The sequence below is a fragment of the Tamandua tetradactyla genome, chromosome 12 (assembly GCF_023851605.1).
Source record: "Tamandua tetradactyla isolate mTamTet1 chromosome 12, mTamTet1.pri, whole genome shotgun sequence".
Lineage (NCBI taxonomy): Eukaryota > Metazoa > Chordata > Mammalia > Pilosa > Myrmecophagidae > Tamandua > Tamandua tetradactyla.
In genome coordinates, this window is record NC_135338.1 from 40,764,760 (window position 1) to 40,836,848 (window position 72,089).

Sequence of the window (72,089 nt, forward strand, 5' to 3'; positions counted from 1 at the left end):
GGCTCGCAGCTTGTCCAGCTGGTCCAGACTGGGGTATGCTGTGTGTCTGGTCACTGACGTGGCTCCGGGAGCTGTTTCTGGTTATTTAGTAGTTGTTCTGGAGGACGAACTAAAATGTGCACATTGCTAAGCAGCCATCTTGGCCACATCCCTGTCTATAGCTTTTTAAAACATTTTTTAGTTGTAAAATATAACATTTATACATGTTACATATATATATATACACACACACACAAAGAAAAGAAAGAAAAAGAGCAACAATTTTCTAAGCACACTTCAACAAGCAGCTACAGAACAGTTCCCAGAGTTTCTCATGAGCTACCATGCCTTCAACTCAGATTTTTCCTTCTAGCTGCTCCAAGACACTGGCAGCTTTATCAGTCATAATAACGGAATCATACAATATCTGTCCTTTTGTGTCTGATTTATTTCACTCAGCATTATGTCCTCAAGGTTGATTAATATAAATTTTTACTCTAAATTTATGTTTGGGACTTTTCTCATAAAAGGCTCTTTTGATTAACACAAGACCTGGGCAAATAAATGCTTCCTTGAAAGGCAGTACATGGTAAAGAATAAAAGGACAGGGCGGGCCACGGTGGCTCAGCAGGTAAGAATGCTTGCCTGCCATGCCCAAGGACCCGGGTTCACTTCCCGGTGCCTGCCCATGTTAAAAAAAAAAAAGAGAGAATAAAAGGACAAACTCTACCGAATACCTAGGTTTCCATCTTCACTTGACTTTGTAATAGCACTGAACCATTGTGACTCAGTTTTCCTACATAGAGTTCTTCAGTAAAGGGGGAGTACAAAACTCCATCTACCAGCACAGAAAAATAATGATAATAGCTAACTTTTATATATATTGTTATTTAATATTTACAACAGCCCTACTGATGGAATTATTACTAATTTGGTTCCATAGATAAGGATACTGTGTCAAGGAGTTTTTTTTTCCAATATGCCTGAAATTCAGTGGATTTCCTTTACTTTCTTTCACACTCAGTTCTGAACACAGTTTTGTTTGTTTGTTTGTGCCAGAAAAGGCTTGGAAGCATGGTTGGGTTAGGAGGGGGAGGAGAGAAATTCACACCAGCACAGTCTGCTGTGTTGCCAGAATCCAATGAACGCAATTGAATTTTTTCTTTTTTTTTTTTTTTTTTTTGCAGTTGAATTTTGACCACTTTTTCATTCAAAGACTTGCTGGAAAGGCTTATTCTGCAAAACCAAAAGTTCTTTCTGAAGTAATTTCTGCCCTAATGTCAATTGAGCATATCCTCTAATTTCCTAAAAGCTCACAGACAACCTGTGGCCAGTTCCACATACAGCACATCTTCCTCTGAGCTGTCAGGTCTTAGAGAGAAGACGTGAGGGGAACTGACAAAAGTGGACAGACAGCCCAACATACCTTTGAAATCCCAAAGCCTCTACCCCAAAATCTCCTGTCTTTGTTACAAAAAAAAAAAAGAAAAGAAAAGGATCTGCCCAGATTCACTAAAATCATTTTGTATAATGGGAGAAAAAAATAATGCAATGGATTTGTATCGCTTGGAAATTGAAAGAAATGAGTCAAACTGGAGGTGTCCTTCTGGTACAACTAGTATTTAGTATCTACAATGCGTAGGAAGAAATATACAAAGATTACTGGAAAGAAAATCTATGTTAATATAATTTGCTCATCTAGTATTTCACTGTTCACAAAATCTCCTCTAAACCATTGCTCGGGTGGCTGCAAGAGTACAATGAAAAGGCCAGAATGTGAAATTAGCCCGTGGTCCCCCAACATTCTCCCATCCCAAGCTCCTGAGAATTACAGATCAATCCTCTTACAAAAGTTCGCTGCAGCGGACATGGCAGGGGGAGTGCTGCGGACAGCCTATGTCATTGGAAAATGCCCTCAGCTGACAATCATCAACCTCTGTGTGCAGCTCTCTCCACCCTAAAGGACCTCAGGTTCATCACTCGTAAGGTGAGGGGTGGGGGGCACAAAGTGTCAGTCATCCACATAGTTACTTCTTAATTCTACGCTCCTATAGTTCACCATTTGTTTCATACTTAAATAGGAATGTTTTTTCACGGCCCATGCATCGCCTGCCCCCCCCAAAAAAAATGGTTTAAGACCCCATCCAAATCTGGGGGTTGGGGAAGGGTGGCAGGAAGTATGCCAGCTCCCACTCCTAAGAGTTCTGGAGATATCCATGAGGTTATGCTTCTGGTGACCATCTGCTAAGATTTCCTTGGCCTAATGAATCTTTAATCTCGTTCACATCTTGCCTCTTGCAATTTGTCTTCTCCTCACCTTCACTAGGCCAACATATAAGGCTACACTTTTTCTTTTGATTCCCTGAAGCCACATGATTATATGCCTTAGGAATGTGAACTTTTTGAAGGTTTCAGAATAAAGGGAGTATTTATGTGACACTTGAGTTAGAGCTTGAAGTTATGAAAATGAGCAGTAACTTCTACAGGAACTGTTTAAAAAGTTGAAAAAGGGATCAGACTTCGACTAGAGATATGAATGAAGCTGATCTGGATAGGACTTAGGTAAATCAGAATAAAGCGCAAAGGATGATATGGTCCAAATTTTCAACTTCAATTTCTGTATAAGACTAAAAGGAGAGATGTTTATTTGGTGCAAAATTTATATTTTGGGTAGTGCATTCCCTAATTTAACTTGTATGGTCAGTTTAGTTGAACACCATAATTACATGGAATCTTAAATAGGGTGTGAGATTTTGTTTGTTTGTCCAAGTTAGTATGATGCCTCAATATATTCCAGAGTAATTTGGGTAGCGAATAAAGAAGTATTTGCAAAGTCCACTTGGGGGACTGGGGAGAAAGGGGGAAATATTAAACTCCTCCATTTGGAGAATTCCTGATATTCTCACAAGCAGTGGGGATAGCCAATTCAATGTTGAACCCTCAATCTTGGGGTTCACATGTATGGAACTTATTCCTGCAAAGGACAGGCTAAGACTACTTATAATTAGACCTGAGAGTCACCCCCAGAGAATCTATTTTGTTGCTCAGATGTGGCCTCTCTAAGCCGACTCAGCAGGTGAACTCATTGCCCTCCCCTCTACGTGGAACATGACTTCCAGGGATATAAATCTACCTGACAATGTGGGACAGGGCTCCCAGGATGAGCCAGGACCCAGCATCAAGGGACTGAGAAAGCCGACTTGACCAAAAGGGGAAGAGAGAAATGAGACAAAATCAAGATTCAGTGGCTGAGAGATTTCAAACAGAGTTGAGAAGTTATCCTAGAATATAATTATATGCATTATATAGATACCCCTTTTTAGTTTATAGTGTGTTGGAATGTCTGGAGGGAACACCTGTAACTGTTGAACTGTATTCCAGTAGGCTTGATTCTTGAAGATGATTGTATAACCATACAGCTTTTACAATGTGCCAGTGTGATTGTGAAAACCTTGTGGCTGACACTCCCTTTATCCAGGGTATGGACAGATGAGTAAAAAAATAAGGGCAAAAAGTAAATAAATAATGTGGAGGGGATAAGGGATAAAAAAAAATAGGTGTATTGAAATACTAGTGGCTAATGAGAGTGATGGGTAAGGGATATGGGATGTATGAGTTTTTTCTTTTTTCTCTTTATTTTTTTTTCTGGACTGATAACAGATGTTCTAAAAATGATCATGGTGATGAATACACAACAATGGATGCTATTGTGAGCCATTGATTGTATACCTTGGATGGACTATATGGTGCGTGAAGAATATCCCAATAAAAAAGAATATATATATATATATATATATATATATATTTTTTTTTTTTTTAAAGAGGCTCCTCAACGTGGGACAGAAATCCGAGAATGAGCTGAGACTCAGCAGCAAGGGATTGAGAAAAACCCTAGAATGAGCTGAGATTTAGCAGCAAGGGATTGAGAAAACCTTCTCGACCAAAAGGGGGAAGAGGGAAATGAGACAAAGTGTCAACGGCTGAGAGATTCCAAACAGAGTCAAGAGGTTATCCTGGAGGTTATTCTTACGCATTAAGGAGATATCACCTTGTTATTCAAGATGTAGCGGAGAGGCTGGAGGGAACTGCCTGAAATGTAGAAATGTGTTCCAGTAGCCACGTTTCTTGAGGATGATTGAATAATGATATAGCTTTTACAATGTGACTGTGTGATTGTGAAAACCTTGTGTCTGATGCTCCTTTTATCTACCATGTTAACAAATGAGTAGAACATATGGAATCAAAATAAATAACAGGGGGAACAAATGCTAAAATAAATTTAGTTTGAAATGCTAGTGATCAATGAAAGCGAGAGGTAAGGGGTATGGTAGGTATAATCTTTTTTTCTTTTCTTTTCTGTTTTCGTTTATTTCTTTTTCTATTGTCTTTTTATTTATTTTTCTGAATTGATGCAAATGTTCTAAGAAATGATGAATATGTAACTAAGTGATGATATTGTGAATTACTGACTATATATGCTGATGTTTTATTTGGTTTGTTAAATTTTTTTTAATTAATAAATAAATTTTTTTAAAAAAAGAGGCCCCTGTCAATTTTCCCTCCTCTCAAATCAGTAAGCAATGAGGAACAGAGCTTATGGTCAGTGGAGGGTGGCTTTTTTCTCCTACTCCAGACCAACCCTGAAGAACATCCTTTTGCCCCATGTCTGATTATCAATCTCGCTAGCAATCACAATGATCTTCCCTACATTCTCCCCCACCACCCTTTCCCAATGCCATGGTCCAAATGAGAGGCAAACAAAAATCACATGCCTAAACACAGAGCTGTTCTCAGGCAATTATTGATCCATAGCTTTTCTGCCACATGACAATGCTCAAGGCAATGTCTTCTCCTTTCTCTTTCAGATTCTGTTGACTTCAGATTCTGGCTGTATCCTGTGGCTTCTCCTTTCTGTGTCCAACTTCCTTTGCTTATAAAGACTTCAACCATGTTAGATTAAGACCCACTTTCACTCACTTTGGGCATGCCCTAACTAATAACATCTTCAAAGGTCCTATTTACAAATGGCTGCACACCCACAGGCTAGGCATTGGGACCTGAATATGCCCTTTGTGGGGGATATGATTCAATCCCCAATACAGTTTAGGAATCTGAGATTAAGAATCACAAAATGAGATTATCCTGGATTACCTGGTGGGCCCAAATCAAACACAATTGTCCTTATCAGAGGCAGACATAGAGAGAAGACACACAGACTCAGAAAGGAGAAGACCATGTGAAAGACAAATGAGCAATGCAACCACAAGTAAAGAAATTCCTGGAATCACCAAATGCTGGAGGAGTCAAGGATGTATTCTTTCCCAAAACTTTTGGAGGGAGCATAGTGCTGACAATACCTTAAATTTGGACTTCTGACCTCCAGAACTGTAAGAGAAAACATTTCTGTTGTTTTAAGCCCCAAGGTTTGTGATAATGGGCTGACAGTCCTAGGAAATTAATACACCAGCCCATGTTTTGCTGATACTGTACTTATATCTATGCTGGGTGCTTTGCATTTTTTTCTCCTCGACGCATTGCAAAACATCCTTTTAAGGGAAATATTGGTATTCCTATTAAACAGATTAGAGGATTGATGTGCCTTATCCAAGGTCTACCACAGAAAGGGTAGAGCCTGAATTCAAATTCAGATCTGCAAGATTGTAAAGCTCATGCACTTTATGCTGTGCCTCTGTTTGTGTTTAATAAAGTGTTTGTTTTCAAATCACTAAAGAATAGGGTCTGATCTTGCCCAGTTTCTAGAATATTTGACAACAGAGCACTTTATTTTTAAACACCCACTCCTCCCTTAAATGAAACAATTACTTTCAGTAATATTCATGAAAGGAAGTGAATGTATTTCATGTATGGACTAAATTTGTACTCACCAAACAAAAAAATTGGACTTCACAGCTCACATTGTTTTACTAATTCATATGTAAGCACACATGAAAACGCCAAGTTGTCACATGGAAGGACATAATTTAATAACACAGGTTCTGGTTCTTTTCCTCCTTATAATTATTGCACTGTTCCTTTTTGATCTACTGTTTAATCACAGAGATATGTACTACCGCAGGAGTTGGAGGCACAATTCTGAACCCACAGGAACTGACTTTTGAAATAAACGTGCATGACTGAGCCCTGCATATTGGGGTCTGATTGTTTAGCTGGGAGTTCTGCCTATTAATGTCTATACAGAATACAGCGCTTATTAGAAGATGTAATAAGAATGTGCTAATTTGAAGCCAACAAATTTATTATTATTAAAACTCCACCCTAACTGCTGCAATGTGGCATGCAATTTAGACCAATTAGAACTTAAATCAAAAAAATTTTCTTGTGGGAGTCTTTTGCCATTGATACTGTTTAAAATTACTGGCACATAGCAATAATAAGTTGGTCTGTTCTACTGCTGCTTGAATTCTCGCCTGCAATTCACCCCCTTACTGCCTTCTCCCAAGGCAGAGTGCTCCCATCACCCCACCTCTGGCATGCCACTACTGCCAAGTATGCCAGAGCTTTTTGTGGAGGCAGTCCAGGCTATGAGGACTGACATGCTCATGTAGTTAAAACATTGGCTGACAGCCTATGGATTCCTATACTCCTGCTGCACCCTGCTATGAAACCTACCAAAGTGGGGGGGGGGCACTTTGATTGCATTAGGGAGCTTTCTTGGGAATATATTTTAGACTCACCAGAAAAGAAATGATGCAAGCTGAGTATAGACAAAACCTCCTTCAGGCAAAATAATCGATTTTTTTTTTCCCGAGAACATGCACTTCCCCTTCAACTCATTTAACCTGATACTATTAGAGAAGGGAAAAGGCATAAGTGAGCACTCTGCTGATATCCAAATCATTGTGGCACTCTCCAGGGTGATTGCCGTTGTGGCCCCAGAGTTTTTACTTGTCATCCTGTTTATTCAGCATGGTGAGTACAGAGAGTAAAGAGTCAAGATGTTTCCAAAATGCCCCCTCTGAACAGAAACAGTAGACCAGGCTGTTGCAAGGACCACAGCCTCTTGCTAATAGGTTTAACCTAATGTGGAAACCATTTGTTTCCTGTAACCTGGGGAGATGGAGAGAACTATCTCATCCTGGCTACACTAGGGTCACTACTAATCCTCCCACGCTTTACCGTGCCTTACTAGGCATCATAGGCAAATTACTTGGCCTTCCTAAAATTCATTTCCTGGTGCCTGCGTAAAAAAAAAAAAAAAAAAAAAAAAAATGTAGCTGAAGCTCCTTCAGGCTCAAGGATAATCAGTCATTCAACTGCAAGTGTAACTGATATTTGTATTAGATGCATTACTGTTTTGTTTATCTGGTGTAGATTATAGGAGGATACTGAGTGCCTAACAGGAAAAACGGATCAATATGAAGGGGGAAAGGAAGACGCCCTGCAAAGGAAGGAAGGTGATTCTTAAGACATGCTTCATGATTTCTGGAAACCAATCTTGTTTTTCTCTGATTTACCAACGGACAAATATGGAAGTGTTTGCATACTGTATAGATGTGTATATAGAGTCAAGCAAGCATGAAGCTTGATGTTAAGCTGTGCAACACACACTGTTTTGCATGACTAATAAAGCTTTTCCCATCAACTCAATGATAAAGATGGCTTGCTCCCAGATGAAATGAGCTATATTATTCAACAAAAGTATAGCTCATTTCAAACAGAAGCTATTTGAAATGGTGCAAACAGAAGCTGACCCTGGACAATGTGAACCGAAAAAGAACTGATTGGAAGGGTACTGAATAATTTTCAGAATCCAAGGGAATGCTGTAGAACCAGGTTCAGACAGCAGTGAAGCTTGGTGAGGCTTAGGCAAGGCCCTGCCCCAGCAAAGGTCTTTGTAGAAGGCTGCCACTGGTATGCTTGTGCCAGTCACTGTTACAACACTGATTGCAAAAAGCAAAATAGCAAGGGCATTCTGACACTGGGAAGCGAAAACAATAAATATCCCTAAGCATCCTGTTGAAATGAAACAACTTAAAAAAGCCTTTTCTCACCTCTTGAAAATAACCTCAGTAGAATTCTTGGTTTCCCTAACCCTGCCTATCCTGCACAGCACTGTCACTCTAGCCTATGGCTTCCTTGGGGTAGAAGTTCCATGAATTCTGCAGAAAAGTCAGTGTCTTCCTTTTTGAATGAAGAAGCCAGATCTTTGACTTTCTTCAAATTAACCAGCAGACCATTTTTCTTTTATTTACTTACTTAATTGCTCACTCACTCATTCATTCAACAAACATGTATTTCTATATGCTGCACAGAGCTCAGTCCTGAAAATACAGTTGTGATTTTAAAAAGATAGCCCCAGCCCTAATGGAATTCATAATCCAGTGGCCCAATCCCCACACCCCCAAGGAATCCTACATAATATTCTTCTCTTGAGGCATTTAATTGTTGCCTGAATTCTTATCAATTTGAGGGCCTCCAAACGGTAATTTCTAAAAAAAAATAATAATTAACAGATGACCCTTTAGGAATCCCCCAAGCCATGAAAGGAAGAGCGTTTTCATGTTTTGGGCTTTTCTTAGAGCTCTCATAAACAGATGATTATTCAGGAATGGAAACTACTTCTTTAAATCGAGCTTCCTGAAACTTAAAACAACAAAGGAGCCAGCTGTGCCCCTGTTTCTATAATTACAATTAGGAGTCCCTCACACAAAGAGGCACAGGACTAAGTAAACACAGACACTCTTAGGAGCAGTTCAAGGTTTCCCCTCCCATCCCACTGCTTTGTTGCAGAATACCATTGACCGTTATTTTGAAAAGGAAACAAGGCTTTCAGTAGCCTCTCAAACCAAGTAGGGTATTTTTATAAATCATTTTGCATCCGTTTTTAAAGCCAACATGAGAGTGTGACAGGCAGTCACATAGAGCCTCGGACTCATTGCCTGTAGAAGACATGCAATTATCATAAATGTGTTAAGTAGGCTGAGTATAGGAAGAGGAGAAGTACTATCCTTGTGTTACAACTAAGCATAAAAATAACCAGTATATTGTTATAACAGGCTCAACAAAACATGGGCAAGTACTGTCACTGACTACAGTCTGCCTGCTCTAGATAAGGGAGAGGGAACACTAGTTATCAGGAGATGTAGTATCAGATTCTGGCTGTACTTGGATTAGATGCATAACCTCGATCAATTTGCATCACTATTTTGGGCTTTAAAATCCTCACTTGTGAAAAATTAAAAAAAAGCAAAAAACATCAAACCAAAAGAACCCCAAGGTCCTTTGGCTAACATAATATTTTCAAAGTTTAATATGTGTCCAACACTACATGCATTAAAACTTACAAAGACACAAGATAACCATGATTATGTCCATTTTATAGATAAGGAACCTAAGACTCAGAAAGGGTAGGATACCTGGCTTTTGACCTCAAAACAATCTGGTTCCAGAGTCTGTGGTCTTTTCACCCTGAAGTACGTACCATTATGCATCTAAGAGTCTATGCTTATAGATCTCTGCGGCCCCAGGGAAGTAGCAGGAGGAAGACAGAGTCTCAAAAGCCAGGCGTAAACTATACCACCAAATCAGGAGGGGAAAATGTAGAAAATTAAATCCACCTAAAAGAAGGCAGTGAAGGGAGAAGGAATAAAGAAAAAGAATGGTAAACAGAAAATATAAAACCAGTGCCTATATGAACAGTAAATGGAGTAAATCGCCTACTAAAAGGCAAATTATGTCTTTGTACTGGTTTGAATCTTATTGTTGGCTGGGACTCTTTGATTAGAGAGGTACCCACCAATTCAAGATGAGTTTTAATCCACTTACTTTAAGAGAGAGTTATTTTGGAAAAAGCTCAAACAGAAATGCCCCGGGAGGGTGGGTCACGGTGGCTCAGCAGTCAGGAATGCTTGCCTGTGATGCCAGAGGACCCGGGTTCGATTCCTGGTGCCTACACATGTTAAAAAAAAAAAAAAAATGCCCCGGGAGATGCTAAGCAAGGACACACAGAACCTGAAGGACCCAGACCTGGACAGAGCCGAGAGAAGCTAAAAGAAAAAATCCAGAGTTTGCCCCTGAGACTCTAAAACAGGACCCACAGACACTTAACAAGAGAACTGCCCCAGAGAAGCTAAGAGGAGGCCTGCAGGACACAGAGATAAAGTCACTAGAATCAGAAGTTGAAAGCAACAAACCAGGAGCAAGGACCAGCAGACACCAGCCATGTCAGTGGCTACATGTCAGTGGCCTTTCTCAGAGTCCATGTTTCATTGTATTGATGCCTTAAATTTGGGCATTTTCATAGCCTTAGAAGTATAAACTTGTAATCTAATAAGTTCCCTTTATAAAAGCCAATCCACTTTAGGTATTTTGCATTCCAGCAGTTTTAGAAAACCAAAACAGTTATCAAGGACCCTGTTTCTTTCTACCTTCTGTTTCTTTCTACCTTCTGTTTCACCTCCTCTGCATCATTTTTAGTTTTAACTTGGTTCTCCTCAAGTTCAGAGAATACTTGCCAAAGCAACTGGAGCTACATGTTTCCTCATTCGAATTTGACAAGAGAAAGCTATTTTGTCCAAAGACTTCAAGCAAGATTCCTGAGACACACTGAACCAGGACTTCTTAGTTCACATACCAACCTCTGAATCAATGACCATGACCCAGGAAGAAAACTTCTTAAGCCAACCAGTGCCCAATTCTTATTAAAACACTGTCCTCCCTATTAGGCAATGGATGCTTAGACTTTACACCAAAAGCACAAGCAACAAAAGAAAAAGACAGAACTTCATTGAAATGTAAAAATGTTTGTGCATCAAAGGACATCATCAAGAAAGTGAAAAGATAATCTACAGAGTGGGAGAAAATAGTTTCAAACCATATATCTAATAAAGGTTTACTTTCTAAAATATATAAAGAATTCCTACAACTCAACAACAAAAAGACAACCTGATTTAAAAATGGGCCAAAGAGGGTGGGCCATGGTGGGGGAGGGCCATGGTGGCTCAGAAGGCAGAGTTCTCGCCTGACATGCCAGAGACCTGGGTTTGATTCCCGGTGCCTGCCCATGCCAAAAAAATATCCGGGTCAAAGACTTGAACAGATATTTATTCAAAGAAGATTTACAAATACCCATAAGGACATGAGAAGATGCTCCACATCATTAGCCACCAAGAAAATGCAAATCAAAACTGCAGATATAACATTCAATACCCAGTAGAATGGTTATTATTTAAAAACAAAAAGAAAAGAAGTGTTGACAAGATATGGAGAAAAAAGAACTCACATTGTTGGTGGGAATGCAAAATCTGCTATGGAAAACAGTTCAGCAATTCCTCAAAAAATTAAACATAGAATTACCATATGACCCAGCAATCCCATTTCTAGATATATACCCCCAAAGAATTGAAAGCAGAGATTACAGTAGATATCTGTCCAACAGTGTCCATAGCATTAATTACAATGGCCAAAGGTGAAAGCAACCCAAGTGCCCATTAACAAATGAACAAAATATGGCTTATACATAGAACAGAATATTCTTCAGCTGTTAGAAGGAATGAAGTTGATAACATGCTTCATTGCTTGAAGACAACACATTTAGTATGCCAAAGGACAAAAGGACAGATAGTGTATGATTTTACTTCTATGCTATAACTAGAATATGAAAATTTATAGACAGGAAGTAGATAACAGGTTACCAGGGGTAAGGAGGGGAGAGGGGGATGGGGAATTAATGCTTAATGGGGACAGGGTTCTGTCTGGTGTGATGAAGGTTTGGTAATGAATGGTGGTGATGGTAGCACCACATTCTGAGTGCAATTAAGGCCACCTAATTGTTTACTTGAAGTTGATTAAAATGGGGAAGGTTGTTGTTCATGTTACCCCAATAAGCAAAAAAAAAAAACTGTCCTCTCTAGCTTTAAGACATCAGTCTTTGCTTATTTCCTGCTTTACTGCCTTTGTCTTGACATTCTGACTCCCAGGGCCAGCTTTGTGAGTATCCAACAAGTTCAGTTGCACAAGGCTTGGTTTAATGCTCCACTATCCTTTTGAAATTCTTAAATAATTTTTGAACAGTGGGTACCACAGTTTCATTTTACACAAGGCCCTGAAAATTACATAGCCACTCTTGCTAGCTCCTCCTCTTTTCAATCTCTAATTTGGGAATACCTCTAGGGTTGGTCCTAGGGCCTCTTCCCATTTCTTTTACCTTTTATTGTTCTTACCTAGGCCAGTCATTTCCATAGCTTAAACTATTCTCCAAATGATAATGAATCTCAAAGATATTATTCAACCTAGATCTTCCTCAAGCTCCAGCTACTTTAAGTTCATTTTGCCATGTTGATACCTCAACTTGGATGTCTTATAGACACCACAAAATAAATATATCAAATATGGATCTTTTCAAATAAATAAATGGGAACACCTCAAAATTAAACACTTTTGCGCAACAAAGAACTTCGTCAAGAAAGTAAAAGGTAGCCTACACAATGGGAGACAATATTTGGAACCGATATATCAGATAAAGGTCTAGTATTCACAATACATAAAGAGATTGTTCAACTCAACAACAAAAAGACAGCCAATCCAATTGCAAAATTGGAAAAAGACTTGAACAGACACTTCTCAGAAGAGGAAATACAAATGGCCAAAAGGCACATGAAGAGATGCTCAATGTTCCTGGCCATTAGAGAAATGCAAATCAAAACCACAATGAGGTATCATCTCACACCCACCAGAATGGCCACTATCAATAAAACAGAAAACGACAAGTGCTGGAGAGAATGTGGAGAAAGAGGCACACTTATCCACTGTTGGTGGGAATGTCAAATGGTACAACCACTGTGGAAGGCAGTATAGCGCTTCCTCAGGAAGCTAAATATAGAACTGCCATATGATCCGGCAATACCATTGTTAGGTATCTACTCGGAGGACATGAAGGCAAGGACACAAATGGACATTTGCACACCAATGTTTATAGCAGCATTATTTACAATTGCAAAGAGATGGAAACAGCCAAAATGTCCACCAACAGACGAGTGGCTAAACAAACTGTGGTATATAAATATGATGGAATATTATGCAGCTGTTAAGACGGAATTAAATTATGAAATACGTAACCACGTGGATGGACCTTAAGGACATTATGCTGAGTGAGACTAGCCAGAAACAAAAAGACAAATACTGTATGGTCTCACTGATATGAACTGACATTAGTGAATAAACTTGGAGAATGTCATTGGTAACAGAGACCATCAGGAGACAGAAATAGGGTAATATATTGGGTAATTGGAGCTAAAGGGATACAGATTGTGCAACAGGATTGAATGTAAAAACTCAGAAATGGATAGCACAATACTACCCAACTGTAATACAAGTATGTCAAAACACTGAATGAAGCCGAATGTGAGAATGATAGACAGAGGAGGGCTGGGGGCACAAATAAAATCAGAAAGACTTTAAGACTGAGATGGTATAATCTAGGAATGCCTAGAGTGTATAATGATAGTGACTAAATGTACAAATTTTAAAAATTGTTTTTGCATGAGGAAGAACATAGGAATGTCATTACTGCAGGGTGCTGAAAATTGATAGTAACTAATATTAAAAAATTTTAACTTATGTGTGAGACTAAAGCAAAAAATGTTAATTTGGCACAAAATTTATATTTTGACTAGTGCATTTCCTAATAAAACTTATGTAGACAGCTTAACTGAACACCATAAGTAAATGGAAACTTCAGCAGGGCATGAGATTTTGTTGGTTTGTCCATAGTGATGCCCCGATAAATACCAGAGTGATTTGAACAGTGAATAAAAACATATTTGCAAAGTCCCTTTTGTGGAATGGAGAGAAAGGGGGAAAATTCAACTTCCCCAAGTTGAATTCCTGATATTTTCACAAGCAGTGCAGACAACCAGAGCAATAGGCTGAGCCCCCAATCTTGGGGTTTGTTCATATAAAACTTAACCCCACAAAGGATAGATCAAGCCAATTTAAAATTAGGCATCAGAGTCACCCCAGAGAACCTCTTTCGTTGCTCAGATGTGGCCTCTCTCTCCAGCAAACACAATAAGCAAACTCATGCCCTCCCCCTCTCTACGTGGAGTATGACTCCCGGGGGGTGTGACCCTTCCTACAATGTGGGACAGAAATCCTTGAATGAGTTGGGACTCAGCATAAAGGGATTGAGAAAACTTTCTCGACGGAAAGCGGGAGGAGCGAAACGAGACAAAATAATGTGTCAATGGCTGAGAGATTCCAAACAGAGTCGAGAGGTTATCCTGGAGGTTATTCTTACGCATTAAATAGCTATCACCTTGTTAGTCAAGATGTAATGGAGAGGCTGGAGGGAAGCCTCCAGCTCTGTGACCATTATTCCCTAAAAATAAATGGGTCCTATGTGCTAGGGACCATGCTAAATAACTGCAATGTATGGATTGCCTCATTTAATCTTCACAATAACCCTATGAAACAGTCAAGCTTAGTAACATGTCCAAGGGTGCACTACTCGTGACCCAATCCACACTGGGATTGAAACCCAAGTAGTCCAACTCATTGCTCTAAAAGGGAGCAAACATCTTATTTCTGGGTCCACAAACAGTGCCAATAATAATTCCTGGCCCAAAAGAGATCACTACAGTGAGTTGGATTGAGCTGTGCTCAATTTGCAATCAAAGAAAACTGTATTTCAGAACAGAAACAAAAGTAAGCAACTATTTACATCCTCTTCTACCGTGGCTAGAGAGTGAGAATGTCAGAACAAAGGCCATTAATATCCAGAAATTGGGCTGCCAGCAATCACTACAAGAGGTACTCAGGTCAGAATGAATGATGTCCCCATGGCTTCCACACTTAACATCTTTGAAGAATGTTTTTCTCCATAAAGAACTGGGCAGAGTCTACTGATATTTGGGAAAATCATTTAATTTTTAAACATTATAGTTCTACTATAGTGTTGGGAAAACCCAGTCTATTTTAGACCTGTTATTCAGGAAAATGTTTATATTGGGGGAAAAAAAAGTTTAAAGCCTTTTCATTGTGTTTCATTATCCCTTTCCTATAGTCACCATTTATCATTATTCCCTAAGGCATCTCCTACTATAGCCAGATACATTGCTTCACTAACCCAACATCCCAAGCTTGTCTGACTATAACCAAACCTTTCTCTGCCTCTCCTTAGTCAGATCACATCCTTTAACTACTTTTGAGCATTACAAAAATTTCAACTCCACTAGTCACATTATGCAAATAATTATCACATGAGTGCTTACCATGTACCAAGCACTATTCTAAGAGTTTTACATGTATTACCTCATTTAATTCTCAATCCACTATGTTCATTTACAGTTAGAGAAACTGAGGCTCTAGAAAGTTAAGCTCTTCAATGCAGGAACTTAAATTGCAAAAATACAAGATTTGCTGACAATGAATAAAATATCTTTATTTTGAATGGTTTAATAGTTAAAATTTGCATATTTCCTAAAGTCTATAATAGGATAAATTACAAAAAGGCAAGCTTTTTAATGATTCATTTTAATTACCTATAAAATTAAAATACCTATTTAATATCATCCAAAATAACACAAAATATATTCAATATATAATATAAAACTCAATAATCCAATTATCCTAATATGCAATTATTTACAAACACTGAAGTAAGATGAAAGAAGATTTAGCTAGTGAAATAAGAAAACGTTTTCAAAAGATTTTATTCTAAGTAATCTATTCTTTGTAGTAGAAATACTCATTTGATACAATATGCTAATTCATATCTTGATATGAATTTCGGCCCAACCCAAATTACTGTGTACCCAGGATAATACAATTATTCCTTTTAAAAGCTATTAAGAATTTTAAGAGTTTAAAATTCAGACTGACATCCACCTTACTTTAACTTAAATAAATGTAAAGAATTTAATGATATCCTTAACTCTGATAATGGAACATATTTTCATTAACAATGTAAAACATCTTCCTTTCTAAACCATATTAATTTCACTCATTTATTTAACAATGTCATATACTCTAGTAAGCAAAGCAAGCAACATTACTTTTTTTTTTAAATAACATCTTTAATTAAAGTTTTTGCAAAGGTAAAATATTAAAACTTAAAATAGGTCTTAGTACATCAAAATACTAAGTTCTCTAATTGTATCCCAAGGATGGTCTTTAAAACATATATCCTGTATATCACAGAAGAGCAACCTTGATCTGCAATTGTACAGAATGAATTTTACAAACATAATAAATATATTTACGCCCTTACACATAACAGTATGTACAACAGCAGTTGACAATAGTAGCTCCAAACAGCAAAAGGATTAGCCCCTCCCCCATACTTGTAGCCCTGATGCATACTGGACTAATTTAAGGAACATTGACTGCAAGAATAGTTACTAATTCAATCTATTTCTTCCCTTAGAAGAAATAGTTTATTTGAAATGAAAATATTAAGCTTGGTGTGTTCTTCCTTAAACCATATAGAAAATGATAGAAGACGTAGAGACTAAGGTAGGTTTACAAAAAGAAAAATACAGAATAATTTCCATAGCGTAATAGTGGATTGGATAACAATGCAAAGCTATTCAACATAAACCCATGAGGACATACATAAAACAATTTTTAAGCACTGAATTTAAAACTGGACATGCCGATTCAGATAGGTAGGTGGGAGACACATGAAATAAAATGAAAATGTACAAAGACTTATCAATAAAATATTACATTGCACAGAAGCTCAAAAAGTTCAAGATGAAATAATCTGAAAATACAGGAATTTTCACAAGTGGAAGAAAATGCTAAATTATAAAGGAAACTACCAAGAGGAAATTCTGTCTACTTTTCTATACAAAGTGTATTTCTCCTATGAAAAGAATGGTGACATTATTGCTATGAAATAATTAAAAGTTACTCTTAGAGGGAGACATGCCTTTTCATTTCCCCACAAAAGCCAGTTTAAAAAAAAAAAGAAAACCAAATCCTTGATTTTCACTATAACAAAAGAAAATCATACAAAAGCTATTATATTTTTATGTTCTTGTTTTCTAGAATTAGAAATTTGCTCAAGAACACATTTTAATCACTACACATACTGCTCAAATTGTGACACATTCCTAGAATAACATCAAGGTGACTTTGATTTTAAAAGAGGCAACAATGTAAATATGATATTATGGTAGCATTTAATTAACAGAAAGAAATGTGAACATTTAAAAAAATACAAAAGCCCAATAAAAGATCCCCCTTATATAACAGACATTTTATCTAGAAACTAATTGCACATTAAAGAGTTGTTTTGAGCCCTATGTGGCACTCCACAGAAATTAAATGTGCTCTCAGGCATTAAAGTGATCAGGTTATCCAAATGACCACCAAGCAAGAGTATATATACTGAAAGGCACAGATTTCCACATTTATCTAGTAATTTGGGGTAATTTTTCCTTAGTACAGTTGATTGATTTTAATCCATTTTTTCTTTTTGAAAGCAAAAGGTGCCATCACCACCTGTGCAAATCTAAACTTACCTTCTTCTGCAACCTTTAGTCATTTCCATAATATAAAGCTGAACTATTTTCCTCCTTTGGATAAACATGTTACTTTCATTTTAAAATTGTGAAAATGGGAATCCTTTGCATTTTCAAAGGAATGATATTTATGTAATCTAGTGAAATGATTTGCTAAACACAATGTTAAAAGCATGATTAAGAATTCAAGTACAATAAAAGATAAACAAGTGACATTATTGCGGCAAGCCACTATAATTAAACTAAAACATGCTATCTGATTAAAAAAGAATACGATGAAGTACTATATAAGAGCACAATTTGGTATGCAGTACTATTTGGACCAGCTTTCAGAATTTTCACAGGTAAAAGAAAAGCATTTGCCAAGCATGCCAAATTAATATGCAATACCCAAGTGCAAATACAAATGGTTATTTCCTGCTTTAAAATAATCCTAGTGAATCACAGGTAAAAGAAAAGCATTTGTCAAGTATGCCAAATCAGCAAATACAAATGGTTACTTCGTGCTTTAAAATAATCCTAGTGAATCATTCTGAAAGCCATGGTTGTTCATCTTTGAATAGTTATAAAAAACAGGCCAGTTTACAATGTTACCATGATACAAATGTTTGTCTACATATAGAGCCCAAAACATGAGCTGAATATTATACAGTAACCCAATTTTCAGTAGCATAAGAACTACTAGATAGCCAAAAAGTTTCACTGAATCAATACTACAGCACTGCTAAACTTTTACAGGTAGTTTAGGTTGTTGACTTATTTATTGGGTAAATATAAACCTACTAGCAATTTTACTGAAGGACAACTGAACAGGAATTCAGTGATTTCATCCTCTCCCTACTCCTACTACTCCCAGTTTCATTAATTTAAAAAGTATGTGCTTTGAGAGTAGTGGGGTCAACAAACGAATCTTCACCCCCACCCCCCAAAAAATATATAGTCAAAATTAAAACCGTACTCCCAGAAATGGCATCTAAATAAAACTTAACTACTAGCATGCTAGAAACCACCATTTACACCAAAGTTGAGAACATAAGTTAAAGGAATCAACCTGGTAAGTGGGAAGGGAGGCAGGGAAAAAAATTCATTAGGCTTTTTGATAAGTTTAAAGAATTCATGTTAAAAAAACAAAAAACACACTATGGAATAGCTCACAGTTTTCTCCTTTCCAATGTACTTTAAAGTGTGTGTTACTTCTAGAAACACACAAAGGCAAATAAAATGTACACAAAAATGGAAGACTAAAAGAAAATCCATAAACAAGTAACTTAAACAAGTGAATTTTCTCAAGATAAACCCAGAAAAGTTGAATTAGTTATTAGTTATTAGAACACAAAGGTGAAGACAGTGTTCCTGCAATTCTCCCAGGCAGCTAGTACACACTACAAACACAGCATTGCTGCATTGTTCTTTGGAGCCCCTTACATAACAGTTAGGTAATTCTTAATGTACATATTAAATCTGTTATTTTTAATATACAAGTCAAGTTTCTATGTTTTCTTCCAAATGTGCAAACCGGAGCCCACGTCTATATTAACAATGACTTAAAAGGGCCACCAAATGAAATAGAGGTAAATTTGTACTTAGTGGCCTACACACCTCCCTCCACCCTCAAAATTCTCCCTTCAAATTACAAAGCTGCTTTTTAAAAAATTTGTTCAGTTAGAATAGGCTTTTTCAATTCTTTACTAACAAACACAAGAAACGTTTATAATTACTAAACTGTTTCATAAAAATCCAGGTCCTCACCACCCACCCTATGCTTCAGAATGTCATCTGAATGTTTAGCTTAAAGACTAAACACATATATAAGCATATACTTCAGCCCAACAAGAAAAAATCTGCATCTACTTAATTGTATACAATTTCAGCTAAATGCTACCTTCGTGAAATAAAACCGTATTCCTGAGGAGCCAATTGCGGTTTCTTTTAAAGGTACAAGACTAAAGGGAACAATATAGGAAGAAAATTAAAGTTGTCATTTTAATTCCACTTAACTCAGTCAAGACCCAAGTCTTTAGATTACATTTACTAAGTATTAAAACCTAATTAAAAGAAATAAGTCATTCCTGGATCAAATTTTGCCTCCAAACTAAATGTGATCATCTTTAACTTAAATAGATGTTTCAAAAAGCAGGGAAGGAAGAGGTATATGTTACTGAGGAAGAATAGCAAGTAAAAATATTTAAGACATATTATGAGAGTTTTAAATTGTTTCCTCATACAAGTGAATTAAAATTCAACACCATAATTCTTACCCTTTTGTAAAAAGCTCACACACAACTCTTACCAAATATAACCGCACACAATAAGCAGTTTCAGTTCAATCTATCAAAAGGGAAGTTTCTTCAGTCCATTCCAACAAGTATCTTCTGATTTAACTCAAGTTGGAGGAAGGAATATAGACAAAGCTTTACATGCTAAGTATCGGCGGCAGGTACCTGTATTTAAAATTGTCAATTATGGTTTCCCTACACAAAACCCCAGCCCTCCCCCTCAACAACCCCAGGTGCTACAGTTTCATGGCTTGCCAGTTAGAAGTAGTGTCTCTGTTGTCTTTGTTCCAGTAGCTTTGCTTCTACTGCACTTTTTTTTGACATGCAGAAGTTAAGTTTTGGTTGGTGTCTGTCCCAAGTTTCAAACTGTCCATTTAAAATTTTTTTAAGTTTGTTTTGTTTTATATATAAAAGAAAAGAAGCAACTCTTCACCATTCTGCATCTCCAATGGCTTTAGAAAAAATATAATCTCTCCCATTAAGATTCATAATGCCATCCTTGAGATGAAATTTCCATTTGTTTTTACTTCTGTGTATCTAAATAAACAAAAAGAAAAAAAATTAAAATATAAGAGAGACAATCAGAACACTAAAAAAAATTAAAACAGCAATCCTATTCACTTGCTAGGTGTTTTGTTTTTTTTTTAATTAATTTGTATCAATTTATAGCTCTAACTACTTTTATTCATTGTTAATATTTCTCTGCAAAACTTTCTTATCCCTCAGCTTGAAATGTAGAGGGTTCCTATCTGGAATGGCGGAAATTTTAGGTAATGGATGATTGTGATGGTAGCACAACACTGTGGCAATAAACAGCACTGAAATATACATAAATATGATTAAAAGGGGAAATGTTAGGAGTGTGTATATGGTAACAGAATAAAAATTGTTTTTAAAAAATGCACAGAACTTTACTAAACAAACAAGGAACCCCAATTTAACAATGGACTCGAATAGTAAAATTATAAAAATGTGCTATCATCAATTAAAACAAAAGTTTCACACCAATACAAGGTGTTGGTACATGGGAATCTTGTATTTTATGCATGGTTGTTTTGTAAATTCTCAACTTCTCTGGTAATATACACAATATATACACACACATACAACACACATCTTATCCCTTCCAGGTCTGTATATACACATGCAGGAAATTTTACATTGCAAACATTTAAAAACAGATATATCCCCTGTTTTCCCTGATGTTTCTAGATCACATTTTACCTTTTTTCAATAATTCCTTGTAGGTCTTTCTTCATTCCTCTTATCTACTGACCATTAGAAGACTATCATCTTTCCTCAATACTGGTGTCATGTTTACAACCATTCTCTTGCTCTTCTCTATATGTAACTGTCAGCATAGCAATTTCCACATTGATGACAGTTTTAATAGTGTGGCCTCACAGTATGAGTATTTTTATTAATATCACCATTTCTCATCTCTAATTACTTGATCTCTGTTCCAACTTAATTGTCTTCAGGATGACCTGATGTTTACTTTTTCCCATTGCTAGATTCCCAATGGCATTCCCAATGATATTTCTAATATTATCTGTAGGTATATACAATCATGGACTGATTTCATTTACCTAAATAAAGTGATCTCAGGACCTAACATGGAAGTAATTTGTATACAATTTCAGCTAAATGCTACCTTTGTGAAATAAAACTGTATTTCATGGCAATACATGGCAAGCATTTAACAATATTTGTTAAATACTGTTAATATTTAGAAATATTTTCTGAAGGAAGGCTTATTATTCAGTTACTTACAGCAGATTTCATAACTTTGTACATACACCAGTTGAGCCATTAGACTTTAACGTCTAATAAATATACCAAACTCAGTATGTCCAAAACTGAACTGATCTTTGCTCTCCCAAACCTGCTCCCCTACACCTTTTCCCCTTTCTGAGTTGGTGACAACACTATCCTTTGGATTCCTCATGAAAACATGCTGGAGTCATTCTTGATTCCTCTTTTTCTAGTCTACCTTACATACATAAGAGTCAGGAAATCCTGCTGACTTTCTTTCAAAACTAAGATCCAACAAACTTCTTTCTCACTATCTACAATACACCCCAGTTTGAGTCATCATTATCTCTCACCTGAATTACTACATTATCTCCCCCCCTAAGTATCTCCTTGCTTCTAAACCCTGCTTCCTCCCCACACTATGCTTTCAACATAGAAGGCAAAAAAAAATCTTTTAAAATTAAAATGTAAATCATTATCATGTCACTGGTCATTTGAAAACCATTTTGTAACTAATTCCCATTTCACTCAGAGTAAGAACCTTACAAAGTCTTACACCAGCTGCTCCCTCCTACCTCTCTGACTTAATCTACAACTGTACTCTCTCCCTCCCTCACCTCAGTCCAGCCACATGAGCCTCCTTGCTCCTCCTAATGGAAATCAGGCTCTACCCCCAAATAATGGCAGAACTAACTCTCTTCAAGTCTTTGTTCAAACATCTTCTTCTTAGAAGTAGTATGACTACTCTATTTGAAACTGCAGCCTGTCTCCTTTCCACACTCTATATTTTCCCATACCAATTATCAGTTTTCAACATACCATGTTATACTTAATTTATTATGTTTTAGCATCTGTCTCTCCCCAACTAAGCTAAACCTTCCAATGACAAGGATTGCTTTGTTTTATTCACTGATGTATCCCAAGCTCCAAGAACAGGGTTCTAGAACATCATGGACACTCAATAAATGTCTGTGGGATGAAAAGACCTGTCTCCACTTTCCTCTGACAGATGTGGATAAAGCAATAATTATCCTTAAAATTTATTTCTCGCATAAAACAAGTGACTGCAGCCTTGAAGACGGTAGGATTATACAAAGATATACATGAAAGCAATGAAGAGCCAGGTAATAGCAATTCCACAGTCAAGAAACTGGATTCTACTGCAAGGCAACTTGCATTAAAAAAAAAATACTAAAAAGTTTTATGGGTTAAATAGTTCGTATACTCAGCACTTAAGTTACAGCTAACAATAAATTATAAATTTTTCTATTAAATGCTCAAAGAACAAATGAGATTCTGATTTCACTGGCAATACAAATATCATTATTCCTTCTACTATTGCTTTTAAAATTGATTCACTGAAATCCTAAAGTTTAAGCTTCAAAACTGAACTCTAAAATTATAGTTGACTTGAATCATATACAACTCCTTTTTAACCAATCAAAAAACACCACCATTCTTTACTGTTGGCTAAAACATCAAGCCCCTATCTGCCAATCTTCAGAACTCATTTGATTCTTAAAGTTAGATACCTGCAAACTTTAAATTTACCATTCACCACACAATTTAAAGCTATTTTTCAACTGCGTTGTTAAAAACGGCAATAAACCAATTTTGACCTTTAAAATATTACAGTTTGTCCCAAAGGAGAATATACCATTCCCTTCTCCTCTTATAACAGGAGAACACTCAGTTGCATATTCTTGACTCAGGTAAGGTAAAGTTCCTCTCTTGCCTGATAAATCAGACATCTTATCACAAAATTGCGTTCTGGCTAATTTGGTTGCAGGGAAGACTTCTAAACAATTAAAGTTTACTGTATCTCCTGAAGACTGTAAGTCTTAATCTCAATTCTTTTGCTCTACATGTATGTTAAAAGAAATAACATTGTTATAATATGTCTGGTGTAACATATTTAGTACACTCATCCAGAAATGTTTACTGACAAGCAGTTACTTATTACATTTCTAGAAAAGCAACAGAAATGTAAGATTTTCTTCATCCATAAAAGAAAACAACCATGCACAGCAGAAAATTTCCAAGTTCACAACTTCCAGTGCCTGGCAAATTTAGGCACTCAATAAATATACATTACAAAACCCCAATAGCTTTTGATGAGAATTTTCAAATCTGGTAAACATCTCTGTTGAAATTAAATTATAACTGTAATGTAATATATGTGTTTACTATAAATTTATAGAGTCAGAAAATTTTTATTCCAATGTAAATGTTTCAATAAACAACAAAAATCTCAACTATTAACACCAATAACTATAATAAAAATATGTGAAAAGATATACCCTGTTTAAGAATTAAGAAAACAAGGATTCAATAGCTAATTTCAGAAACTGGTTTAAAAATTCCTTAATGCTACCAAAACACAGCAAAGCTCAATTAATTTTTTAAATATTTTTTCAGTACAAATATTCATTTGTTATCAGTCCTATTAATTGCCCTAGCCATCTTTTTTTAATTTTTTTCCTAGTCATCTTAATAATAAAAAAAGAGTTCTAAAGATTTAAAGTCTTTTAATTTTGAGATAGTCAAGGCTAAATGGAAAAAAAAAAGGTTCTCCAACTGTGTTAGCTACCGTTGTTAGAAAAACCCCTAAATGGTTTCGTTCACAATGCTCCAAGTTAAAAGGCAGAGTTTAAATTGAAAAAAAGAAGAACACATTTCTCCCAAAGATTCCATTCATAACTTATTTGAAAAATGTAAAACTATTTTAATAGAATGAAATATTTCTCTAATCTACTTAACTCTAAAAATGTTTTCATTTGCACTGTTTATAATGAATGCAAGAGGCATTGATCAGTTACCCAATTATAATAAGGCAGAGGGATGTTTGAGGGAAGAAATATCACGGAAGTATTATCAGTAATCTGATGATGAGATTCTTACCTTATCATACTGGCATACAACAACATTTTCTGTGTCAAAGAGTTCCTGCCCTTCCTCATCACTCACATCGTCTTCACTATTGAGGGGCTCCTACAAATACAAAATGAAAGCTTATTCATATATAACCCATATATATTATTACCAAAGACCCTTTTAATACTCAATGAAAAGAAATACAATGACCTTGATGTTCTTTGAGATCAACCATGTATCATAAAGGCAATAATCAGAGATGTTATTTAAGAGTTAGGCAATGTTATTGAAATCGCAAGGAGAAATTAAATACAACAATTAAAGTGATTAAACTATGTAATTTGTTAAGTCTGAAAAAATGGTCAACTTTATTTCTTTTATTCTTTAAAAATAGCACAAGAAGATAATTCTTTGCTATAACTGGTAAAAATGCTTAGAAGTGAACCTAAGAAAATATGAAAGTTTAGTGAGATAATGGCACTGTATACCAGAAACAGTATAAAAAGGGAAGGCAGCAGTGAAACTGGAGAATGAATAAAGGGCTATAAAATGGCTAGCAGCTGGCTCCTGTCTTTACAGTAAGGACAAGGATTCTGAATACAAATCAAGGTATCTACCATTGTAATGGTCATAATGGATGCATGCATAGTAAAAAAGCATTCAGATTAAAAAAATAAAATGATGGGGGCGGTGGTTTCAAGTACCAAAGAGAATTAAGGGTCATGATAAAACCTAACTAGAGCATAAAACAACCAACTAATTAAATTAAATGAGATTACATTAAATGAGACCCCAATTGTGGTAGAAAATAAAAGATATAACTCAGATTTTTAATAAATGGAGAAACATAAAACATGAAAAAATAAAAGGGGAAAGGAAGATAATCAAGATGATATTAAGTCTAGGCCTATATTTATTCACATGCATGTGTGTGCATGCATATATATTCTTTAATTTAAAATAGATATCACACGTAAAATTTTTGAGGTGAAATGCACACAATATAAAATTCAATATCTTAACCATTTAAAAATGTACATTTAGCTCATTTATAATGTTGTGCAATCATCACCACATATCTAGTTCCAGAACATTTTCATAACCCTAAACAAAACCACATACCTATTAACCAGTCACTCCCTATTCCCCCACCCCAGCCCAAAGCAGCACTAATCTACTTTTTGTCTCCATGTATTTGCCTATTCTGGTATTTCCTATAAATTAAATCTTTTATATAATATATGATCTTTTATTTCTGGTTTCTTTCACTTAGTATGTTTTCAAGTTCATCATGTTGTAGCATGTATCATCCCTTTTTATGGCTGAGTAATATCCCACTATAAAGATGTGATATACTTTATTTGTCCAATATTCAGCTGATAAATATTTGAGTTGTTTGCACATTTTGGCTATTATGAATAACACTGCTAGGAACATACGTGTGCGGGGTTTTGCCTTAAAAACGTGGCTTTCAATTCTTTTGGGTACAGACGTAGGAGTAGAACTGCTAGGTTACATGATAATTCTAGGTTTAACGTTCTGAGGAACCACCAAACTGATTCCCACAGGGGCTGTATATTCTCACCAGCAATGCATGAGGGTTACAATTTCTCCACATCCTTGTCAATCATTGTTATTTTCTCTGGTTTTATTTTTTAATAGCCATCCTAGTAAGCACAAAGTGATATCTTATTATGGTTTTGATTGGCATATACCTAATGACTTTGAGTGTTTTTTTATGTGCTTATTAGCCATTTACACATCTTCTTTGGGAAAATGTCTACTTCAAGCCCTGCGTCCTTTTTTTTAAATTGGGATGTTTTTCTTCTGGATGTGGAGTTCTAAGAAGCTAGTTCTTTAGAATTTTGGATACTAGAATCTTATCAAATGTATGATTTGCAAATATTTTCTCCCATTCTGTGGGTTTCTTCACTTGACAGTGTCCTTTTATGCACAAAAGTTTTTGTTTAAGAAACTATTGCCAAATCCAACGTCATGAAGATTTATCCCTACATGTTCTTCTAAGAGTTTTACACTTTTAACTCTTACATATAAGTCTTTGGTACATTTTGAGTTAATTTTACAATTTTATGGTCTGAGGGAAGGGCCCAGTGTCAATCTTTTGCATGTGGATATCGAGCTGTCCAAGCATCATTCGTTCAAAAGACTATTCTTTCCCCATTAAATAATCTCAACCTATGTAAAACATATGGAACGTAGTAACATACCCAGCACTATTCCATTTACAAAAGACACTCTTAAAGCTTAAGGATCCAGAAAGTTTGAAATGAAGAAAGCTATACCAGGCAAATTGTAACCATAACAAAATTAGTATGGCTCTCTTAAGAGCACAGAAAAGAGACTTTATGGTAAAAAAAAAAAAAAAAAATCACTAGAGATACAGCAAGACACTATGCAATCATAAATGGTTCAATGCACTGGGAAAAACAGAATTTTAAGCATATATGCACCCATTTTTCAGGATCAAAATACAAAAAGCAAAAATGACAAAACAAGGAGAAATAAATCCAACATTATACTAGGAAATTTGGACCTATGTCACTTAGTAACTGATGAAGGTTCAAATATATAAGAAATGTTATAAGAATATAAACTATGTGAACAAATCTGTTAACAACCTAAATTTCAAAGACAGTACCCAAGTAACTGCATTCTTTTCAAATACACACAGAACATATACAAAAACTGACCACACGAAGGAGGTCTCAACTAACTGCAAAGGATGAACACATCACACACATTATATTCTCGTAACAATTAAGTCAGAACAGAAATTAATAACTTAAGACACACACTAGAGAGAATAAACAAAGCGAAAAGATGAGTTTTGAAATCACTAATGAAATCAAAACCCCTCTGCAAGTCTGAATAATAAAAAAAAACAAGAAGGCACAAATATTAGAAATGAAAAAAAGGGAAATGAGTAAAGATATTGCATCAAAAAGATTTTTATAATGACTTTTATGTAATTAACTTCAAAATTTAGATAAGTATACAGTCTCAGAAAAATGTAATTTACCAAATGTCTCAAAAGGAAACAGAATATTTAAATACGCTTATATCCATTACAGGAATTGATTCTTTACCTAAGGAAATTAATAAGGCCCAACAATTTCAGCAAACATTCATGGAAGAATTAAGTACAATCAAGAGGTAAAGGGTGGGGGCCCAATGTAAAAAGAATACTCCCTAACTCATGCTATAAGGCTACCATAAACTTGATACCAAAACCTACTAAAAGAATATTAGAACAGAAAATCACAAATAATATCATTTATGAATATATATATGTAAAAATCCCGAACAGTGATTTCAGCAATTCATTAAAATGGTAATATATAATGATTCCAGAAATACAAGATAGGTTTACAATTAGAAAATCAATTAAAGCAATTCATCACAAATAAAATGAATGAGATATGTGATCATCTAACAGCTGCAAAATGTGTTTAATGAAAGTCAACGTCCAGTTATAACTTAAAAAAAAGAAAAAGCAAAGCTCTTAGTCACTATGAATCGAAGGTAATTTCTTTAACTTGATAAAGGGTATCCATAAAAAAAAACCCACAGCAAACATTATGCTTAATGGTGAAATACAGAAGGATTCATTTTAAAATTAAATACAAGGGTGGGCCACGGTGGCTCAGCAAGCAAGAATGCTTGCCTGCCATGCCAGAGGACCTGGGTTCGATTCCCGGTGCCTGCCCATGTAAAAAAATAAAGAAAAATAAACAAATAAAATTAAATACAAGACAAAGGTACTTAATGCTACCACCATTTCTACAGATTGTTCTGAAGGGTTTTAGCCAGCAAAAATTGCTACTTTTGCATATGATTGTCTACAAAGAAAAGCCTACAGTTACATTGTAAGAATTAATGAGATGATTTTGCTGTTGTGACTCTGGCAATCTCAGAGGTTACACTGTAGAATATAGCAGATGAAGAGGTACACAAAAGCTAAAGATGGGGAAAAGCTACTGAGTTTGAACCTAAATGCAAGGGAACAGCTAGAAGTGATGGTAACTAATTCGTGGGGTTATAAGTAACATTGCCATATTGAAGGTGAATATGATTGAAACAGTTAGTGTCACGTATCCTACCAATTAAATCTACAATTATAAATAATTTCTCGCATGCACTATTTCAATGGACAAAGTAGTCAACAGTAGAGGGGGATAGGGAGAAAATTAAAAATGTATTCTATGGCCAGTTATTAACAGGAAGACATTAACAGTATCACAGCATTACCAGGGACAAATAATTGGTGGGAAGGGACAGGTGATAAGGCGTAGTGTTGATTTGTTATTTGGTGACGCTGTGTTTGTCGGTTCTTTATCACTATGGAACAATGAAAAATGTCTAAAATTGAAAGTGCTGCTAACTGTACAACCAAGTGAGGATACTATAAGACATGGCTGTTTATTTAGGACAATAGCCATGATGTCCAATAGATGGAATGATGCAAGGGATACAGTAACTGAGAAACAGAATGGCAAATTGATACATTCATATGATGGAATATGGTTCAGCTACAAAAAGGAAGGACTTCGAGAGGCAGGCAGCTGAATAAATAAACCTTGGGGACAATGTGTTATGCAAAATAAGCCAGAAACAAAAGAATAAATATGCTAAGGTCTCTTTCAGAAAATACTTATAACAAAATTGGAGCTTAGAGTGTATGCCCTTACAGCAGTCACACTTAGTCTGAAGTTGTAAGTTTATTTCCAGACACTGAGCTATATGTGTATTAGAAGGTGTTTCCCTAGAACTTTGAGTAACTCAGTGACGTCTAAAACTCAGAAAGGGAGTGTTGCAGTCTCAAAGTTACCACAGTTACATACTGTAACAGTTAAGAGTAACCGAAAAAGACATCAGGCCTTAAAATCCAGCCAATCTAGCTGAGACTAAGGTAACTCAGAACACAAGGTAAAAGATGATACTGTACGTACTCAAGACCTTTACCTACTATATGAAACCAAAAGCAGAGAGGCTTATTATGTCTAAAGACTAAGTTTTTTGTAATACACAATCTGAATTAACCTGTCTGGATAGCTTATTTAAACAGGCCAAAATCCTGGAGTCCAGAAAGGGAATGAAGCCTTGTAATTCTATATAGCTTAATGTAATACCAGAATACATCTCAGATTCTGGCAGGCTGATAATTAAAAAGTTCTGGCAGAAACTCTGAAATCTGTTCTATAACTAATTGCTACAATGTGCTTTGAAATTTACTGCTCTTTTTAACGTCATTTTTTACAGAAAAGAAAAAGAATGTCAATCATGATGATTAAATGCACAGCTAGATGTGACCTCTCTCTCTCTAAGCCCAATTCTGCAAGGAAAACCATTACCCTTCCCTCTATATGGACATAACAATTAGGGGTAAAAATCTTCCTGAAAATGTGGGGTGTGACTCCCAGGAATGAGTCTGGCCCTGGCAGCTTGGGATGGATGCCTTCCTGATCAAAAGGGAGAAAAGAAGTATAATAAAGTAAGGCACTAAATGACAGGCACCCAGGGTGTTTATATCTTAAAATATTTTTTACTCATTTTTATCTACTCAATATTTAATAAAAACAATTTTCTTTTTAGGATTGTTTCTTAGCTAATTTAGAAGACCGTTCTAAGATAAACAAGAGAAATGCATCTTAGGCTGAAGAAAATTAACATAAAAACTGTGGTAGGACAAATTATATCTTGAATTAAGTAACAGAGTCAGAACAGTGAGGAAAAAGATGTATTTATATACTTCTAGAAGTACAAGACTAAAGAGGATTAAAAAGGGATAGTTTACTAAATTGAAGACAAAAACTAAGAGTAGATAAGGTTATCTAAGCAACTGGTATGAAATATGGATAAACAGTCACATGTAGCTTTTTCCCAGAGTCTCCTCTCTTGCTATGTTGTCATACTTATAATTATTGAAGAAAAAGATTAACACATCTATCTGTTCTAGCAATGTCTTATCACCATGGCACATCATGAAAGTATAAGCCCAAGAAACAGAATTACTTACATAACTTGCATCTTTATATATAAAATTTAAATTATAATACATTCATTTTTTTATTACAAGCTATATGAAGCAGTTATACTTAACAGTTTATGAAATTATATATGTCCACAACAATCTAACTATTACTTTATCTTTAAATGTTGTAGTACATTCCAACAGTCTCTGAAAAAATAGGATATGATTTATCAGTATGGCACCAAGTAAAATAGGAAATAATTGAGCAGATTCTCATTTCAAGTCTTTTAATAGAAACTTACTTCTTCAACTTGTCCATCTTCAGCTCCATCTTTCTCTTTGTCTTCCTCTTCATCATCATCATAATCTTCTTCTTCATCTTCATCTTCTTCAGATGATGTATCTCCAGTTCCATCAACTTGCAACACCAATGGAGCTTGTGATTGAGCAGGCTGGGCCTGTGGCTGTTGTTGACCAGTTGCAGTTATCTGTGCTTGTGCTGGTGTAGGTGCTGCCACTGTTGTAGGTATAACTTGAGTCTTATTTCCTGTAAATAAGATTTGCTGAGGCTGGATAATGACACCTGCTTGTGGTGAAATCCCTCCAGGAAGAGGTGCCAGTACCTAAGGGAAAAAAAAAAAATCCACAAATTAGGAACTAGAGGATTAGGTAGCTCAGTTTCATTATTTGGTACATAGAAATAGGTCCACCTACTGAAGAATCACCAGAAATGGCTACCTCTCATACATATTTAAAACTACCAAATAATATAAACAGTATTTAACTAGTGTATTGACTGAACTTTAAATTTCACTCAAATTTCTGAAGGAATAAAATTTCTGAAAGGTTAAGTGCTAACATTTATTGAGCACTTGGTATGTCAGACAGCAGATCAAGAGTTATCTAAGTTACTAGTTTATGTGTTTGAGGTATGGAGAGATTTAAAACCTGCAAAGCTTATACAGTCGCCAAGAGGCAAAATTTGAACAAGGCTTACTGGTTCCAGAGTCCATGCTATTACAATTATGCTACTGTCTCCATATGAAAAAGAATACTGGACTGGGACACCAAAGACTCGGATTCTAGGTCTTTCTAAGATTACCCATCTAGATAGTAGCAGAAACAAGGCTGGCTTGCACTTGGCTTTAGTTACTTTACCATTAAACTGGCTCAATGCCAGGTGCAAAGTAGAATTAAGTTCTAATGTAAATTAAAATTTAATAAAATACTAATACCTTGCTTCCAATGCCTTTAATATTCTGATTTAACTGGTGTGAGAGGAAACATATTAATTTTATTTAATGCTCCCCAGATGAGTCTATCATGCACCTATAATTGAGAACCACCAAATCAGATGATTTCTTAAGTTTCTTGCAGTTTCTGCACTCTAGGATACTAAAGTAAACCACAATCAAAAACAATTATATCCACACTACTGCACAATAATGTATTAACAAATATTTATTATAGACACTATAATTATCATTACAATTATTAATAAATAAAAGGCCCTGAATGCCTATTATTTGCCATTAGGGTCAAGGAATGCAAAAATATTAAGACACAGTATATTTCCCTTAAAAAGGTTATTGATTAATGGTACAATAGACAAAAAAGTTACAACTTAAAAAGACAGGAGATATAATAAAAGTATGAAATGGTATAATGAGAACACAGGAAAGAGTAGCAAAGACAGTTTGGGGGACAGGCACATGGTCAGAGGAGCCTTCTTAAGTAAGAAACCAATACTTGTATTTCTGTTTGTGCTTTAAGGAGATTAGTCAGATACTTTTGCCTGGTTTGCTTTTTTGTTTAGGAGAAGAGGGTTGCTAAAAGTAAGGCCAGAGATGGTATTCTAAAAAAAATGACATCAGGTGAAACCCACAAGTGACAGCAGCATATAACTTTAGAAATCTTTAAGTAGGCTGGATTAATACTCCTCCTCTGATCTTACTTTAATCACTGTATTATTTTATTGTCATTATATATTTGTCTCTTTTCTTAAGTATACCCAAGTTCTCAAGAAAATAATCATTCCTCTTTTCATCCTGTAATGCCTGGCACATAAGTAGATATAGGTACTTGTTAACTTTGATTTCAGGAACAGTTAAAGTAGATACCTAGGTCCACGGCAAGAGAGAAACCTGGAAGGTCAAAGAAACAAGAATCTTGAAAAAGACCTTATAAACCATGGTAAGGAGTTGAAAGTTTTTCCAAAAGGCAATGGGAAGTCACTACAAGATTTTAACATTTTTATAAAGATGATCCTATACTTAAAATGACAGTCAGATTAAAAGAAGGTACCAGACTGGAGGCAAGGAAATCAGTAAGGAGGAGAATACAGTATTTTAAGTGAGAACAAAGGAAGGCAACGATGAGAGACTGAGAAAACTAGTTTCAAATACAGTAAGTGACGGCAAAAGTTGAATGGCAAATAATGGCTGTCAAAAAATAAAACTACAAAACAGCATGAAACTAGGGATGTGTTCTTTATTCATTTCTGATTAAACAGTCACTCAGTAAATGCTTGCTGAATGAATGCTGAATGACTAACTCCTGAGGCTGAATAGAGAAAGATGACCTAGACAGAAAAGTCAGGCTTAGGGGGTAACGAAGGATGAGTACAGATGATAATTTAATCTTACACGTGGTAAATTTGAATTAAATATGGGGTATAAAGGAAGGTTGCAGAATGAAAGAGTTTGTAGCATTAGAGAAAAATCTAAAAATCCGTACAGAAAAAAAACACGGGAAAAGGAAGGGAAACCACCCAGGGAATTCACATAGAAGGAAGAAAAAAGAACCACATGGTAATCATAAGATTCTTTTACAGGTGGAGTGGGGGCCAAGATGGCAGCTTAGCGAGGTGTGGGATTTAGTTCGTCCTCTAGGGCAACTAATAAAAAGCCAGAAACACTATAGAACTGCTGGGGCCATGTCAGTGACCGGATACACAGCGTACCCTAGTCTGGACCAGTAGAACGGGCTGTGAGCCTACCCAGAACCGTGAGTTTCCCAAGCCTCGGTGGCCGGCGCCCCTCCCCCACAGGCTGCTTCCCAGAGGGGAAATGAAAGAGTTTACTAGTAGCAGGGGTTGAGCGCAACCAAACTCCAATTGTGGAATTAACAAATTCTGACTACTAAAAATAGGCCCCCAGCTCAGCTGAGCCTCAAGTAAAAGTTGAGGTTGCTGGTTTTTGCCCCTGCACATTGGGGTCAGTGCTGATAGAAAAATAAAAAAGGAAAGCCAAAAAAAAACAGTTCTTTTGGATTTGAAAAGGTCTAGGCCCTGAAGGAAAGGAGGGGGCATATAGGACCTGGAGATACACAGAGCAACATACCAACTTAAGCTCTTGATTGGCAAACCCAAGGAAAGGAACGGGGGTCCTGCTCTGAAAAGGAATTTTCTCTTTCGTTTTGGTAGCTATGTTTCTATGGCTTGATTGCTCTTTGGATACAGCTGCAAGGCTTCTCAGGGTCCACTACCCCAGGCATAGGCAGAATTAAGTTTGTTTGAGTGTTTGTCTGGAGCCTGTGCCTTCCCCAAGAGAGGGGTGGGGCCCAGCCCAGGTGGAATCCCTCCCTCAAGGAATTCAGACCCCAGGGTTTGGAAAAGTGAAGCGATTAAAACCAGCCTACAATCTCTCCTCTGTCTTCACCACGCCCCCAGCAGGGAGACTCTGCTGAAGTTAAAGGTACCACGTCACCTTATGTTGGTGGGACCTGCAGGCAGACAAGTGCCACATACTGGGAAGGACAGGAAAAATGGAGAGTCCAGAGACTTCACAGGAAAGTCTTTCAACCTGCTGGGTCTCATCCTCAGGGAAAACTGATGCAGGTGACTCTTTCCTCCTGACAGGAGGCCAGTTTGGTCTGGGAAAATTTGACTAGGGTCTATAATACCTAAGTAGACCCTCCTAAAGGGTGGGGAAAAAAGGCACTATATAGGCAGGGCAAGAAACAAGAACTGAAAAGTTCTGATCTGTTAAACAAAACCTAAGCTAGAGGTCCAGAATAACCTGAACTGAATGTCAAAGAACAGACAACAAAGTCATCCAGCAAGAAAATCCTAGTTAAAAAAAAGTGAAAACAATCTTCAGAATAAACTAATTAAGGTAATTAAATGCCTAGACACCCGCAAAAAAAAAAAAACGAATCATACTAGGAAAATTGAAGGTATGGCCCAAAGGAATAAAACCAACATTTCAAATGAGATACAGGTGTTGAAACAACTAATTCAGAATGTTCGAACAGACATGGAAAACCTTATAAAAAATCATCAAATCAGTGAATTAAGGGAGGATATAAAGAAGGCAAGGAATGAACAAAACGAAGAAATCAAAAGTCTGAAAAAACAAATCACAGAACTTATGGGAATGAAAGGCACAGTAGAAGAGATGAAAAAACAATGGAAACCTACGATGTCAGATTTCAAGAGGCAGAATATAGGATTAGTGAACTGGAGGATGGAACATCTGAAATCCTACAAGCAAAAGAAAATAGAGGGAAAAGAATGGGAAAATATGAGCAGGGAGTCAGGGAATTGAATGACAACATGAAGTGCATGAATATATGTGTTGTGTGTGTCCCAGAAGGAGAAGAGAAGGGAAAAGGAGGAGAAAAACTAATGGAAGAAATTATCACTGAAAATTTCCCAACACTTAAGAAAGACTTAAAATTACAGACCCAAGAAGTGCAGCGTACCCCAAACAGAATAGATCTAAACAGATGTACTCCAAGACACTTACTAATCAAAATGTCAGATGTCAAAGAATCTTTTACCTGTTGTATAACAGGAGCTTGTACTCCACCAGGCTGCATTTGTGGTATAACCTGCTGTTGAAGAACCACTGACTGCTGAGGCTGAAAGATATACTGGGCACCATTGGCTGCTCTAACCACCTGAAGAAGCTGACCTAAAAGCAAAAGTACATATTCCAAGTTACCATTTTAGTAGTGAACACATAAAATATCCAGAAGGCCCTAGAAATTATCGAGTAGAAGTTTAACAATTTTATTAAGTGCTATCATCTATATTCAGCAAACTATCTTTATTGACTTCCTTCCATGTTCAAATACATTGCCTAAAACGTTTTATTTTCCATATTTATCATTCTTATTCAGCTGTTTTCCAATAAGGTTTTAACAACAGAATTTGAGATAACCTAATAAGCTTAAATTATCCTTGCTAACATTTAGGAGTCATGAGAAATCAGTAAGAACAGACACTTCAGGGGCTCTTCATTTTTTAATATTTTAAGAAATGAAAACAAAAACTAAATAAATAAGCATTTCTATATAATCACACTTCATTCAAAAATATAATTCTGATTCAGGGATCAAAAGCTCAAGTGAAATTCTTATCTTCCTGCATCCTCAACAATGATTACAGTTTAAGATGTTACTGCCCTCAAATAATGTTATTTTATGGTAAAGAAGTATCAAGATTTTCTTTCTTTCAATGAAGACAAAACACAAAGGCTAGATGGTACAGTTATCTGAGTTATTTAAATAATGAGCCTATTATTCCTAATTACCTGAATTTGTTAATATCTGTTGAACAGGAGTCACACCTGCAGGGAGTGCTAAAGTAGCAGCTGTAGCAGCAGCACTCTGAGAACACAAAACAAAACAAAAGAATCAAAATCACATATGTGCATAACAGCACCTAAATTTATCTCTAGCATATTTTAATAGTATTTGAAGTTTACCATTTCAGAATATACTAAAATGATAAGTTATAACAATAAAACTAAGTCCCATTTTATAAAGTGGTACTATAATGACAGCCAAGCCTTAATGCTCTAACTAATTAAACTCAAGCAATTTGGTAGAACAATATAATTGGTTTTAGTCCCCTGAAGAATGCACTCTAAGGAACTCTTACCCATATTAATAATACTATATAACATATGAAATAATTACTCCATTACTTCTACTTTTGGGGTCCTTACCCCAGGCAAAAGTATAAATATCTTCAGTTTAGAATTCTTAAATTTTAAAATTTATACCTTAATCAAAATACCTTTACAAATATATGGATTAAAAATAAATAAATAATAGGGGGAACAAATGTTAAAATAAATTTAGTATATTGAAATGCTAGTGATCAATGAAAGGGAGGGGTAAGGGGTGTGGTATGTATGAACATTCTTCTATTTTTATTTCTTCTTCTGAATTGATGCAAATGTTCTAAGAAAAGATCATGATGATGAATATATAACTGTGTGATGATATTGTGAGTTACTGATTATAAATCAAGAATGGAATGATCATATGGTAAGAATGTTTGTGTTTGTATATTACGTTGAATAAAAAAAGAAAAAAGACCTTTATAGAAAACCTATTGTTTTTGTATTGAAAGATGGAACTTAGAGTATAGCTGGAAATTCTTCTAAGATTCCATATTGAAAAGAAAAAAAATGACAATATTAGCATCATATTCCAGATGAAATATGTTAACAATAATTGTATTAGCCTTCCTGGCAGAGTGGGACAGAAATCCTAGAATGAACTGGAATTCAACATCAAGATGACTGAGAAAATCTTCTCAACCAAAATGGGGAAGAGAGAAATGAGACAAAATATAGTGTCAATGGCTGAGAGATTCCAGACAGAGTCGAGAGGTTATCCTTATGCATTAAATAGGTATCACTTTGTTAGTCAAGATGTAATGGAGAGGCTGGAGGGAACTGCCTGAAAATGTGGAGCTGTGCGCCAGTGGGCATGTTTCTTGAAGATATGATGATATGGCTGTCACAGTGTGACTGTGTGGTTGTGAGAGCCTTGTGTCTAATGCTCCTTTTATCTACCTCATCAATGGACATGTAAAACATATGGATTAAAAATAAATAAATAATAGGGGTTCCAGAACAAATGTTAAAATAAATTTAGTAGACTGAAATGCTGGTGATCAGTCAAAGGGAGGTGGGTAAGGGGTATGATATGTATGAATTTTTCTGTTTTCTTTTTATTGCTTTTTCTGAATTGATGCAAATGTTTCAAGAAATGATCATGATGATGAATATACAACTAAGTGATGATAGTATGAGTTACTGATTATATAACATGAACGGAATGATCATATGATAAGAATATTTGCATTTGTATGTGGTTATGTATCATAAATAAAATATAAATAATTGTATTAGTACAAAAAATACCTTAATATCTTAAGCTGCAGACTTTAATTTCTATGTTTTAAAATGGAGCTATCTGACATTTAAGTTATTAAGAGATACATGGAATGGATTATTCTCTGAATTTCTTTAAATCCAGGGTAGATTCTTGATTGCTTCTGGATATTTCTTTTCTCCCCTTGCCTTCCCCCAAAAGAATTAATTACACCATTGTCTTATGTACGGTTTTTGATCCTATGCTCTAAATATTTCCATGTCTTACTATATTCATATTTAGGTAAGTTTATTTTTCCTCCTTGTTCAGTCTCCTTCGGTACCAAGTACTCACATATTCAGTCTAAACTACAAGCTTTTAGAAACATCCATGTTTTGACAAGATTACAGAAATAAATAGAACTATACTTTGTAGATGCTAATGTCAAGGAAATCCATGAAACTTGGAATACTACATAAAATAGGTTAATAACCGAGGTATTATTTACTCGGGGCTCCAGGTATAGCTTTTCAAGAAGATATGCCTCCTGTTATCATTTGATTGACCTAAGTAATTTCTACAACTTGAACCTCAAATCCCCATGATGCTTCCCTAACTCAGCTACAGACCACCAGGTTCATTCATCTTTAAGTTGGAAATCCAACAGTCTAATTTGAAATAAATATCATGGGCAAATGAAAGGTAATCTAAGTGTAAGGAACACAATAACTACAATTATTTAGGAATATTAAGTGCCCATAATTCACATTTCATAAGATAACAGATCTCCCTCTACTGGTAAATTGACATAGTAGCTTTTTCGTGACATAATTGATACAATAACCACCTGCTTACCTTCCACACATTCAAGTGGCTCAATATTTGATCAGTGACTCCAGCCAACATAACGAGCAGTCTCACCACCCTACCCCTCTCTACATGGGGCATGACTCCCAGGGGTGTGGACCTTTCTGGCAACGTGGGACAGAGATCTTGGAATGAATGGAGACTCAGCATCAAGGGATTGAGAAAAACCCTAGAATGAGCTGAGACTTAGCATCAAGGGATTGAGAAAACCTTCTCGACCAAAAGGGGGAAGAGTGAAATGAGATAAAGTGTCAATGGCTAAGAGATTCCAAACAGAGTTGAGAGGTTATCCTGGAGGTTATTCTTATGCATCAAGTAGATATCATCTTGTTATTCAAGATGTAATGGAGAGGCTGAGGGAACTGCCTGAAAATGTAGAGCTGTGTTCCAGTAGCCATGTTTCTTGAGGATGATTGCATAATGATACAGCTATCACAATGTGACTGTGTGATTGTGAAAACCTTCTGTCTGATGCTCCTTTTATCTACCTTGTCAACAAATGAGTAGACCATATGGAATAAAAATAAATAATAGGGGGAACAAATGCTAAAATAAATTTAGTTTAAATGCTAGTGATCAATGAAAGCAAGGGGTAAGGAGTATGGTAGGTATAATCTTTCTTTTTTCTTTTCTGTGTTCGTTTTATTTCTTTTTCTATTGTCTTTTTCTTTTTCTGAATTAATGCAAATGTTCTAAGAAATGATGAATATGCAACTAAGTGATGATATTGTGAATGACTGATTATGTATGTTGTTTTATTTTGTTTCTGTATTTTTTTAATTAATAAATAAATTTTTAAAAAAAGAGAGAGAGAGAAAGAGATAGAAAGACCAAAGGTGAAGTTTCTATGCTTTGAAATTAATGGCTTTTTTGTATATACGTCATTTTTCACAAAAAAAGAGAAAAGTCAAAAAAGAAAGTAACATTAAAACCATAAAATTTCAAAAAAAATATATATATATATTTGATCAGTGAAATACCTTAACACAGAACACCCTTCATTCAATGACAACTGAAAATTATTTTCTAGTAATTTTCTGTTGAAATAGCTGAGACATGACTAATATATTACAACACTCATTTCATAAGGAGAAACTGAAAAACTGGTTTGATATAAATGTCCTTTTACACAAGTTCTCTGAAACAGCATTCTACCTAATATCATATTATCACTACCTTACATTTTCAGAAAATTGTATAATTTCTCAATATTCATTTCCAAATCAGACAGAGACATCAGAAAAAATCAAAACTGGTTTTTTGGGGATCCAGAATAATAATACAGATTAAAAAAAATTTTTATTGATAAAGAGCCTATCCCTGAATATGTTTCAGAATAAGTAAAATATATAGAACAAACCCTAACTGAAGACATAAAAATAAAACGTTATACAATGGACTACTGGGGCTGCAAGAAGGAATGAAGTTGTGAGGCATGCAACCAGGTGGATGAACCTTAAGAACAGCATGTTGAATAAAATGTTCACAGAAACAAAAAGGCAAATATTAACATGCCTCACTAACATGGATTAACCATAATATTCAAAGTTGGAGAACTGAAGTCAAGAGCATGGGTTAATGAGATGGAAACTGCCCAAAAGTCCAGCAACAGATGAGTGGCTAAATAAGTTGTGGCATATACATACGATGGAATATTATGTAGCTGTAAGAGAGAATAAAGTTATGAAGCATAAATGAACTTGAAGACATTATGCTCAGTGAAATTAGCCAGAAACAAAAGGACAAAATACTGTATGGTCTCACTGCTATGAACTAATATTGATGAATGAACTTGGAGAATTTTAGTTAAGAACACAGGTTATTAGAAGATAGAAACAGGGTAGAGATAGGATAATTGGTGCCGAAGGGATACAGACTGTGCAACAGGACAGATTGTAAAAATCCAAAAATGGATAGCACAATACTACCCGATTATAGCACAATAATGTCAGTACACTGAATGAAGCTGAATGTTGTTAAAGAATGATAGAGGGAGAAGGGTTATGGAAAAATAAGACGATAAAGACCGAGATGGTATAATTTATGAATGCCTAGATTATATAATGATGGTGAATAAACATACAAATTAAAAAATGTTTTTGCATGAGGAAGAACAAAGGAATATCAGTATACAGGGGGTTGAAAATAGATGGTCATCCATATTTTATAACTCCAACTTCTATGTAAGACTAAAGGGAGAAATGTTTATTTGGTGCAAAACTTATATTATGACTACCACATTTCCTAATTTAACTTTTATGGTCAATTTAATTGAACACCTTAAGTACATGGAATCTTGAATAGGGAATGAGATTTTGTTGGTTTGTCCAGGTTAGTGTGATTCCCTGATAAATCCCAGCGTTTGATCTGAGTGAATAAAAAAGTATTTGCAAAGTCTCCTTGGAGGAATGGGGAGAAAGGGGGAAATATTCAACTTTCCCACTTGGAGAATTGCTAATATTCTCGTAAGCAGTGGGGACAACCAAATCAATAGGTCAAGCCCTTGATCTTGGGGTTTGCCCCTATGAAACTTATCCCTTGCAAAGGATAGGCTAAGTCTACTTAAAATCAGGCCTAAGAGTCACCCCCAGAGAACCACTTTTGTAACTCAGATGTGGCCTCTCTCTCTCTAAGCTGACACAGCAAGCAAACTCACTGCCCTCTCCAACTGGGAATATGACTCCGAGAGCTGTAGACCTTCCTGGCAATGTGGAACAGAGATCCTGGGATGAGTTGGGACTCAGTATCAAGGAACTGAGAAAACCTTCTCAACCAAAAGGGGGAAAAGAGAAATGAGACAAAATAAACAGTGGCTGAGACATTTCAAACAGAGTTGAGAGATTATCCTGGAGGTCATTCTTATGCATTATACCTACATCCCCTTTTTAGTTTATGGTGTACTGGAATGGCTAGAAGGATGTACCTGAAACCGTAGAGCTGTCTTCCAGTAGCCATGTTTCTTGAAGATGACTGATTGTACAATGATAAAAAACTTTTGCAATGTGATTGTGTGATTGTGAAAACCTTGTGCCTGATGCTCCTTTTATCCATGGTATGAACAGATGAGTAAAAAATATGGATAAAAATAGGGGGAACAAAGGTTAAAATAAATTGAATAGATTGAAATACTAGTGGTCAATGAGGGGTATAGTACGTGTGAGTTTTGTCTTTTTTATTTTGTTGTTGGAAAGATGCAAATGTTCAAAAAAATTATCATGGTGATGAATATGTAACTATGTGATGATATTGTGAGCCACTGATTGTACACTATGCATAGAATGTTTGTATGCCAAGAATGTTTATATATTTAAGTTTTGAAAATAAAAATATATATATTTTTAAAAAGCATGGCTTATCAGGTTGGGGTCTATTATAAAGGGTCCTGGATTATAAGCTCTTACAGCAGTCACATATTCAGGAGTTGTAACTGATATTTCTAAATTCTGAGATACTGAGCTATTTGTATATAACGTGGTCATTCCCTGAAACACTGGATATTTATGTGACACCTTAGACTCAGAGTTAGGGCACTGAATCTATGAAAGTCAGCACTACCCCATTCAGCAACTGTTAAAAGCTGAAATAGTGATCAGACTTCATCTAGAGATATAAATGAAGCTGATGTGGACAGGACTAAGGTAAATCAGAATACTGGGTAAAGGATTATATGGTTCATACTTTCAAACTTCAACCTCTATATGAGACCAAAAGGAGAGATGTTTATTTGGTACAAAACATACATCTTGGGTAGCACATTATCTAATTTAACTTGTATGATCAGTTTACTCGAACACCATAATTACATAATTACTTGAATAGGGCAAGAGATCTTGCTGGTTTGAACAAAGCAATTTCAAACTTGATGTGTGAACTTCAAGTTTGTGTGATGCCCTGATATATCCCAGAGTAATTTGGGCAGATGATAAAAAAGTATGTGCAAAGTGCCCTTGGGAGACTGGGGAGAAAGGAGTAAATACTAAACTTCCCCAAGTGGGGAATTCCTGATAGCCTCGCAAGCAGTGGATTCAAAAGGCTGAGTCTTCAATCTTGGGGCTCACCCCTATGAAGCTTATTTCTGCAAAGGAGAGAATAAGCCTACTGATAATTATGCCTAAGAGTCATCCCTGGAGAGCCTCTTTTGTGTCCTCTCTAAGGGAACTTGGCAGGTGAACTCAATGCACCATAAGTAGTTCATGACTCCTAGGGGTGTAAATCTCTCTGGCATCATGGGCCCTGACTCCCAGGATGAGCTAGGACCTAGCATCAGGGGAATGAGAAAGCCTTCTTGACCAAAAGGGGGAAAACAGAAATGAGACAAAATAAAGTCTCAGTGGCAGAGAGATTTCAAACAGAGTTGGGAGGTTATCCTTCGAGTGGCTAGAAGGAAGTACCTGAAACTGGTGAGCTGTGTTCCAGTAGCCTTGATTCTTAAACAAGACTGTATAACTATATAGCTTTTACAATATGACTGTGATTGTGAAAACCTTGTCTCTGATACTTCTAATTCAGGGTATAGACAGATAAGTAAAACAAATAATAAGGATAAAACATAAATAAATAATAGGAGAAAATAAAGTGTAAAAATAGGGGTAGATTGAAATACTGTGAGTCAATGACAGGGAGGGATAAGAGGTATAAGATGTATGAGTTCTTTCTTTTTTTATTTCTTCTTCTGGAGTGATACAAATGTAAAAACAATCATGGTGAAAAATATACAACTATGTGATGATATTGTGAGCCAAGGTTTGTATAATATGGTTGGACTATATGTGTGTGGATATTTCTCATAAAAATATTTTTTAAAAAATAAAATGTTAAAAGACACATAACTACTAACACATTTATTGAATAAAGATTCTGATCTCTGATCTGCTTAAATAAACATGCTCTTTAGAATCAGAGATATAATCAGTAAGAGATAGATCAGTCTCTAAACTCAATTTTAATTCGAAACTTACTCCCACAATACTTAAAATTCTTTGAAAATAGATGAGTCTACTGCAGAAGGTTCTTAAACAAAATTCTTGTTTTAAAACGATGTAAGTTATTCCCTGGGAAACAGTCTTAATAACAAAAAGCATAATATGGATCCTATGGTGACACTTTTTTTTATAAGGGTGGGAATTAAAAAAGAAATGTGGGAACTTAAACGTGAAATGGAGATTTTTTAAATAATAAAAAATGAAAAATGATAGGCATGGGATTTTGTGATTCGTCACGCAAAAGAAATTATTTCAGTAGTTTGAACTAGGAGTACAAATAGAGACCCTTGAAATTTATTAATTTAAAAATTGCCATTTCTACTGTTAGTCCAAAGATCATGTCGAAATTTTTAATTGTTCCAAAGTATGATTTGTAAGGCTAGTATGTGCAGAAGCAAATCATTTATCTACAGGTGAGCCTTACTTTCCAACTGGCTTAAAAATTTGCAAATGAGCCTTGTAGTTTACTGCTTGTCACTTACACATTAGAAGTGACTTTTTAAAATATTGCTTTTATATTAAAAAGGAACTTCTAGACCTGAAAAAAAAAAAGCTCATTGATAGTATTTAGTATACTGAGACCTTTTTAAAAATAATTCTTGGGTGGGCCACAGTGGCTCAGCAGGCAGAGTTCTCGCCTGCCATGCTGAAGACCCGGGTTCGATTTCCGATGCCTGCCCATGCAAAAAAAAAAATAGCAAACAAACAAAATGATTCTTATCTTTACATACAAGTTTTGATTGAATTTAAGAATGAAAAGTTAGAACTGAGATACCATTAATAGTCTATATATTTGTTTGAAACATTGCTGGAACAACTACTCTAAATAGACTTTGTTTTAATGTTTTATTAAAAAATTTAATCACACATATAAATATTTTCTAAAGACCTGAAGGGGTTATTTCAATTCTACAATTGTCCTTTACTACATTTAACAAAAAAATATTATATGTTCTAAGCGATACTTTGAAATAATAGGACTTGTGAAGTTCACTAAATTGTCCCTTACAAATTCCAAAAGTCTAATACACAATAAACTCACTTGACTAAAATACATTTTAAGGTCCACCAATTTGAGTATTATAATAAAACTTTTCAGGCTATACAAATGGCTAAAGCAGACCAAAATTTTTAAAAGACTGAATCTTAAGAATAGTTATCTTAATCTACTCAAACAGTTCTCTTTTATCTTCAAAAACTTTATAATTCTTAGCTCTCCTGATGTCTTGAAATTAATGGATCTGAAACAGAACTATACTTGTCATAACAAGTTTGATAGCCACCCCCATTCCACACACCACCATCCTTTCCCAAGACAGTAGGAGATGAAATGGCTCTCATAAATCGTCTAATTCATTTGGTATTTTCAAGAGAAAACTGCAAAAGTTTATGAACTTCTAAGCATTGGGCTCAATTTTAAATTTGCTGCCAAATATAATACTTAGGGAACTATCAAGTTGATAATGTTTAATATTCTTAGGTATAATCACATTTTGGGATAGAATAAAGATAGCAAATCAAAGTAAGTCTTACCATGTTTGATGCATTCATATGTTGTATCAACTTAGAATCAGGAACAATAACCTGTGGTGCTGTAGCTACAAAACACAAACATATATACAATGAACCATGAGGCTATTTCATAATCACAAGAAAACTATATAATACTGACAACTTTTTTCATGTTTTCCATACTTGAAAAAAGCACTCAAATGTGCTAAAAAAAAAAAATTGATATCAGAACATTTTAAGTTCCTCTGGCAAGTAAAAGCTATAATAGATACCACCTTGTACTTGAAAACATCAATGAAAAGAGATGTGAGTAATAATACCTACGTATATAAGGGAACTTAAAGAACATTAAGCAGTAAATTCACTCTTTACACTGTAGAACTTTAACACCTGAAAATATAATTTCTCTACACTCTTAAACTGGAAAACTTCAAATGTAATTTAATCTTTTCCTGTAACTCAATGTTACCTATTTTAATGACATGATACTGCTGCTGGAATGAGTTACTAACCCATTAAGAATGAGCTCAAAAAGTTCTAATGAGTTTTTTTTAATCTACATAGTCCTTTTTTCATTTGACAGTTGCCAAAATCTTAAATTAATTCCATTCCCTTAAAAAAATACAAATCAGAAATAATGACACATCTACTTAAAGCAAAAGGAGTGTTTGATTCCACAAATTTCAGAGAATAGACAGATAATCCCATTATCCTAATATTCTCTGAGTGAAGAAAATCAAATGTTAATTTATGATGACCTAAAATCCTAATGCCAGGCCTGAAGGCAATAGGAGGAACAGTCATCAAAACAGATTAAAAGGATAAAATTACATGATTGAAGGTATAGAATAAAATCAGATATTAAGTCTTACTTGACAAAACAGTAAAAATAACCTAAATAAACCTTTCTGCTGTCTATCACTACCAATTTTAAGTCTTAACATAAACTATCACATGAGGCAAGTGGTTACCTTAAAGTAAAATTTTCATTTATTTTCATTCTTTTATCTAACATACATTCAAAAAAAGACTTACAATTAGAATGTCCAGGAAGTTTTATAACTGAATAGACATTTGTCCTTGCAGAAAATACTTGCTACACATGTTACAGTCAAAGCTTCATAGCCTTTTCGGGGGTCAGGTTTTCTCTTAACTGTGAAATCGAGCTAAAAGCTATTTCACAAAACCCTTGAAAGGCCTCAGTGAAACACTATCTATAAAATGCCCTGAACAATAATACAAAACAGTATGGATGTAATTTTCTTACCTATAAACAAAGGTATGTAAATTAAGATAGGTTATAAAGTCAACTCTACATTTAAAAGAAACCTAAATTTAGTCCATTTAGACTTACATAAATTACTGTGGGATCAGAGTGAAGTGAGTGGCATTGGGGGCACTCTCAGGCCCTGTAGCATGTACCTGTCCTGGAGGGAGGATGAACCTACCCACATATCAACCCAAGACACCAAGACCATGTTATCCTTCAGATGTCACTAGAACACAGTCCACAGTTAAACGTGTTCAGCATATGCAAGTCATAATGAAGCAAAAGCTAAATAAATAACTTGCAAGACCTATTCTTTCAGAACCAGGACTCCTATGGACACCCTGATAAAGCTAGAGTCCATATGGAAGAAACCATGTGCCAGACAAAAGACATGATTTCTAACAGCAAGCAGCATTTCATGATTTGACTTCATTTGCAAGTAAGAGGAATATTCTACCATTTCAGCAAAATAAACACAGTACAAGCATTTAACATCCAGACTACAGTTTACAGCATTATATTAAATACTCTTATCTCCCTACTTTCTTCTCTGTGATAAATTTGAGATCTGCTGCTTCTTGATAAATAATAACGGATGTGTAAGCTTTTAAAATTAATAAATATATGATTAAATTTAGTCTGGTATGGAACCTATGGCTTATTTAGATATTTAGACTTGGGCTTTAATAATAGGAAAAATATTTCCTCTGCTTTATGCTATAATGACTTGTGCTTAAAATTTTAAACAAAATTTTTAAAATCTTTGACTAGTCAGTCCCAAGACAGCTTCAATATAAATAAAGCCTATGTTAAAGATTCTTTCCATACTACCCCAGAACTGTATCATTAAGTGTTCCTTATTGAGTTGGTTGTGATTTTCTTACAATTATGTGCTGATATTGCAAATGAATCATAAAGCAATTATAATCTTTAAGGTAAAATTTGGATACTGAATTAAATTTTACTTTTATGTATGAAATAAATGACAATTTTATCTGCCTCTATTTTTTTTTTCAAAATTAATGTGTAATTGAATTTTCAGACTGCCAAAAATCAGTATTTCTCTTCTTCCAAAAGAACAGATTTTATTTCCAAGTTGTAAGTAAGAAAACAAATCCTGTCTCACCTTGCTGGGATGCAGGAATAAGGACCTGCTGGGTCTGAGCCTGCTGTTGTACTGTCTGCTGTGGCTGAGCTTGCTGATGGTGGTGGTGATGGTGATGCTGCTGCTGCTGGGGTTGATGCTGCTGCTGAACTTGCAATAAAAGCTGCTGCTCTTCTGAATGTAGTCCATCCACTGCCCTAGACTGCATTAGCTTATTCTCCCATAACTAAGAAGAGAACATTAAAGATCTCTCTAAATGACACCGACTCTGGACATATGGGCAAAACATATTTTGCTTATTAGTCTTTCACAAAATTCTTCCACTTTTTCAAAACTAATATAGCTTAAAAAATCAACTACTCTCTAATTCTTACTCAAGCGTAAACAGTAGTGAAAGTGATTTTTAAAGTATCAAACTTCATTTTTTGGTACTTTATAGCGTAAAGAAATTTATATTTTCAAATTTTCTACAGTAATTTCTTAATTACAAGGCATTATTTAGCAAAGATTTTCACACAGTTGTTTAGTAATCAAAAGAATATCCTTAACAGAAAAAACCTTCTAACATCAAAACCTTTATTAAACTATTTTTATGGAAATATTTTCTTTAGACAAAATTTTATGTCTCTTACATATACAAGACACAAATTCATACTTTTCTTATCAGAACAATGAGAAACATCATTAAAGCGGTCCCCATGTTACATAAGCCCCACATTTCATCTGTTCAATCTTATAATAAGGGAAAACAGCAATAAGTGATGGTCTCAGAATTTTCCCAGCCTTCTACATCTTGAAATTTCATACCCTCTTCCATTATGCCAAGGGTTGAAAATCCTCCCCTACTGCTTAATCACTTCCATTTTCTCACCTCACCCTAGGATAGGTTCTGTGACAGAAAAAAATCAGTAATGGGCAAAAGGAAGAATGAAAAGAAAATATCTGCAATTTGCATTCTCCCTAATGCATTTCTTCTCTACCAGGTTTAGTGTTCAATCTAGAGCTCCATTCATACAAGAAATTGCCCAAGAAAGTCACAAAGTCTTACTTGAAAACACAAATGAAAATTAGTAATTTTGTACACATAAATCTACAATTAATGACCCATACACCCATACACCCATACACACACACACACACACACACACACACACACACACAGGCGCTTGTTTTCTCCTCCAGGATCTGCTCTTAGCATATTGCCTAACTCACCTGAAGTTTTTAACAGATCCTTCAAGAACCTCCCTTCGTATAGTATAATATAGGGAATTTCATCATCTTTTTACCTGTCCAACCATTGTGGAAATTCTAGATGTGTGTCTACATGCTAGTAACAATTCCAGCACTTTCCTGACAGCTTACTCAAAAAGTAAACTTTTTGACAAAAAGATCAATTTTGTCAGGCACAGTATTTAGACCTTCCCAAGGGTATCTATTTCATAGGGTTGTCGTGAGGATTAAATAAGGAATCATGCAAAACATTTCTCATGAAGCTTATAAAATAAGCTATTTTTAAAAATGCTATATTTTTAAAAATTACCCATTTTTAAAAATATAACATTTTTTAAATCGTTTACTTTATTTCCTCATCTAACAATGGTACAAGTTGAATTAGATTACTTCTCAATTCAGTATCAGCTGATAAAATCTAAGTCTCTGCAAATGCCAGACTCAAAGCAACTAGCTTCTTCAAGGTAACACAGTACTATTTTTTTTTTTATTCTCCTTTTCCTTTATTAAAAATACATCCTGTATAACTTATACACTTAAGTTACCAAAATGATTCTGGAAACTGTTTTCAAGCAAACCTCACACAATATACAATTACTATTAAAATCGATATTCTTAGAATAATGCTAAATCCTTAAAACACTTTAGTGGATGCATTTCTGAAACAGTAATGTGCAAACTTTAATAAGAATTAATGGCACATGTAGGTATTATATTACCCCCTAAAAAAAAAAACAATGATTTAATTTTATGTGAATTTTGAAATTCATGAAAGTATAGCTCTACTTTTTGAGGACCTGGGCTGTATTTCATTTATCTCTGTGATGAAGCAGGTACCTAGCACAGCATATAGCACAAAACAGGTTAATTTATTACATAGTACTAATGTATTATATATAGTAAGGATCCCAAACTTACTCTGCTTTTTCCTCCTTTCCAAAACAAAACAAACTTAGCTTCTTATAAGTCAAAATCAAGGTGGAAAGAAAAAATGCTAATAGTTAACACTTTAAAAAACAGCTTTTAACAGTTCTAGTTGGCCGAAGCCCAGTGGTGAGTCGATCAAGAGCCGCTTTCGGGATCCTGAGATCTGGGGTTAGAGCAGCTCCTCAAGAATTACTGCTCTATGAAATGGCAGAGAATGGAAAAAATTGTGTAGCAACGAACAAGAAGCAACATAATGGAAACTTCACAGACCCCTCTTCACTGAATGAGAAGAGCAGGAGGGATCAGGAAGAAAGGCAGAATCCTGTCCTATGGAGACAGCCACTCATGACATTGCAGTATTTTTCTCTAGAAATCCTAGTGATCTTAAAGAACGGACCTCAAAATTATGCCATTGTCAGAACATTATGGTATCTTTTTTACTTCTGCTGGCCGTGCTTATAAAACTATGTATTATGTTGAAGGAGCACATCAACAGTATGTGCAACATATAGAGAAACAATTTCTTTTATATGCCTACTGGATCAGTTTAGGAATTGTCCTCTGTTGGACTTACAGAGCACAACTTCTTGTTTAATCTGAGTCCACATACAGCTTCAGTTACATTAGCTGCTTACAAACGCAATTCAGTGAATTTCCCTAAACTACCCTATCCTGATAAGATTATTTGCCCAGATGAAGTGAGCACTAAAGGAAGTATTTCTGTGTGGAGCATCATCTCAAACGTTAGGATTGAAGCCTGCTTGTGGGGTATTAGTACAGCGATCGGAGAGCTGCCTCCATAGTTCATGGCAGGGGCTGCTAGCCTCTCAGATGACAAAGAGTATCAGGAATTCGAAGTGATGCTGGAACATCTCTTTGCAGAGGTTGCACAAGACTTTGCTCTTCATGCTAAACTGGCAGTTCAAAACCTAGTATTTCTGTACTAGGTTGGATTTTTTGGAATTTTGGCCTGTGCTTCAAGTCCAGATTTTCTATTTGATCTGGCTGGAATAACACGTGGAAACTTTCTCGTACCTTTTTGGACCTTCTTTGGTGCAACCCTAATCAGAAAAGCAGTAACTAAAATGCATATCCAGAAAAATTTTCATTATAATAACATTCAGCAAACACAGTGGCGCAGATGGTGACTTTCATTGGTACTGTCCCTGGCATAGGTCCTTCTCTGCCGAAGCCATTCCAGGAGTACCTGGAAGCTGGGTGGCAGAAGCTTCACCACAAAAACAAAATGGGCACCCCATAGGGAGAAAACTAGTTATCCAAGACGTTTGAGAAGTTGGTGGCTGTCGTCATGTTTCCTTCATCCTGTCCATCATTAACTCCATGGCACAAAATTATGCCAAATGAATTCAGCAGCTGTTGAACTCAGAGGAAAAAAACTGAATAAACAGAGAAAGTTTTTAATTGCAGAAATTTGAATGGATGGATGGGTTCTGCCTTAAATTGGGAGGACTCCAAACCAGGAAGGAAACTTCCTTTTACCAACCCCTAACAATTTAAAAAATTTCCTTCCTGAAAGAAATTTAGTCCACATTTTGCACTGACGTAATTTTCCTTTGTATGTCAAGGTAAGGTATCCACCCTCAATGAAATTGGAGTTATATTTTACTAGGGCAGAGTGTGATGATCAGTGGCAAACGTAACAGAAATTGGCCTTTTGTTTGCACCTTCAAAAGACCCATAGGGTATAATTAGAAAATTCCTGCCACACACGTACAAAAAAAAAAAGGTGTAAGTATGTCAAGCTTCTTAGGCTTGACCCAAATGGCTGCTTACTTTTTCTAAGTCATCCAAATGTATATAAACTATAAACTATACTAGATTGGCTAATAGTCTTGCATGTCTATCATGGTAAAATTTAATATGCCATCCTGCCCGACCATTCCTACCCTCAAAAACAGGCCATTTTATGATGCATTGCACACCCTCTGGGGAAACTGATCCTTAAATTTCAAGACTGTATAAGGAAAATATGGTTGATGTCTCACAAATGAACTGATGCCAATTTTTTATTCTGTGCATTTAAAATGAAGTCAAGAAAAAACTTAATGAAGACTTCTTTGATCAGTCAAAAAAACATCTTTTAAAACCAAATAATTTCTAAACTTAATGCTTCACTTCTGTTACCTAATTGGTCTACCCACTGAAATTTAACCCACCTCTTCAATAAAACATATATTATGTTTGGCAAATATTAACAAATACATATTACATGTTGCTAATTGCCAAGTACCACTATTCACCTGGCATCCCAAGTCAATGACCCTAGGAGTCAGAATCCAACCCAGTACCCCATCATTACTGCCATTCCAGTACCCCATCATTACTGCCATTCCCCAGCCAGAGCATTTTTCCAATCTATCGCTATTTACTATGGCCCTAGTTCAGCTTCTTTCCTCCAAGCAGTTCTACTACAAAGTGTAGTAATTGATCTCTCCCACCTCTTCACATCAAGTCATACATTCTACAAATAATTATTGAATGCCTCCTATATGCCAGATGCTCTTAGTGGTACTGACAACAGAGTGAACATAACTCACAAAAATGCTGATCTTTTATCAGCTTTTTAGTTAATGTGTAACGGAGAGGCTGGAGAGAACTGCCTGAAAATGTAGAGCTGTGTTCCAGTAACCGTATTTCTTGAAGATGATTGTATAAAGATATAGCTTTTGCAATATGACTGAGTGATTGTGAAAATCTTGTGGCTGATGCTCCGTTTATCTACCTTATCAACAGATGAGTAAAACATATGGATTAAAAATACATAAAAAACAGGGGGAACAAATGTTAAATTTAGTAGACTGAAATGCTGGTGATCAATGAGGGGGAGGGGTATATACGAATTTTTTTCTTTTTATTTTTTTTTCTGGATTGATGCAAATGTTCTGAGAGGTGATGATGATGATGAATATACAAATATGTGATGATACTGTGAGTTATTGTTTATATAACAAGAACAGAATGATCATATGGTAAGAATGTTTATGCTTGTATGTCATGTATAAAAAAAATTGCTGATCTTTACAAAGCCTACATTGCAGTGGAAATTTATCCTTCTACTCTATTCTCTATATATCAGCGGTCCTCAGCATGAGATGACAGCAACACCAGCAACATCTGGAAATGCTAATTCTCAGGCCCCATCCCAGACCTACAGAATCACCAACTCTGGGAATGGAGCCCAGCAATGTGTTTTAACAAGCTGTCCAAGCGATTCTAAGCTAAAGCTTCAGAACACCTTCTCTAAAGTCTAAACAGTGTTTTTCAAGCTGCAGATTGCAAACTGCAGATTAATGAGCCGTTAACCCCATTAACTAGCACCCCACTTAATCCTCATTCTAAAGACAAAACTGTCACTAAAACTTATACCCTATTTTTTAGCAATACCAAACTACTTGAAGTTCCCAGAATATTGTATACATGTCTCACTGTCTGTACCTTAGTAGACTATTCTTTATGATTAGCATAATCCTAAACAATGGATTGTTTAAACCATAATTCCTAAACAATGCAAATATCAAAGACACAAAGCCTCAAAGAAAAGTAGCAGCTTTTTGTGCTCTACTGCCTCTGGATCTTAGAAATTTCTGTTGTTGTACTTATCATACCATGACCACCTTTTCTTTTAAAGTATGAACTCCTTCAGGGCAGAGACTATGTATTAATCCAGGAGCTAACAAAATGACTGAAAACTTATCAGGCATTTAAGACATTAAATTCAAAGAAGTGAGGGTAAATAAGAATCCTGTTTTCTAGAGTAGTGTTTTTCTACAAGGATGCTACTGACATTTGGGCAAAATAATTCTTTATTGTAAAGGATAATCTTACAGGAAATTTAACATGAAGAATATGTAACATCCCTGGCTACTTCCCACTAAATGCCAGAGGAGTCCACTAGTCATTAAGATAAGTAAACACGGCCCCATGCATTTCCCAACAACTTGGGTGGTGGGAGAATGGGGTAGTAATCTACTAAGAATCAGCATTTACTAAAGTGTCATAAACTGTTCTAGATGCCGTGAGGAACACAAAAATAGTACCACACAAGTACTCATCAATCTTAAAATATCAAATAATATAAAATTTGAATTATTGAATGTTTACAATTTCTCTATTTCATTTTATATACAATTTTATTTATCAAAAGATTCTTTTGTAAACAGCTGTTTAAACAATTTAACAGTTTTCTGTGACAGCAGTAATACTAATAACTTTTGAAGACAACAAAGAATACTGAATTGTTATTTATTTATTTATTTATCTTAGAAAACAGAAAGAATGCTCCTTTCCCCCCATTTTTATAGTCCTCTCTCCCCCCAACACATAGCTATTGTTTCAGGCAGCCCCACCTAAATTATCAGGTCTCTGAAATTAGATATGAAGAAAACGCATTTTCTGTTTCCCAAATGATTCAAGATGTTAATTAGACTAATAATAGAGTAACATCTATGAGCTCTTATTGTATACTTTTTACAAGTACAGAACGATTTTTCACAATAAGACTATGAAATAGGGATTATTATTGCCTTTTTTCCTTACAGAAAAGGAAACTGAGGCATAGATAGATCCAAGATCACCAACGAAGAGCCAGCAGAACAGAATACAGCTCTGAATACAATGCAACCAACCTGACTTCAGTATCCCACCCAGGGCCATGATCCTGCAAATCAATGTCTAATTAAATTTTGCACCCTAGTCCCAACCCTAGTCCACGCTCTTAATCTCAAATATACTGCTGCACTCACAACAAGTGAGTGGCCCTCAAAATCATACCAGGTACCACCTGTCACTAAACCAAAATCTAGTTATATCTCTAACACCTTCCTTCTTACTGACCTTCAAGTCTCTACCACCTACTAGCTAAATGACCTTTGATCTTTAGCATATTCCCTCTAAGTTTATTTCCTGAGATAGGTAATTAGACATACACCTCACAGGGTTGATTCCTGCAGTAGGCTAGGCTACAAATTCTGAAGAATTCTCTTATTTTCACAAAACATCTAGCTCCTGGATAAAACACTACTAATTATATTTCTGGTAAGAAATGATAGGAGAAACAGTTTTCCCCTAAGGGCAATGCTAACAACAGCACTGTTACAGAGATACCAAGACTTGCACCAACAGCAATTTTTCCAGGAGCTGAACCCATGACTCCTGCATCAAAACTAAGAAGGAGCACATGCTGTCATTGGCAGCACCTCCCAGATCTCAGCAGCAAATCTTCTTAGGAAGAAAACATCCAGGACTGGAATAGATGAAGATCAGGTAATAATAAACCCCAGAATCAATGCTAAATGTTCCTTAGCTTTCATTAACTGTGATTACTTATTTGTACATAGCTTTGAATTAGCGCAATACCTAATTTCTAAGTCAGGAGGTCTAAAACTTTTTAGTCTCAGACAGCTTTAATACTTTTAAAATTTATTCAGGATCTCAAAAAACTTCTGTTTATGTGGGTTATATCTATACTTACAGTAACAGAAATTATAGCTAAAAATTTTAAAAACTATTAATTTTAAAAAAATATTTATGAATCCATTATATGTTAACATAAATAACATTTTTTAGTGAGAAATGCCTTAAAAGAAAAGAGCACTTGTGCTTTTGAGTTGCAAGCTGAACTGGCCACTTTTCTTCAGGGAACACGACCTCACTTGAATGAAGGACAAGCTATGATTATTCATACTTACACATTTGGCAAACCTTGTGGACCCCCTGAAAGGACCTCAAGGGAGTCCCCAGTTGTGCAGAGACCACACTATATGAACCACTATTTGAAACAATAGGGCAAAAATATTCCATTTGATTTCATTATCATTATAATACTAGGAAAACACAAATGCTAAATAAAAGTATCTAAATCGTTCTGCTTAAATCCAACAGAAAGAAAATCACCTTCCCAAGTAAAATACATTAGAAACATATTTGGCCCAGATAAAGGACTTAACTCAAGAGCCTGAAATTCTTTTATCAAGCTCTTATTCAATCCCTATAACCTAAACAGACTTCAGAATATAAGTACGTTCAGACCATAAAAAAGAAGGGACAAGTAATTAGATCATAAAATGTAAAATGCTAACTGTCCATTATTAACAGCTAATGTTCTGCCAGGCAGTATGCTAAGCACTTATTTATATGGTTATTGTATTTAATCCTCAAAACAATCTTGTGATGTACATACTATTAATTCTCATCTTATAGATAAGAAACTTGAAACATGGAAGTAGCTTGCCTAAGGTCAGAGAAAGAACTGGGATTTGAAACCAAGCTGTCAGACCCCAGAGCAGCACCCTTCAATAAACAATACTGCTTCCTGCAACAGTCAAAAGTTCATCCTATTGAAAAATTATGGATTATTTTTCAGTGAAAAGTAATGTTTGGGAAACTAAGCATTAATTTTAAAAATATATATATATTTTAAAAGGCAAACTCACAGTTTTTAGTTCCATGAGGACTTGTTCATCCACTCCATCATCCAGAAAGATTTCTCTCACATCACTAATAACATCTTCAATTACAGATCTATATAATTTAGGCTTTAAAAGAAAAATAAAAGGCTATTGAAAAATATCATTTTTCCACATACTGAACACAATAGGTTTTCACAAATTCAAAACAAATTAAATGTAATACAATAGTCATTTTACAACTACCTAAAACTAAATGGAACTAAAAAGATAATAGAGAACTAGAGTATTCAATGACTGCATGTTATAATACAAGTTTTAAGATTATTTAATAAAATTCATAAACAGAACGTCCTATATAACTGGCTCACATAGTTAACCAGTTACACTTTTCTATGTTGTAGTCAAAACACCTAATGTGATATTCAATATTAGCTTTGTGGGATACTTATGTCTGGTTCCTACTATTTACTGCATGGTCTGACCTATTCATCTCATAACCTTGCCACTAAATCTTAGACTTTGAAGAGCCCTGTGTCCTATAGTCAGCTGCCTGCCAATAATCTGCAACCTAATGAGGAGTCAAGTTCAAAATTCATCTTATTTCTGTTTTTGTCATCCAATCCGTACTTTGAAACTGTACCATTAAATCATTTATATACCCAAAATAACAGATCTTAATAGTTCCAGGAGAACAAGATACACTGAATTCTCTCCCAGGATACCTCTTTCCTTCCACTACTTTCCAGGTGATGCTATGGAAGAGAATCATGAACACTTCCAATATTTATTTTATTATTATTATATTACTATTATTTTTTAATTGGGGGGGCTTACAGCTGGCTCCTAGAAGGCTGTCAGAAGGATAAAAGGAGAGTAAACGTGGATGCCCTTTTAAAAGTATAAAGTATTTAAAATCCAAAAAGTGGGAGAAAGACCAATTAGCCCAGCTCATATCCTATGAACATGTTAGACAAAAGAAAGTTTATATATCAGAGTGATGAAATTGAAGTTAATTCATTATAAATCCCATTCATTATCACAAAGAATAAAGATCAACAATCTGTTTTTAATGACAAGTAGGATGTCATGTTTATGTTTTATACCTTGCTTAACCATAAAGTTTTATACCTTGCTTAAGCATAAAGTTTCTGACTAGTTAATAAAGTCAAGGATTTGTTCTCATAAGCAAACTTCAAACAAATAAATGTTTCATTACCACCTCTATTAGCTATTGCTATCACAAGGAAACCCTCTAAGAAAATGTGTCCTTGTCTGGTCAAAATACTGAGTCTGTGCAACATACCCAAACCACTAAAAAATATAAATTCCTTTTCATTATAAACAGAAAAAGAATTCATATGTCTGAATTCTCACTTTTGCTGTATCACTCACCAACTTGCTTTTTTATTTAAATTTGCCTCTGTGGATTTAGCATCACTCATCTATAAAAAGTGTTATCTCTTTTTATATACTTATAAAGTACCATCTATACGTAACAGTAATTTAACTATCAAAATACAAAGCTACACCTATTAAGTGGGTTTTTTTAAACCAATAATAACCCCTCAAAGCATTATAAAGCAGCAATATAACCTTAAATTGATAGTATATATCTCAAATAGATTATATAAATTATTTTTTCAGCAACTACTGTTGTTTTGGTGTTCCTGAAGCCAGTGAACCCTAAAAATCTTTGGCTTGAAAATTCAGACATTTACAGGGACAAATTTGCTTTTTCCTGTTTAATGAATCCATCTTGCTTTAAGATTTTGTTTTTATATACCTTAATGAACCCATAACTTCTGCTGGATTCATAAGCAATATCAATGAAAGAGGAAGATAAATGTTTATTCTTCATAAAGTATATGCATAAAGAACAATTTAGCAGAAATCTCTTTGAAAAGCTCTAAAAACACTGATGTTTTAAAAAATACGTGGGTATACAGCCACTATTTTAAATAAACAATTTCCAAATTATAATTTAAAATTCTAAACTTAAGCAAAAATTGTTTTTTGCTAAATACAGTAATTCAGGAGGTGTGTCCTCATTTGTAAAAAAACAGATATTCCAAACTTAAAAACTGTTAACTTCGAGGGCTATTAGTAGCATTCTCAAGTAATTAATTTAGACAGTTCCTTTCTTTAGTCCCCTGGTGTATTTTAAATGATTCAAGTTATAGACTCCTTCTGGCAAAAAAAAAAAAAAAAAAAAAAAAAATCAGTATTATAGCAACAAACATGCAAAGCAATGTTGGAAAATAAACTGTGGATTTTCATACAACAAACTATGTTACTATCTAAAGCAATAAGGGCACAGCCTACTTACTAATTTCTTAAATCCAGTCTACACTCATTACTCCCCACACAAACGTACCGTGGGCATAAGGTCTTAAAACTATTTCTTTGAAACGCCTGCTATTTTTCGATATTTACTAGCAGAAAACACAATGCAATATGAGCATCTATATTTCTAACATATTTCCTGATACTTAATGAACAAAATATTCTTACCAACATCAAATCCTTTACATTTAACACTTATTGTGGAAAGCATTTTTAAATACCCAACAATATATGCTGACACTTCCTAATAACAAGAAAAACGATTAGACCATCTAAAACCCTCTTTTAAAAAAACAAAGCGATTAATTGGACAGCAATTTGAGACTATTTCCCCTGACAAAAACAAAGAAGGCAAATCCTAGTTCCTGCACTAAAACAAAACCTTGGGGCTCCGAGACCAGCCCCAGTTAGGTGTGAAACTGCTGCGAAAAAAAAGAGCTGGACCCAAGAATAAAAAGAGCTCCGCACGCGCCTGCCTCTCGCCTCGGGAGCACGCACCTCCCAGCCCCGCTCGCAGCAGCTCTCACTATTTAAAGCCGGATCTGGTGTTTAAATGGAGAGGCGGTGACGTAGGCCTGAAAAGCACCTTCCCATCCTGGCAGAGTCTATATTAGAGAGCGGCAATGGCTCTATATAAACAGGGCAGCCAAAGGGAGGAGGACCACAAGGCTCAGGGACTGAAAAGCAGGGTAAGCGGCCGCAGCCATGATGGATCGACCCGAGTCGCCAACGGTACAGTGTCGTGCGGCCGCGGGTTTGTCTGCGGCATTTGGGGCCGGGCAAAAACGTGTTTTATTTTCAAAATAAAAATAAACGACTCGGGTGGATTAGTGATCATATTGCGTTGGTGACTGAAAAGGTTATTTATGTGACTGCTTTTTGCAAACCTACGTGATCGCAAGTAACCAAAAAGGGACAAACGGGTAGTAGTAGGCAAATTTTAAGGCGAAAGCAGGGGCACTGTAGGCTTTTTTTTGTTTGTCTTGGTGCTTTTGCTAGTCGAAGATACGATTGGGGGTTTTGCTTCCCCTTCGCCATTTTACCGATTCCGAAGGAACCGAGATAAGTGCTTTCCAACCTTCGTCCTTCTTTTCTTAAACATAAAATGGCCTCAGTGAAGGTTACCGAAGCACAGCCTCCAGGAAAATCCAAACTAATCCACCTCTACCCCTCAAAGTAGCCATTAACCTTCCACTACGTTAAAGTGGATCACGGTGGGTCTTGGGATTCGCCCAATTCCCCAGATATCTTTTTTGTTTTGAAGCTGCTCGGGGAACCTCTCGCGAGCCAGCACGGACGGGCCCGCTTCGGGGGGAAGGGTCTGCTTCCCTCCCTCCCTCCGTCCCGGCCCAACGGCCTCCGCGGCCCGGCCCGCCCCGCGGCAGCCCCAGGCCCAGCCGCCAGCCCCGCCGCTGCCGCCAGCCCTCGGCGCCCCCCCGCGCCCGCCGCCCGGCCCGGGCCGCCCGAGGCGGGAAGCGGCGACGGCGGCCGCGCGGGCGGCTGGAGTCAAAGCCGGTGTCGCCGCCGTCCCCGCCCCCGCCCGGTTCGGCCGTTGCTGCCGCCTGAACGAAGCCCCCGCCGGCCACCGAACCACGTCCTTACCACGGTGTTTGTATTTGCCGAGTTCGCCATTTCCACACACAACACAAACAAGAGGGGGGGGACCCTGAGAAAACAAAATCAAAACAAAGCCAAAAAAAAAAAAAAGCAAAGACACCCGGAGGGTGACCCAAGCCACCGCAAGATTAGGGAAAAATTTAAACTATCGAATTCTGAGGGAGTAGAGAGGGGAGCGGTGGAGAGAGGAGGAGGGGACACTCCTCTCGGAGCTAAAATCTTCGAGAACCGCCTTACAAAAAAAAAGCCAAGACCCTCCAGAGGCCTGGGGGGCGTTGCCCGCTCCCCACCCCGCGCGAAGGAGGGAAACCAACACCGGTCGCCGCTCCCCGCGCCGCCGCTGCCGCCACCGGCTGCAGCTCCAGCCGTCGGTCCGCCCGCTTCGCCCCTTTATATAGCAAGCCAACAAGCTGCGCGAGCCGCCGCCACCGCCGCTGCCGCCGAGAGACAGGGTGGAGGGGGAGGGAGGGGCGGAAAGGGCGGGGGCGGGAGGTGGGCGGGGCTGAGCGCGAGACACCGCGAGAACCGCCTGCGCAGGCGCGTCGGGGCGGAGGTTGCCGCGGGTCGCGTCGTCACGCGCCGTGGAGAGTGCTGGGCTAGCTGAGCCCGCGAACTGGACTAGTGAAGTGATGCCATCCCAAGTGTCGGATGTTCACGTGGTTGGCACCCAGGCGGAAGTCTCCGGCAGCTCCTCTGGGCGAGAAGCTTGCAAAATGCAATGCTGGAAAAGGCGCGAGCTCTAGTGACACTCGAGACCGCCTCCTGTCAGACGCGTATGTGCGCGCGCCGCGCTGCAGGAGCTACGGAATGTCTACGGGGAGGTGGTAGCAGCCTTGCTAGGAATGGCCGCTGAGGTGGCCCGGTCACGTGATTCAGCTTCCGGCCCCGGGCAGCCTCGTACACCCGGCAGTTTCAAGTGCGGAGTCATCTCTCATAGTCAGCCTCGCTGGGCTTTCGCGCCTCTAGCCCAAGTTGGCTGTTTCGCTCACTTAGTTGTGTACGTGTTTCCAAAGGGAACGAAACCTCATTCGGGCCCTGTGTTTTCACGTTCCAGAAGCAGTAACTCCCCGAAACCGGCTGCGCTGTTGTCTCCACAGTGAGAGGTGAAAATGTCTTTCGGTTTAAATTTAAATAACTTCTCACCCTTTTGGATATGCCAAAAAAAAAAAAAAAAAAAAACGGAACTCTTACCACTGGATTAAGTCAGCACATCGTGCTGATAATTTAAAATATTTCCAAACTGCTGTGACACCACACGGCCAGCAGGCCATGAGTGAGTAATCTGACCCACCAACTCGCATGGCCTCTCGCTGTGAGAGCAGGCAGAAAACGTCCATGTCTTGGAGTGCAGTTTAATAGGCTTTTGACTTGCTCTACCCAAGCAAATCCTGCCTTTATATCAGCATTTCACGGGGAACAGAGAATGCTCTGTTTGGAGAACAGACCGCACAGTACCTAATTTTCTTGTCTCTAAGAATTTTAAGATACGTGGAATGTAGTCTGAACGAACGAGAGCGTTTAGCCTCAAAAGCCAAAACAAAGCAAAATGTCGAAAGTTCCATGCCGATGAAAACAGATTTAAATAAACATCAAAAGCATCCTATCAGAGGGAGGAAAAGATGCAGCCTGTCATGACCTTAAGGAAAGGGTTAGAGATATCCGAGGCCGTTAAGACGCAGAAAATGGGAGTGGGTGATTTGTGAATGGATATAAAGAATATCCCTTAACCTTGAGATTTCTTTTAACACCATTTTATCCTCGGTTCTCCTCTTACCACCCAATTACCTTACAGTTCCCTGCACAGCAGCTTGTTTGGGACCCTTAAAGAAAGGAGGAAAAATAACAGGAAATCATAGTGTTCTTGGAATATCAATAACGTTTCATTTCAACAACATTTGTAATTCATTTAATATTCAGGTGACAACTGGAAAAATTGTACTAAACAATACCGTTACAGATAAATTTCACTGAATTATTGTCTTTAGAATACTTCTTGTTTCTTCCTTAAACACTCCCAAACTGCTGATACGGAATCTCTTACCTTCCACCTTTTCTTCCCCTACCACTAGGTATTCTTAACTGTTAGAGCTTTTGCCATCAGTTAAGGTTAAAAATCACTACTGACAGGAGGTTAATGAGCATCTATGAGATTTACTCTCCACAGAATTAATCCTCTCTGAGGGGGTTGATGAGATATAAACTCTGATTAGTTCTGATCTGTGAAATAATGAAATACAGTTATTGGATTAAAAAAAGGCAGAAAATCCAATCCTGAACTCAAGAACCTCAGACTCTCTGGAGGCTCTGAGTGTTGCCTATTTCTTTACAACCCCAAAATTGTAATAATGCCTAAGCATTTTATTAATACTTACCGGTCTCTTTCCTTCTTGCTCGATGTGCCTGGCATCTAAATAACCATCGTGGATTCCATTTCAATTTGTTGGTTTTCCAGCCCCTCATTTAGCTGTTATAAATTAGGTAAATGAGGTACCATGTGTGCTAGTTCCGTTTCAGAAAGAAATTTTGATCTTGTGCCAAAATTGTGGACATGAATATTTGGAGGCAACAGCCCTTTAATTCACAAAATTGAAAATTTGTGAGCAGAAATCTCCTCCTATGTAAGACTGGATTTTGCATCAGTTTTGAAATTATTTTTATCTGAACTTTTTTATTTCTTAAAGTTTGAATAACTCCTAATTTTAACATCTCTTTGTACCATATAAACATTTATACTGGATTTTGGATTTATGAACTCATATTTTATAACAGCCATATACTTAGATGCATAGTAGTGCTCTGTTACTTCATGATGACTTTTTTGTTGCCTTCTGGGTCTTGGAGCTCTGTGTTCAAATTTCCTTTGCTTATAAGAATTCCAGTCACACTGGAGTAAGGCCCACTGTAATTTAGTTTGGCTTCCTTTTAATAGAATCTTCAGAAATACTTGTTGTTTACTATTGAGTTCATACCTATAGGACTAGGGGTAAACTTTGGAGGGGCGGGTGGTAGGGAAGGCGGGTGAGTCAATCCCCAACACTGACACTAATTGTAAAGTGCAGCGCGTGATTACAGATCCATATAAGTTGTTTAAAGCAGTGGTGTACTGTATTTCAGTCCTAACAAAAATTTGTAATCAGATTTCACTTTATTTTTAGGCCTTTACAGAAATCTGCCAGTTTCCACATGCCATAATTTCTTTCATGGGGTAATATAAGAAAACTGCTAACCACACATATTACCTCTACACATGTGAGAAGGCTTTTTTCCCCTACTCGTTTTTTGTTTTTTTTTATGTTCTCTTCCTCCCTTCTAACTTATGGTTTGAAATTGCTACTGCATGTCTTAAAACGATAATTATACCAAAATATAAGGTGTTTTGTGGTCGCTTAGAAAAAATAAAGTAACTTAGTGAATACGGAGTGTAGAGCTTTTGCGGAGTGAGCTCCAGATCAGGCTTGGCTCTGCTGCTTGTTTACCATGTGACCTTCTGCAGTAACAAAACCTCTCTGTCAGTAAGATGGGAATAATAACCACTACCTATGATTGTTGTGAAGATTAAAGATATTGGAAAGCTCTTTCACAAGTATTTGGTATATGATTTTGTTGTAAATGATAAGTCTATAACAGCTATACATATCATTAATGCAGGGGAGGAGGGTTTTTTTTTTAACTCACTTTATAGACTACCATTAGATTTTTAAAATGATGTCAGTGTTTAAGGATTAATTTATCTACAAGAAGTTTGGCCAAATTTTGATACTTCAAATGGTGACTACACAACATAATTTTTGTATGTTAATATAATAATTTTATGCTGTAATGAGATATGACTTCTTAAGCTGATGCTGATTTGCCTATTAGAGTTCATCAAATTATTGAACTACATATGTATCCAACGATATCAAGCAAAATTATGTTTGTATTTGCTCATTGACTCAGCAATGCTACCTCCAGGAATCTCTCCCAGAGATACATTGGCAAAAATGTGAAAATATGTATCCCCAGGGCTATTCATTGTGAGACTGTTTGTAACACCAAAAGACTAGAAAAACTGCCACTTGCCCCTATGGGATAGGTTCAGTGAACTATGGCACACAATGGAGTATCTTGGTACTCTGCCCCTATAACAAGGAATGAGGAATATCTCTGTACCCCACTTTGCAATGATCTCCAGGATCAAGAGAGAGAAAAGTGTTCTTCGTATGCCACCACTTACAGAAACAGGCTATACAAAAATATGTGTACATGGGTTTGCTTGTATTTTTTTAAAAAGAAAGGTAAACTATAAAAATTTTAAAGACAGTTATCTGGAAGAATAGTGAAGGAATAGCATGGAGGGGACAGGAATAGAAGCTAGACTTATTTAAATATACTTTATTTCTTCAATTTGTCTCTTGAACCATATAAATTTTTTATTTAATTATAAAACAAAATTAACTTTTGAAAATAAATTTCCCAAATTGAAAATAAAATGAAGCAAGTCAACCTAACTGTACTTAATAGTAGAACAGAGGAATTTTTTCAAGTGACTTTAAAACACATAGATTTTGATTATATAAATGTAGCAATGTTATCGAAAGGCAAAAAGAAATGCCAGAAAAAGTTAACTGTTTTCAGTATTTGTGTTGATGGTGATGGTGTTTATAAATTTATCCTATACATGTATTTATATATATTTATATATATATTTGTATATGTATTTTTATGTGACGTGGAATAAAGAAAATAAGTAATAATGAGAAGTTCTAATTATCGCAGGATTTTCAGCAAGGGAGAAAGAAAATGATTTAATAGAGAAAAAGCTAAGTAAAAATTCTGAATTTAAATAAGAAATTTTATGATGCATTTTATTTAAAATCTTTTTCCCTAGCCCTTAAAGGACTAGAAACACTGACCAACCAGTATCAATGAGTACACCTATTACTCAGATTATAGTATTTCAAAACTGGTGCACCTTGCAGAAATGTCTAATTCTGATTCCAGAGCAAGAAATGTCTTTTTTCCTTAAAAAAAGAAAAGAAATTCAATGTTTTGTCTTACATAACATTCATTGCTCTAAAAAAGCCTACAATCACCAACCTCATAGACGTGAGCTACGAGCACATCTATGACCTTGAAATTTTTCATGAAGAGGAATTAAGTCTCCTAGGAAATATTGCTGACTCCAGGACTGAGGCAAGAAAGGAATTAATTCAAAACAAATGAAATTTCCAGTTATCGCTCAGCATAAAACAAAATGAATCTAGAGCATTTTGTTATACAGATAGCCAGGAAAGTTTCTAAGGTCACGTCAAAAGGTTTCAAGGAGCCAACATGGAGAGATTGCCACTGACAAAGAGAAGACAGGTTTAACTACATCAAATATTTAAATCCATTAATTCATAATACTAAAAACAAGTCAAGCAAAAAATTCTAATTGGACACCACTGGAGGTTGCTAGAGAAACAACTTGTTATTTTGAAAATTGGTAACAAAGGGAAAAAAAAATCAAAGGCTTTCCTGTATGGACTGTACTACTGAGTACCACTTAGTAGATATAGTAGGTTGAATGGCAGCTCCCCAAAAATGTATGTCCATTTCCTAATCCCTGGAACCTGTGAATGTTACCTTATTTATTGAAGCCGAGTGAAGGGAAGGGTACAGTTGAGTTCATTATACTACTTTTTAAATATGTTTAACCTTCTCTGTTAAAATTTTTTTAAAAATAAGCCAATGAAGTATTATCTTACAATAAGTGATGGTTTTTTATCCACACGATTTGTCTTCCAGATAAATGACTTCATCACTATTCAAGGAGAAGGCTGGTGTTGTGCTATAAATGTAATTAATATTAAACACTGTATTTAATTACATGGGTTTCCTCTTTCTCTGATTCTTGGATCTCAGCTATGTGTGTCTCATCTTGAATCACAACTTGAATAGCTGTGATTTTGGACAGTTAAAAATGGTGAAAATTACAGGGTGATTGCTCAAATGGTTTTATTAAAATATACTTTAATTGGTCAAGTGTTTTTTATTTTACCCGTCACTTTTATATTCTTGCTCGAATGCCTTCAACTTGATAGAGGCGTCTGATGTGAAAGAGTTCTACATAGATGACTTTCTAATAAAATACATCATAGCAGGTAAATTAAATCTATAATCTACAAACTATATGTTGACACAGACTGGTAGATTAAAGCTGTATTTAAATTTAATCCATTCCTGTGGGTATGTACCGGTTTGATGAGGCTACTTCAGTTAAGGTATGGCCCATTTTATTCAGGATAGTTCTTATTCCTATTCCTAGAGTACTTTATAAGAGAATGAAATTCAGACAAAGAGAAAGAAAGCCCTGGAAGCAAGAGGCTGAAGTCGTTGAAATCTGGGAGACAAGAGAGAGACTAGTAGATGTTTCCCACGTGTTATGCCATGTGACAGAGTAACCAAGGATTGCTAGCAGCTGGTCTTCTGTGTTCTTTTCCAGAACTTACCTTCCTCTGATAGTAGAGGTTATAAGTAGAGAGAGCAAAGATTATAAAAGGAGAGGTGGCAGGAAGATTATTATAGATTCCAGACCAGAATGGAAGAAATCTGAAAAAATACCAAGGGCTAAACTTTACTTTCAGAAGAGTAACTGAGAAAATCAAAGGGTACAGTCCAGATACTTTCTTGAGAACTAAGGCTCTGGATTAATGCTGTGGGATAATCTTTGAAGAAGTAGTTAAATAGCCAGTAGACAAAAAAGAATGAATGTTTAAATAGGAAAAAGATTAAAAAAAAAAAAAGGATGGACAATTTACCATCTTGTGTATCTTGCCTAATTGAGAAGCAATAATAATAATGGATGTATACTGCTGTGTTTGGGTTTTAAAAATCTTTAGTCACACATTATCTCCTTTACAGTTTAATACAGTCCATGAGATAAGTAATATCATATCTATTCTGTCTGAATAAAGGTTAAGTAGTGACTTGCCAAAGGTTATATTGCTATTTACAGGTGAAAGCCTAGATGTGACAAATTGAGGACTCTTTCCACCTGTCTTAGAGGTAAGATGCTGCCAGGCCAAGATAATGTGAAGGGTTCAAATTGAATTGTATTGCTTCCCGAATTTTTTTTTAATGTGTTTATTATATAACATTTTAACCTTTATTTGGAAGAAGAGAAATGCTAATGAACACAAAACGGAAACTTGAAACTAAACTTTGTCCCAGTTAAATATAATTAGCCTCATAAATGCATCATCCAAAAGCATTTATTAAATTATTTGAAGTAATTGATTTCTGTGTTCCTATATCAGTTGAAAATCATCAATTTCCAGTTACAAATAGCACTTAATTATTGAATTTGTCAAAAGCAGTAATTTTTAGTGAGGTTCTTGATAATCAAAACATTTCTCTTTAGCATCATAATTATATTTAAATGTTTTCATAAACAAGAAAAATGTAGGATGACTTTTTACTGGTAAAAAATTGGGAAAGGCTCTTCTTTCTGTATTACCTAGTGGGTCATTGTTTTAAATAGAAAAAATACTACTTGTAGTATTAGTATTTTTATGGTAATACCTATGGTAGTATAGATAGAAAAAATTAAATTGTACCTGTGCCAATGTTAGTGAGCAATAAATTAAAAGAGGCAGTGTGTATAAAAAGAAATAGTGATATGGGAGGCTGAATGAAAGACATAATCTGTGTTCCTGTTCTTGTGTGAATTCATGTGAAAAGGGGACCTTTTGAAGATGTTATTTTAAGTAAGGTGTGGTCCAACTGAAATAGGGTGGCCCTTAATCTGTATTATAATTGGAGTCCTTTAAAGCTGAAGAAATTTGGACACACAAAAAAGTCACAGACTTTTTGACAGAAACGATGATTGTGTAGTGGTGGAGATGGAAGGTAAATTGGAATGAACTGAAAGGAATAGTGAGAAAATGGTGAGAGGAAATATAAACAAAAGTCACAGAAGACCAATAGAAGAAGCCAGAAGTCATCAGAAACCAGAGAGCAGACACAAAGAAAAAGACATCACCATGAGATGGGAGGCAGAGATGCAAGCCAGGGAACCCTAAGAATTGCAACAAGCCAGCACCAGAACACTGTAAACTTTGGGGAGAAGGCATTGCCTTACCGATATCTTGATTTTGGGCTCCTCTAACCTCAAAACTGTAAGCCACAAAATCCCCACTGTTTAAAGTCAACCCAGTGTGTGGTGTTTGTCAGACCAGCCTGGCAGACTATGACAGGTGGTATGGCAAATACCCAAGAGTATGAGCGTCAGAGTCAAACACACCGCAGTGCCGGTTCTGGTTCTGACCATGCACAAATAACTTCAGAGAATCCATGGAAAGTTCCTTAGCACAGTGCTTGGCGCAGAGTAAGTCCTCAGTAAATGTTAGATACAACAACAACAACAGTAATATCAATAGTACAGAAAATTAAATGATGAGATCTATTCTGTGAAACAAAGATTAGGGATCAGAATGTAGTTCTGAACTGAATCCACCAAGTAAGCAAATCTACATCTACCTTCTAGGTGTGTAACTTTTTCCATCAAAAATTTTAATCAAAGAAGAATGCAATTTCGATTTTGAGACAAAACATATACAACACTCTAAATTAGTATATTTTTCACCAATTTCTTTGATGTTGTCATAATGGAATGACTCAGATCATTTAAAATGAGAAGCTTTATATAACTCCTAATCAAGATACATAGTTGCTTATTTGTCAAGTCTAGAATGCATTACCATTCCTCAATAACTCTTAAATTCAAATGATGACTTTCAGTCTTCCAATACATTATGTTGCAGTTTGTAATGAAGACCATCAATACTATTATTTGGCCACAGGATGGCAAAATACACCTGAGGTGAAGACAGAACACAAAACTAGGAAATCACAGTCCCTAGGGTTGTGTTTCATTTCTTTTCCATGTATTTTTAGCTTCCTTAATGAAATTTTTCACTAACAATGGTTTTCTTTTCAAAGGTTAGAATTCATCATGTATTTGCTTCTTAATTATGTCCAAATGTTTCTCTCTAATCTTGGCTAACAAAAACACAATCAAATCCAAGTTCCAAGTTCTATCTTTCTCTCGGTCTCCCCTTTTCTTTTCATTAACTTTGCTCCCTCCTTCCCTTCCCCTTCTTTGCTTCTCCCTCTTCCACAGTGGAAGGAATTAAGTTCTTATGAAACCTATCATTGTTTTTACATATTCCTGTTTTTTAATCAATTAGAAAGTGATAACATTTGGCATCATTATTTGAATATTTTCTTTAAACATATTTTAAAGAGAAAATTAAAACAATTTTTCACAATGTAAGCAGTCCCTAATTCCCAAGGCCTGAAAATATTCTTTTTTTCTAAGCTTTGCAAGTTGTCACATTTTTTAAAAATGTGTTATAATTTTTTTTGCATGCCTGATGCCCACTAGACTTTTCTTCAATTCATTTCATAAATATTTATTGAGCCACGAGGATATAACACAGAACAAAATAGACCAAATTCCCTGCATTCATGAAGCTCATGAGGCTGGTGAGACAGAAAATAAATAAGTAGAATATATTTTATATTAGGTTATTATAGAAATCTGACTAAAAAGAATGGAGATAGAAATAAATAAACAGATTCAGGATATATTTTTAAAGAGAGCCAATAAATGTTATGCGTGATTGTTCTGCAAGCCCACAACTTCTCTAATAGGGAAAAAAATATATATTAAAAAAAGAGAGACCCAACAAGGCTTGATTTTGGATGGGACATGGGGTTCAATGATAAAATTAAAGATACAGATGCCTGATGGGTTTCTCTAAAAGAGCGGGAAAGACATTGGTGCACCTTATTAAGGTTGGGGAAAATTGAGGGAGGAACACATCTGGGTGAGAAAAGTTCTATTTTGGTTAAGTTTAGATGTTTGTTGAACATTCAAGTGGAAATGTCAAATAAACTGTTGAACATGAGTTTAATGCTCAGCAGGCTGATTTAGAGATAAAGTTTGAGGATCACTTTGCATATATCAGCATTTACAGCCACAGGAATGTATGAGATCTCGGGAGAAGTGTAGAAAGAGAAAGTAAAGTCCTTCTGACTCTTCAGAATGGTGAAGGAGGAAGACCAGAAAGGAGTCCGAGAAGGAGGGGTGGTCATAGAATGGGGGGGTGAGGAAGGGGTGAAGGGATGAAGCATGGACACCAAAGAAAGAGAATGTTTAAAGGAGAAAGTGGTTAGTGGTGCCATAAGCACATAAGATAATGATAGATCTTGGGTTTGTGAAGGTATGAAGGTGTGAAGGTGGAGGACACTGACAGAAACAGAGTTTGTGTAGTGGTGGAGATGGAAGGTAAATTGGAATCTACTGAAAGGAATAGTGAGAAAATGGCGAGAGGAAATATAAACAACTCTTTTGAGAAGCTTTCTTGTGAAAAAAGTCCATAAATGGGGTAGTGCTTGATTGGGGGTCTGGTGGTGTTCCAAACCAGCTTTTGAAGCGCTTGCGTCAGCACAGCCCTAAGACCAAAGAACACGCTAGGTAGGCAGGGAGTTCAGTATGAATTTCATTGGGATTTACGAACAGGAGAACACCTTTCCTGGTGACAGCCATCCAGAAAATGGAAGTCAGTGTTCTGCAAAGGTCAGAGAGTACAAGGGACAGTTTTTAAGGGTCTAAGACAAGGGTGTGACAACAGTTTTAGTAGGGTCTTGTGATATGGGTGTCTGGAAGTTTGTTATCAACAGTGATCAAGGGAGCAGAGTTTCAATGCTTTGTTTGCTATACATCCTTCCCCCCTTCGCCTCCCTCCCTATAGGTCTGATAACTCTCACTTCCTTCAGAGGCTACATGCAATAACGTATTCTCATGGGGGATGGGGGCCAAGTCTCCACAGGTACAAATGATTTTTCAAGGGTGGGATTTATTAGAGACTATTTCCAAGCTGAAAGGAATAATCCAATCCAACAGAAAAGAAAAATATGGTAATAGAGAAATTACATATTTTGCAGGCATCGGGGCCTTCAGAAAAAGTAGAGAGGGTTGGTCTCAGCACAAGAGGAGGTGTTGGTTTTGCTAGGAATGGGGAGACCCATTTATTTTAAAAGATGAGACGGATGAGAGCAAAGAAAATTAAGTGATGGTAGATAAATGTAGCTAAGCTGGTGCATTTGATACTGGGAAGAAAAGGAAGTTCCTGTGATTGCTTTCATTTTTTTTTCTTCCAGTAAAATACAAGGGAAAGTTATCATCTCAGAGTGAGGGGTAAAGAGTGGGAAGGAGTTGTCAGAGATTTGATAAAAGCGAAGGTACAAAATAGTCATTTTTTGAGGGCAGAAGTTCAAATGTATTAAAGTATATAAAATTGTTATTGTTACTGGACAAAGGCCGTAGATTCTTCTGCCTGATGCACTCAATAACCAATTCCTGAGACACCAGGGTTTCAAAGAGAAAAAGCTTATTACTACACGTGTAGCAGGAGAGCAGATGGCCTAACAGCCCAAAGTTTTTAAGGATTTTAGCATGGAAAGAGGAGGTCATTTCAGATAGCAAGTTCAAAGCATAAAAGGAGACAAGTGTTATCATTATTATTTCAATAGGTTGAGAACATAAGTTGAAAGGAGGGGAGGCAGAGCTATCACTTCAGTACTGAAGGTATAAACCAAAAAGTAGTTAATGGCCGACTTCATCAGCATTAGGACCTTTACTCTACAAGAGAATGACCAGCTCTTACAATCACAAAGGCACAGGATAAGGGTTTTTTACACTTATTTGAGATATCAAGGCAGCTGGATGACAATTCAGAGATATCAGGTACTGCCCTGTCCACTCCAAAAAGCAGAAAAGCAAAAAAGAATTTTTATGTAACGATTCACTAATCAAAATCATTCTCTAAATCCTAATTTCTCGGTTACGTTATACAGAATTGATTATTCACGTGAGATTTAGTCTGGGAATCGTCATGGCTGCATGCTTTTCTCTGGTCTCAGAGTCTTATGTGCAGGCACTGAATAGATGGGTAATTGGGCTATTAATGTGGCAGAAATCACTAACTATCCCCACATATCTGGGGTTCCCTTCTTTTTAGTAATGGAATAGAGTTTTAGCTGCTCTTGTCTAGCAAGAAACTACATTTTCGAGCCTCTCTGCAGCTAGATGTCACCCTGTGATTAAATTTGATCCAGTGGAATGTGAGATGTGATGTGTGCAACCACCTTTCATTAAAGAGGAAGTCACTTCCCCCTGTCAAAGAAAAAACTGCACTGGACAATATTAAACAGGCATGGATGACTTCATTCAAGGGCTGCTTTAACAGGGTAGGAAAAGTAGAATTCAGCTCTATGGAAACAAAGGACAGCCAGCTTTTTTAA

At 36.1% G+C, this 72,089-nt stretch overlaps 1 protein-coding gene, 1 non-coding gene and 1 pseudogene across 2 annotated transcripts; 1 reads left to right on the forward strand and 2 right to left on the reverse strand.

The window, feature by feature from the left end:
* Positions 1–17,104: 17,104 nt before the first annotated feature.
* Positions 17,105–60,204, reverse strand: GTF2A1 (general transcription factor IIA subunit 1). Its single transcript, XM_077123231.1, has 9 exons — positions 59,742–60,204; positions 55,821–55,922; positions 47,233–47,437; positions 44,858–44,922; positions 35,900–35,975; positions 35,145–35,278; positions 30,665–30,985; positions 24,398–24,487; positions 17,105–20,278 (listed from the first exon to the last, which is right to left on the reverse strand). Exons 1-9 carry the CDS (start codon positions 59,769–59,771, stop codon positions 20,171–20,173), a joined length of 1,131 nt encoding a protein of 376 aa, XP_076979346.1. The 5' UTR covers positions 59,772–60,204; the 3' UTR covers positions 17,105–20,170.
* Positions 45,499–45,642, reverse strand: LOC143652893 (small nucleolar RNA SNORA79). Its single transcript, XR_013160939.1, has one exon. It is a non-coding gene; the product is annotated as a small nucleolar RNA SNORA79 (small nucleolar RNA).
* On the forward strand, positions 49,573–50,769 carry LOC143652666 (vacuole membrane protein 1 pseudogene; annotated as a pseudogene).
* Positions 60,205–72,089: the final 11,885 nt, after the last annotated feature.

Excerpts from the sequence above, each read along its gene's own strand:
- GTF2A1 (XM_077123231.1), bottom strand. The coding sequence starts at position 59,771 with ATGGCGAACTCGGCAAATACAAACACCGTG. Across the intron at positions 30,986-35,144 it reads AAGCTCCTGTTATACAACAG|GTACTGGCACCTCTTCCTGG; the intron begins GTAAAAGATTCT and ends TTTTTCCCTTAG. Across the intron at positions 20,279-24,397 it reads TTGTATGCCAGTATGATAAG|ATACACAGAAGTAAAAACAA; the intron begins GTAAGAATCTCA and ends TTGTTTATTTAG.